The 61,425-nt window shown below is 46.2% G+C and overlaps 1 protein-coding gene across 1 annotated transcript; it reads right to left on the reverse strand.

Annotated features, from left to right (window-relative positions):
- Positions 1 to 14,140: 14,140 nt before the first annotated feature.
- On the reverse strand, positions 14,141 to 32,819 carry LOC145390726 (uncharacterized). Its single transcript, XM_080265521.1, has 6 exons — positions 32,808 to 32,819; positions 20,002 to 20,241; positions 19,716 to 19,828; positions 19,183 to 19,504; positions 17,708 to 18,775; positions 14,141 to 14,251 (listed from the first exon to the last, which is right to left on the reverse strand). The coding sequence occupies exons 1-6, from the start codon at positions 32,817 to 32,819 to the stop codon at positions 14,141 to 14,143; spliced, it is 1,866 nt and encodes a 621-aa protein (XP_080121647.1).
- Positions 32,820 to 61,425: the final 28,606 nt, after the last annotated feature.

Genomic DNA, 61,425 nt, shown 5'->3' on the forward strand with positions numbered 1-61,425 from the left:
TTTTGTACTTCTACTTCTGTATCCAACAGTAAATCTGCTACTATTCCATCCTCTCTTTGGGCCTTCCCTCATTTCATATTTTTAAGAGAAATTTTTACTTTGTCTGGTGTTACCTCAGGAATTTCATGTAAAAAGGTAGCTATGGGTACCGTTTTCTCTGATGCATACAGTTCTTTGTAAAATTCTTCAACTCACTATAACATCTTATCTCTGCATTTCATGACTTCACTGTTTTTGTCCTTTAGTGACAATTTGTTGCTTTCCTAGTGCTATTTTACTTCAGACTTGTTTCAGACTTTTTCCTGTTTTGATGGTTTCTTTGATCTGATCCATGTTTCTCTTTCTTTTTTCTTCTCTTTGTCTCTTGTTAAGCTTATTTAATCCTGCTTGTTCTATTTCATCTTTCTTTGTTTTTATCTTCATTTCCTGACTTTTTTTCATGAGCTCGAGTGTCTTTTCTGAATACTTCATGGCTTTGCTTGTATTAGTTTTCCCTTCTACCTCCGCTGATTCTCTTAGCACTTTTGTCATCTATATTCAACTCATCGATGCCACACTCAGCATTACATAGAGCCAGAAATCTGTTCATTATATATATATATATATATATATATATATATATATATATATATATTATATATATATATATATATAATAAAGTGATCCCATGGTTATTGCACATAACGCCCTGAGCCCAGTGTGAGGACAAAAGAACAGAATCAGTGGGAATTATCCCATATGGTACCGGGCATCCCACTCAGAAACGAAAATTTTCCCTTTAACAACAGTTTGTAGCTACCCACTAAATATATACATCCTGTAATGGTAAGTGTAATATTAGGTGTTTTTGGCTCGGCTTCCCGTTCCTTAAACGCCTAACGTATAGCGGGGCTCTCTTTCAAGACCGTGGCTTAGACAAATAAGAGAGAGGCAGGACACAAAAACTTTACACGTATGTTACTTAGTTACACAGGGGAATCAGTAGATGTTACAAACACAGTATACTGGGCGATTATAAACTCTTATAACTAGATAGGGTTAATAGTATCTCGCAGGATACTGTTTGGGGATACGGTGAAAATAACACTTGAGGTGGAATATTCTAAATCAGTGTAGTCCAGGGACTCTATGCGAGTGGAGATGCTAGAGTTAGTTCTTACTAAAGGGGGGGGGGTTAGGCACTGGGGTCTGATTATGGTTATGGTAGCATGAGGTAGGGTCTGATGGGTAACGTATTCACTTTGTTATTCTCTGCTCGTATGTTGGTTTTGATCAATTATCATCACTTACCCCACTGCTTTAGTGTTTATCATATTACCGTATGGTTCCGTATCTGATCACTGTGTCTATTCTTCTTTCCAATACTTTGGTACTATCACTGCCGATTCACTATTCCGCCTTGTCACTGCTCGACCACTATCATTGCATAGTTACAGTCACTTTGGTTGAATCTGGCTCCAGGGGCGCGGCGGAGGGGCGACGCAGCTTTGCAACTGACAGGGCTGGCACCACCAGGAGACTCCGTGCTCAGGGGGCATGGGATCACGCGCAGGGGCGTCTGTTCTCGTCTGGGGCTGGGGTGGTGAAGGGTCCCCGTGCTCTCAGGGCTGGGGACAGGAGTGCGGCCCTCAAGGCTAGGGCTGAACAGTTGCCTGAACCGGTCGTTCAGGCTGGTGATGGAGGATGAGGACCTCTGCCGTCGAGGTGTGGGGAGTTCTCGCCCGGGCGTTCTGGGTATGGTCTGGGGTTCCCGAGGACTGCGGTCCCCAGGGCTGGGCGACGCCGACAGGAAGGGACTGCGGCACCGGTCTGCGTCAGGGTCCCTCAGGTGGGTCTCCTCCAGAGCCAGTCGTAGGGAGCAGAGGCCAGGTGAGACTACAAGCCTCTCCAATACTCCTCTACGCCCTCTGTGTTGGGGGTCAGGGAACAGGCGTTAAGTTTAGTCGGCTATCGGCTGCTTCCTGCCATAAGGCCCGGCTACTGGCCGTGGCCTGAGAGGGTGGGTGGCTGCCAGCAAACCCAGGGGCACCTTTGGAGCAGCTACAGGCCGTCTGACGAAGGCGGGAGTGGCTACAGGCCGCCTCCTGCAGGAGGGGTGTTGAGCGGCTACAGGCCGACTTAGGGGGAACACCTTCAGAGCGGCTACTGGCCATCTGACGAAGGCAGGAGCGCCTACAGGCCGTCTCCTTGTTACCCTCAGAGCAGCTACAGGCCATCTCCTTCAGGAGGGGTGAGCGGCTACAGGCTGTCTCAGGGGGAACACCTTCAGATCGGCTACAGGCCGTCTGGCGAAGGCGGGAGCGGCTACAGGCCGTCTGGTGAAGGCGGGAGCGGCTGCAGGCTGTCTCCTCGTTACCCTCAGAGTGGCTACCAGTCGTCTCCTTCAGGAGGGGTGAGCGGCTACAGGCCATCTCAGGGGGAACACCTTCGGAGCGGCTACAGGCCATCTGGCGGAGGTGGGAGCAGCTACAGGCCATCTCCTTCAGGAGGGGTTTGAAGCAGCTACGGGCCGTCTCCAGAAGAACACCTTCGCAGTGATTACAGGTCGTCTCCTGATGAAGGCGGGAGCGGCTACTGGCTGTCTCCTGATTACCCTCAGAGCAGCTACAGGCCATCTCCTTAGCGAGGGGCGAGCGGCTACCGGCTGTCTCAAAGAGGAAGACACCTTCAGAGAGGCTACAGGCCGTCTCCTGACGAAGGCGGGAGCGGCTACTGGCTGTCTCCTTTGGGGTGCTGGCAGGAGCTGGATAGGCAGCTCCACCCCTTAGCTGGTTGGTGAAGGCTCGCCTGGAAGGTAGTTCAGTATTCCTGCTATGGTGACGGCAGGTGGGGTCATAGGGGCGCGTGGCCCGGGCTGACTTAGGCCGTTGTTGCACCGATTCCCAGCACGCTGCTGCTGCTCCTCTGTGGGTCCGGGTTTCACGGGGGCACTATGCTGCATTCCTTGTGGGGGTGGCTGGGTGTTCTAGAGGGCATTATGCTGCATTTTACCACCGTCTGCTGGGAAAGAGTCATGTCCCTGTGACTGGAGGTGGTAGACTTGCGTATCATGGGTGGCGTAGACTGGCTGTAGATGTCGGAGGAGGGCATGCCAGGCTGTGGTGGCGGTGTTCTCATCCTGTTCCATGTCACAGGTGAGGAAGAGGGTGGATGTGGTGTGGAGGAGTTGGAAGAGGTGATGTGATCCTCGGACTCATTGGTTGCGTCTGAGTGATGGTTACCATACAGCTCGCCGTATCTTCATGGTGGTAGTTGTTGCCCGTGGTGTGGTGTGGTGTTGAATGCTTGAGACGGATGGTGAGTGTCGGGTTTTATGCCGGGGTAATGCGGTGTAGTGTCTCTGGGGAGTATAGGTGGCTGGGATTTGGGCCTGATGTTACATGAGTGTGAGATGGTTTAGGGCAGGGGTGGGAATGTGATTTTGCAGCAAGGCGGGTGGGGTGAGGGAGTGAATGTATCGGGCGGGTGGGCGGGAGAGGTGCCCGGAGCGGGTGGTGGTTGTTTTGAGTGTAGGTGTAGCTGGTGACGTGGGTGTGTGGGGTTGGTGTGGGCGTGAGGCGCGTGTGATTGGGTGGGAGGTGGTTGAGGCAGGGCATGGGGAGTTAGGAGTGTGGGTGTGTGTGTGCAGTGGGCTGGAGGGTGTGGGGGCGGCGGTGGGTGAGGGCAGAGGTGGAGATGTGGGGGTGGGGGTGGGACACATGGTGGTGGGCAAGGGGGAGGGGGTGACGGGTAGGGAAGAGGTGGGGAAGCGGCGGGGTTTTGGTGGTGTAGGTGAGTTGGCAGGTGAGGTGCGATGCGGCGTGATGGCCTGTGAGGCGGAAGTGGCAGGGGAGGGGGAGGGCAAGGGGGATGGGGAGGAGGAGATGTAGCATTCATAGGTAGTAGGAGGGGGTGGCGCAGGGTAGAGGGTGGGATGGGGCGCGGGGCCGGGGTGGTGGGGGCAGGAGTGCGGAAGGGGCGCACATGCCGGTTTCGGAGGGTGCAAGGAGCGCCGTGGTAGTTAACGGTGACCTGATAGGGGTTAGGGTTGCGGGTGATGGTGTGGGGTCCTGTGAAGCAGGGTGTGAGTTTGTGAGAAGTGGGGAGCTGGGCAATCATGATTGTGTCACCCGATTTGTGGGGGTTGGAGGCTGTGTCGGGGCTGAGGTCTAGGTTGTGTTGGAGGTGGTTCAAATGGTGTTTGAGGTGTAGTGGGTCCATCGTGGGAGTGGAGGTGGGGGGTTGTAGATGCTGCCGAAGGGGCAGAAGGAGGGGTGTCTCTCCAAACACTTGCTCATATGGCAAAATTCCGTCCTCTCGGGGGCAGGAGTTGATGCCCCATTGTACGATTTTTACATGGGTGGGCCAGTCATCGTCCTTAGTGGCTTCTATGTGTGTGCGGAGCTGATTCATCAGGGTACGATGGCTGCGCTCGCACACTGCATTCCCTTGTGGCCAGTAGGGGGAGGAGTGGGAGATGATGTACCCGAAAATATGGGCTAGTTCCTCCCAGATCTTACCGGTGAATTCGGGCACATTATCTGAGTGGATCACTTGGGGAATGCCAAAGTAGGGAAAAATGTGCTGAAGGAGGGCATCGGCTACTGCGACAGCGTGGTGTTCCTTCGCTGAGCAGGCCACGACGAATTTGGAATAAGTGTCTGTGAACGTGATGACGTATCTATAGCCCGATTTTGGGGGTAGAGGTCCTACCACATCAATTGCTAACAGCTGCCAGGGTTTGTGGGCGGTGATATGGCCCGAGGGTCCTGCAGTGCATGTGATGTCTTTACCAAGGGCACAGGCGTGGCAGGTTTGAATAATTTCTTTGACGAGGGCGGAAGAGTTGGGCGCCCAGTAGGTGTCGTTGAAAACCTGCAACAGTTTTTTCATCCCCAGGTGGATGCCGTTGTGGGTGTGAAGGTGTCGTAGGGCGTCGAGGGCGGTGTCAGGGGCCAGGAGAATATGACCTGAGGGGGTCAGGAGGTGATTACTCTGCCGATACAGTTTTTTGAAAAGGTGGTGAGGAATCCAAGGGCGTCGCTCCTTGCGGTGCCACTGTTGGAGGAGGTCTGGTTCCGGCTGGGCTGCGTGGATGGGGAGCCAAGAGAGAGCATCCACATTGGTGTGGAGTTTGCTGGGGCGGTATGAAATCTCGTAATTGAATTCCTCCAGGGTTTCTTGCCATCTGATGAGCTGGGCATTGTAGGTGTCAGACTGTCATAACCACTGGAGGGATTGGTGGTCCGTAATGATGGTGACTTGGGGTCCCGGAGAGATATGCCTGGAAGTGTTCAAGTGCCCAGATTATGCCCAAGCATTCTCGCTTGGTGGCGGCATAGTTTTTCTCCGCCTCATTCAGGGTACAGCTGGCACAGGCGATGATGTGCTTGCAGCCCTCTTGGACTTGTGCCAACACAGCGCCTATGGGAAGGAGGGAGACGTCGGTATAGAGACGGAACGGGAGGACATAGTCGGGAAAAGCCACGATGGGAGCAGAAACGAGCTTGTCTTTAAGCTGCTGGAAGGCAGCTCGTCTCTCGTCCGTCCAGAGGAACGGTTCCCCCTTATGGGTCAGGTCGTGGAGTGGTTTGGCGATGTGGGCAAACCCATTCACAAGGCGGCGGTAATAGGACGTCAAGCCGAGGAAAACTCTGATGCCATGAACGTCCTGCGGTGGGGGTATATCAGCGATGGCATGGAGTTTGTCAGGGTCGGGAGATATCCCTGCCTGGGAGATGACGTGCCCCAGGAACGAGACGGTTCTGGTGGCTAGAACGCACTTGGTGGGCCTGAGTTTGAGGCCTGCCTGTCGGATCCTGGTAAAAACCTGGCAGAGGCGCTGCAGGTGGTCGGCCCAGGTTTGGCTGAAAACAATGACATCATCCAAGTACGCAAGGCAGATTTCCCACGTGAGACCGCTGAGGACGGACTCCATTAACCTGGAGAAGTTGGCGGGAGCGTTGCAGAGACCAAACAGCGGGACATTAAACTCGTAATGTTTCCCGTTGCTGGTCGAGAATGCAGTTTTGCCTCGATCTGCCTGTCGCACGGGAACCTGCCAATACCCCGACTGGAGGGCCAGGGTAGAGAACCAGGATGCTCCATACAGGGAATCCAGGGATTCGTCTATACATGGGAGTGGAGTGGTGTCTTTGGTAGTTACATCATTAAGTTGGTGGTAGTCAACACAGACCCGCATCGTGCCATCCTTCTTTTTTACGAGGACGACAGGGGAGGACCAGGGGTTGGTGGAGGGGGAGACGACTCCAGGTTTGATCATCTCCTGCACCTGGCGGTCTTCCTCTTCCCGCTGTTCGGAGTTCTTCCGTCGGGATGGCTGTCGGATCGGTGGGCCCGTCGTATGAATTTCGTGAGCCATGTAGGTGGTGTGTTCGATGTCAGCTGGCCCTGCTGCAAACAGATCCTGGAAATCCAGGAGGCGGCAGCGGAGGGTGTCTGATTGGCAGAGAGATGGTCAGGGATGGGGGGCAGGAGAGTGGGAGGTGGAAGGGGCGCAGGGCTCTTCTTCCTCCATCTCACCAATTATGAGCCCTTTAGGGAGGGTGAGGGGTGAGGGGGTGAAGTTGTCAATCCGGACTGCCGTATGATGCGGGAGGAGGAAAGTCGGAAGCAGAAGGCAGGCTGAGAGGGTTCCCAGCGGCAGGAGTGGGGAGAAAAGGCCGGAGGGGCCGGAGGGCCACTTGAGGGGCACCCAAGCTCCATGGTGGGGGGGAATGGTGACGGCGGCGGATACGGTGGCAGGAAAAGAGGGAGGGGGGTGGGGGGATAAGAAGAGGGGGGAGGAAGGAAGGGGGGGTGGAATCTTCCGGCCGGGGCCAGGGCGTGCAGGTGCAGACGACCTGGGGGGGAGGGTTAGGCGGTGCACAGAACTGGAGCTGTCTGTTGCGGCAATCTATGGTGGCTCCTAGCTTCTGCAACAGGTCCAACCCCAGGTACCAGTTGTAAATCTGGCAGGAAGAGTCAAAAATTATAAACTGGTGCTGGGTTGACACCGGTTGGTGGGTGTCGACTCTTAGGGCCCGTGTCTCCCCACAGATGGGCAGGGGGCCATCCCCCGCATCCACAAGGTGAGTAGCTGTGGGTCGGAGCGGGCCAAAGGTCGATTTGTGACAGAAATAATGGCTATAAAGGCAGGATCTGGCCGCTCCCGTATCGAGAAGTCTGGCTTTCACCCCATTCAGCTTCATCTTGTGATAAACGGGGGCGATATTGGGGGAAATGACCCCCGCCACCGTGGGAGGGGGCAGGCCTAAAAATCCAGCTGTCTGGGGCCTCCTTCTTCTTGCTCCAGCTCCTGTTCCCCAGGATTGGTCTCCTCCATATGTGCAGGTTCGTCCTCTAGAGAGGAGACTGCGTTGGCCTGGGGTGGTAGTTTTCCGACGTGCAGCCTTCAACTGGTCCTGGATGTCATGCAGTGGGCAACTGGAGCTGCAGGCCGAGAATTCCCAGGGATTCACTAAGGTGAGGTTGGGGTTCTCCCTGTGGGCAGGGTACCGGTGTGTGGGGTGTGCCCTGGGTGGGCTACGTGCTGGGGTGGGGCTGGTGCGGGGCATAGGTGGACGTGGCTTGACTGGGGGAGCTGGAATTTTGGTGGTATGCTTTCCTACCACGCTAGTCTGCTGGGGTGCAGGGCGGAAGGTCAAGAGGTGCCGTATTAGTTGGATGTCTCTATCCATGTCTCCAGTCGGGTCATGGATCATAAAGTGTTCTTTTACAACACTGGGGAGAACTCTCAGGAGAGTGTTAAAGGTATGCTGCTCCCGGGTTCCATCATCTGCCTCCCTGTAGGCAGCGGTGACCAGGTGTTTTGCCCGAATTAGGGTATCATCCAGATTCCCGTCAAAAGTCAAACTATCCAGTTGGGATAGTGCCACCACTTTCCCTTGTGATGGGGTGATGGTTTGGATCACGAGTCTCGTGAAATTCTGCCAGGTGAGCTCCGAAACGATTTTGAGTGCTATATTAGCCACCGCTTTGCCCAACAGTGGGAGTGTAACTGCAATTTTTGGTTGGTCATTTTCAAAACCAATATCTAGTAAAGGTTTCATGATCGCCAGACATGTGTGAACAACGTACTGTTCGGGGTCGAACTTAGGCAATTGCACGAGCGGTTTAGTTGCCATTTTTCCAGTATTTCCTGAGTACCTCTCTCGTATGCCTGGGTCAAGAACCACCGCTGTCCACCAGTGTAATATTAGGTGTTTTTGGCTCGGTTTCCCGTTCCTTAAATGCCTAACATATAGCGGGGCTCTCTTTCGAGACCGAGGCTTAGACAAATAAGAGAGAGGCAGGACACAAAACTCCAGGCAACAACCTTACATGTATGTTACTTAGTTACACAGGGGAATCTGTAGATGTTACAAACACAGTATACTGGGCGATTATAAACTCTTATAACTAGATAGGGTTCATAGTATCTCGCAGGATACTGTTTGGGGATACAGTGAAAATAACACTTGAGGCCGAATATTCTAAACCAGTGTAGTCCAGGGTCTCTGTGCGAGTGGAGATGCTAGAGTTATTTCTCACTGGGGGGGGGGGGTGTAAGGCACTGGGGTCTGATTATGGTTATGGTCGTATGAGGTAGGGTCTGATGGTAGCGTATTCACTTTGTTATTCTCTACTCGTATGTTGCTTTTGATCAATTATCATCACTTACCCCACTGCTTTAGTGTTTATCTTATTACTGTATGGTTCCGTATCTGATCACTGTGTCTATTCTTCTTTCCAATACTTTGGTACTATCACTGTCAATTCACTATTCCACCTTGTCACTGCTCGATCACTATCAATGCACAGTTACAGTCACTATGGTTGAATCTGGCGCCAGGGGCATGGTGGAGGGGCGACGCAGCTCCGCTGCTGACGAGGCTGAGCACCACCAGGAGACTCCGTGCTCAGGGGGCATGGGATCACGCGCAGGGGCGTCCGTTCTTGTCCGGGGCTGGGGGTGGCGAAGGGTCCCGCGCTCCCAGGGCTGGGGACAGGAGTGCGGCCCTCAAGGCTAGAGCTGAACAATTGCCTGAACCAGTCGCTCAGGCTACTGACAGAGGATGAGGACCTCCGCCGTTGAGGTGTGGGGAGTTCCCGCCCGGGCGTTCTGGGGATGGTCTGGGGTTCCTGAGATCTGCGGTCCCCAGGGCTGGGCGGTGCCGACAGGAAGGGGCTGCGGCACCGGTCTGCATCAGGGTCCGTCAGGTGGGTCTCCTCCAGAGCCAGTCGTAGGGAGCAGAGGCCGGGTAAAACAGGGCCTCTCCAATACTCCTCTACACCCTCTGTGTCGGGGGTCAGGGAACAGGCGTCAAGTTTAGGCGGAGGGGCGGTTACGGCATCTTTCTACTGTAGGGCCCGGCTACTGGTCGTGGCTTCCTGGGGACATGGCTACAAGCCACCGCCAAGGCCCGGCTACTGGCCGTGGCCTGAGAGGGTGGGTGGCTGCCAGCAAACCCAGGGGCACCTTCAGAGCGGCTACAGGCCATCTGACAAAGGTGAGAGTGGCTACAGGCCACCTCCTGCAGGAGGGGTGTTGAGCGGCTACAGGCCGACTCAGGGGGAACACCTTCGGAGCGGCTACTGGCCGTCTGACGAAGGCAGGAGCGGCTACAGGCCATCTCATTTCCCTCAGAGTGGCTACAGGCCATCTCCTTCAGGAGGGGTGAGCGGCTACCGGCCATCTCAGGGGGAACACCTTCGGAGCGGCTACAGGCCGTCTGACAAAGGCGGGAGCGGCTACAGGCCGTCTCCTTCAGGAGGGGTGTGGAGCGGTTACCGGCTGTCTCAGGGGGAACACCTTCAGAGCGGCTACAGGGCATCTGACGAAGGCGAGAGCGGCTACAGGCCGTCTCCTCGTTACCCTCAGAGAGGCTACCGGCCGTCTCCTTCAGGAGGGGTGAGTGGCTACAGGCAGGCTGTCTCCTTCAGTAGGAGTTTGGAGCAGCTACCGGCTGTCTCCGGAAGAACACCTTCGGAGCAACTACAGGTCGTCTCCTGACAAAGGCGGGAGGGGCTACCGGCCGTCTCCTGATTACCCTCAGAGCAGCTACAGGCCGTCTTCTTAGCGAGGGGCGAGTGGCTACCGGCTGTCTCAAAGAGGAAGACACCTTCAGAGAGGCTACAGGCTGAGTCCTGATAAAGGCGGGAGCGGCTGCTGGCCATCTCCTTTGGGGTGCTGGCAGGAGCTGGATAGGCAGCTCCATCCCTTAGCTGGTTGGTGAAGGCTCGCCTGGAAGGTAGTGCAGTATTCCTGCTATGGTGAGGGCAGGCGGGCTCCAGGTCCTAGGGGCACTCGGCCCGGGCTGAGTTAGGCCGTTGTTGCACCGAGTCCCGTCACGCTGCTGCTGCTCCTCTGTGGGCTCCTTGTGGGGGTGTCCAGGTGTTCACGGTGGCACTATCCTGCATTCCTTGTGGGGGTGTCTGGGTGTTCAAGGGGCACTATGCTGCATTTTATTAAGTATCTGAAACACACCTTAGCACTGTTAGATTAGTAGAATGTTATGAAAAGGGTACAATATGGAAGAAACATGTACCATGGAGACCTAAGATGGGCTTGAGGTAACGGGTTCTGAGCCTAGGGATGGAGAGTTTGTGGTCTCCACCACTTGAGATTATGTGACTCCTTAATAGGGCCTCATCTTTGATTCCCTCAAAATCATCAGATTCAGAAACCACAGGTACCGCACCATCATCAGCAGCAGAACCCAGCTCATGTGCACTGTAATGATGTTCTTCAGCCAAAAAGGTGCGATAACATTGGGAGTGCAGATTTTCATCTTCCAGTGAATACAAAACCTGCTAAAACCTAGTACATGACAACCAAGGGATCACTGTACTGTACTCGTATAATTAAAAGTGAAAATAATTTTCTTGTGGGGAGAGGATTAATCATGCATGCAAACTGCAGTGTTTCATATGAGAAACAACATGCACTCATAAAAAGGAGACTATCTATCTGTCTATAGCCAGATGCCTTAAATCTCGTAAGGGGTGGCCACAAACAAATTATCTCCATGTCACTCTGTTCCCAGTCATTTCACTTTCCTCCTCCCAACTTTTTTTTTTTTCTTTCATGCATCCAACTCTGGACATTGGCTTCACAGCCTGCTCTCAAGGCCCAGTAGTCCTCCTACATACCATACTGTAATGCTAGGTGCTTTAGGTTCGGCTTCCCATCCCGTAAACGCTTAGCGTATAGCGGGGCTCTCTTTCTAGACCGGGGCTTAGACAAATAAGAGAGAGGTAGGACACAAAAACTCCAGGCAACAACCTTATATGTGTATTACTTAGTTGGACAGGGGAACAAGTAGATGTTACAGACACAAGCACACTGGGCAATTACAAACTCTTATGTCTAGATATGGTTGTCAGTATCACGCAGGGTACTGCTTGGGTCACAGTGAATAGCACTTTAGACAGTGTTCTTAATTATTGGAAGTCTGGGTTTTCTATACTCGTGGAGTTACCAAGGTTATTTCCTACAGGGGAGTGTTGCTTTGGCCCTGGGGTCTAATTATGGTCTTTAAAATGCAGCATAGTGCCCCCTGGAACACCCAGCCACCCCCACAAGGAATACAGCATAGTGCCCCTATGAACTCCCAGACACCCCTACAAGGACTCGATCTGACAACGACCTAAGTCAGCTCGGGCCGCGCGCCCCTATGACCTGGAGCCCGCCCGCCGTCGCCATAGCATGAATACTGCACTACCTTCCAGGCGAGCCTTCACGAACCAGCTAAGGGGTGGAGCTGCCTATCCAGCTCCTGCCAGCACCCCAAAGGAGACGGCTTGTAGCCGCTCCCGCCATCCTCAGAAGACAGCCTGTAGCCGCTCTGAAGGTGTCTTCCTCTTTGAGACGGCCTGTAGCCGCTCTGAAGGTGTCTTCCTCTTTGAGACGGCCTGTAGCCGCTCTGAAGGTGTCTCCCTCTTTGAGACGGCCTGTACACTTTGAAGGTGTCTTCCTCTTTGAGACGGCCTGTAGCCACTCACCCCTCGCTAAGGAAGCAGCCAGTAGCCGTCCTGAGGGTAATAAGGAGATGGCCTGTAGCCGCTCCCGCCTTCACCAAGAGACAAACTGTGGTCGCTCTGAAGGTGTTCTTCCGGAGACTGCCTGTAGCTGCTCCAAACCCCTCCTGCAGGAGTCAGCCTGTAGCCATTCCCACCTTCATCAGATGGCCCGTAGCCGCTCCGAAGACATTCCCCCAGAGACGGCCTGTAGCCGCTTACCCCTCGCTAAGGAGACAGCCTGTAGCTGCTGTGAGGGTAATGAGGACATGGCCTGTAGCCGCTCCCACCTTCGTCAGACGGCCTGTAGCCGCTCCGAAGGTGTTCCCCTTGAGACGGCCTGTAGCTGCTCCAAACCCCTCCTGAAGGAGTCGGCCTGTAGCCACTCCCACCTTCGTCAGACAGCCGGTAGCCGCTCTGAAGGCATTCCCCCAGAGAGGGCCTGTAACCGCTCGTCCCTCGCTAAGGAGACGGCCTGTAGCCGCTCTGAGGGTAATGAGGAGACGGCCTGTAACCGCTCCCGCCTTCGTTAGACAGCCTGTAGCTGCTCCAGGTGTACCTGGGTTTGCTGGCAGACATTCACCCTCTCAGGCCACGGCCAGTAGCCGGGCCTTGGCGGCCAGTAGCCATGCCCCTAGGAAGCCACAGCCAGTAGCCAGGCCTTATGGCAGGAAGTGGCCGAGAGCCGCCCCGCCACCTAAGCTTGACGCCTGTTCCACGACCCCCAGCACAGAGGGTGTAGAGGAATATTGGAGAGGCCCTATAGTCTCCCCTGGCCTCCGCTCCCTAGGACTGGCTCTAGAGGAGACCCACCTGATGGACCCTGAAGCAGACAGGTGCCGCAACCCCCTCCTGTCGGCGCCGCCCAGCCCTGAGGACCGCAGTCCTTGGGAACCCCAGACCCTCCCCAGAACGCCCAGGCGGGAACTCCCCACACCTCGACGGCGGAAGACCTCCCCCTCTGTCAGGAGCCTGAACGACTGATTTAGGCAATTGTTCAGCCTCAGTCCTGAGGGCCGCACTCCTGTCCCCAGCCCTGAGAGTTCGAGCCCCTTCGCCACCAATAGCTCCGGACGAGAGCAGACGCCCCTGTGCATGATCCCGTGCCCCCTGAGCACGGAGATTACTGGTGGTGCCCAGCCCCGTCAGTAGCAGAGTTGCGTGGCCCCTCAGCCGCACCCTTGGCGGCAGAGGAACCATAGTGACTGAGACTGTATAATAATAGTGTCCGAGCAGTGACGAGGCGGAGTAGTAAATTAACAGTGATAGATCCAAATGTTAGAAAGGACGAGTAGATACAGTGAGCTACCCCACAGTAATATGATAATCCCAAAGCAGTGAAGAAGTAAGAATAATTGAGTAAAAGCATTCTACGAGTGGAACATATTAAAGTGAACAAGCTACCCTTGAACTCTGGCTCATACTACTGTAATCATAATTAGACCCCAGTGCCTTACACCCCCCCCCCTTCTTTGTGAGAAATAGTTCTAGCCTCTCCACTCGCCTCGAGTCTTGTATTCACTATATTCCCAAACAGTATCCTGCGAGATACTATTAACCCTATCCAGCTATAAGAGTTTATGATCACTCAGAATATTGTGTTTGTAACATCTGCTGATTCACCTGTCTGGCTGAGTAGTACATGTGTAAGGTTATTGCCTGGAGTTTTTGTGTCCTGCCTCTCTCTTATTTGTCTAAGCCCCAGTCTCGAAAGAGAGCCCCGCTACACGTTAGGTGCTTAAGGAATGGAAAGCCGAGCTGAAAACACCTAGCATTACAGTCTTAGGAGATATTTTCCGATGATAGCGTATTTACCCCGTTAGACTTGACTCTCACTGGATGGCCGTATTTGTGCTTATACTGTTGCTGTCACTCACTCCACCACTTTGGTATTATCACTGACTCCTATCAGAGGGGTAGCTCACTGCTCCATCTTTATATCCTTTGGTCACATACACTGTTCACCGTAGTTGTTACTCACTTCACCACTTTGGTATTATTACTGACTTCCATTAGAGGGTTAGTTCACTATTCTGCCTTTACATCACTTGATCCCAAATACTGCACTATTACTGTCACTCCTGTCAGGTCTGGGCGTCGTGGTGGTCAGGTGCACGGGCGGAGGGGCGTCACGGCTCCGCTACTGATGGGGCTGGGCACCACCGGGGGCTTCTGTATCCAGAGGCCATGGGATCACGCGCAGGGGCATCTGTTCTCGTCCAGGGCTGTGGGTGACGAAAGGTCCCACACTCTTAGGGCTGGGGACATAAGTGCGGCCCTCAGGGCTGTCACCGTCACTAACTCAAGAGTTGCCATTGATCGCCAGTTAGTTCAATATGGAAGTCGGGCTACTCATGGGAGACCACTGATATTGCATATCTTTAAAAATCTCTCCCGTGATATTTAATGATATACTGTACGTAAGGTCTTCATGATATTATTCTTTAGTAGTTATACTAATTTCCTAAATATAATTTAATGCGGTAAATGCAGGAAAACCTTACTATAGAAGCCGTGAAAGCACACCGGGTGTGACAGCATTCATCACATATTTACAAGTCTCTAGGTGCACATTTTGTTTGAAACCCATATAATTTAGCTTTCTAAAAGTACAATGCTTCATCTCCAAAATGCTGAAGAATATCTACAAAGTTTTTCATATGATAATTGTACAATGTTTAAAGCCGAAATCGTGCAGAGACGAGACCGTCGGCCGAAATCCGACGATGCCGAGGGCTCCAAAATTCCGTACAAAAGCTCAAAACAACACACCAGTGGTGTACCCTGAACAGGGTATTCCTCTAGACTTCAGGAAATACTTCAGTCTAGGCACTGTCCATTTTTCTCTGCAACGGTTTTCCATGATCTTTGTACAGTAGGTCCAGCGGGGCGGTTGACACACGTGAGTTTATTATTGTTTATAATCCTAACGTACGATCTTCAGCCGTGTCGTGCTAATATTTCTTAATGAAGAATCGTTACATGTTTCTCATAACACTGTTTATTTTGTTTTGATTGACACATACATGAAATGGATATAACATAAAGCTTATCGATATTTAAGGAGGGAAAGAATAATAACCGTCCCCAAACCAAGATGGTAGACTCAGCCCACCATTTCTTTATTTTCCTTGACTATAATACAGGGTCTCTTCCTTGTAGCAGTGACTAAAATAATGTTGTTATAATTTCTCCCTTTTAGTGACACAGAGGGCACATAAAGTGAACGAGTTTAGTAGACGGACTTTGATGTCGATAATTAAAAAATCTGGTGAAGAGTGGCAGTTTTTCCTTGGTTAGTGACATTGGGAATTTCCTGAATCTGTCGTTCAGGCTCCTGACGAAGGACGAAGATCTCCAACGTCGAGGTGTGGGGAGTTCCCGCCTGGGAGTCCTGGGGGCGGTCTGGGGTTCCCGAGGGCTGTGGTCCCCAGGGCTTGGCGGCGCCGACAGGAAGGGGCTGCGGCACCGGTCTGCGTTGGGGTCCATCAGGTGGGTCTCCTCCAGAGCCGGTTGTAGGAAGCAGAAGCCGGGGGAGACTATGGGGCCTCTCCAATAATCCTCTAGGCCCGAGACTCCCTCTGGGTCGTGGGCCGGAGAACAGGCATCAGCTTCAGACGGAGGAGCAGCTTCAGGCTGTCTCCTGCCGTAGGGCCTGGCTACTGGCCGTGGCTTCCTGGGGGCGCAGCTACGGGCTGTCGCCAAAGCCCAGCTACTGGCCGTGGCCTGGGGAAGTGGGCAGCTGCCAGCAGACCCAAGAACACCTTCGGAGCAGCTACAGGCTGTCTCCTGATGAAGGCAAGAGCAGCTACAGGCCGTCTCCTTCTTACCCTTAGAGCAGCTACAGGACATCTCGTTCAGGAGGGGTGAGCAGCTACAGGCTGTCTCAGGGAGGGCACCTTCGGATCGGCTACAGGCCGTCTCCTGACGAAGGCGGGAGTGGCTACAGGTCATCTCCTTCGGGAGGGTTGAGCGGCTACGGGCCGTCTCCTGACAAAGGCGGGAGCAGCTACAGGCCGTCTCCTGCAGGAGGGTTGAGTGGCTACAGGTAGTCTCCTTATTACCCTCAGAGTGGTTAGAGGCCATCTCCTTCAGGAGGGGCGAGCGGCTACAGGCCATCTCAGGGGAGGCACCATCAGGGTGGCTACAGGCTATCTCCTGACGAAGGCCAGAGCGGCTACAGGCCGTCTCCTTCAGGAGGGTTGAGCGGCTACAGGCCGTCTCAGGAAGGACACCTTCAGGGCAGCTACAGGCCGTCTCCTGACGAAGGCAGGAGCGGCTACAGGCCGTCTTCTTATTACCCTCAGAGTGGCTACAGGCCATCTCCTTAGCGAGGGGCGAGCGGCTACAGGCCGTCTCAAGGAAGACACCTTCAGAACGGCTACAGGCCGTCTCCTGACTATGGCGGGAGCGGCTACAGGCTGTCTCCTTAGCAAGGGGTGAGCAGCTACAGGCCCGTCTCTAAGGTGCTGGCAGGGGCTGGATAGGCAGCTCCACCCCTTAGCTGGTTGGGGAAGGCTCACCCAGAAGGTAGTCTAGTATTTCTGTTATGGTGGTGGCGCGCGAGTTCCAGGTCATAGAGGCGCTCGGCCCGGGCTGACTTATGCCGTTGTTGCTCCGAGTCCCGGTGCGCTGTCATTGCTCCTCTGTGGGCTCCTTGTGGGGGTGTCTGGGCATTTTCGGGGGCACTATACTGTATTTTACCACCGTCTGCTGGGTAAAAGTCACATCCCTGTGACTGGAGGTGGTAAACTTTGGTGTCGAAGGTGGTGTAGACTGGCTGTAGGTGTTGGAGGAGGGTGTGCCAGGCTGTGGTGGTGGAGTTTTCGTCTTGTTCTTCATTGCATGTGAGGAAGAGGGTGGATGAGGCAGTGGAGGAACGGAGGAGTTGCAGGAGGTGGTGTGGTCCTCGAACTCTCTGGTTACATCCAAGGGACGGTGCCCATACAGCTCGCCCTATTTTCGTGGTGGTAGTTGTTGTCCTTGGTGTGGGGTAGTGTTGAAAGCTGGAGATGGATGGTGAGTTTGGGGTTTTATGTTTGGGTAATGCAGCGTAGCGTCTCTGGGGAGTGTAGGTGGCCAGGATTTGTGCTTGGTGTATCATGAGTGTGAGATGGTTTAGGGCAGGGGTAGGGGTGTGATTTTGCAGCGAGGCAGGTGGGGTGGGAGAGTGGGTGTATCGGCCGGGTGGGCAGGAGAGGCGCCCGGAGCGTGTGATAGTTGTTTTGAGGGTGAGTGTGGGTGGTGATGTAGGTGTGCAGGGTTGGCGTGTGTGTGAAGTGTGTGGGGCACATAAGGGCGGGTGAGGGGTGGTAGGGGTGTTGGCAGCACAGCATGGGGAGCGGGGAGTGGGGTGAGTGAGTAGTGGTGTCGTGGGGCTGGGGGTGGTGCAGGTGGAGGTGGGGGCGTGTGTGGGCGGTGGGCTGGAAGATGTGGGGGCAATGGTGGGTGGTAGCTGGGGTACGGACGTGGGGGTGGGGGCGGGACACATGGTGCTGGGCGTGGGGGAGGGGGTGGTGGGTAGGGAAGAGGCGGGGGAGTGGCTGGGTGTTGGTGGTGTCAGTGGGTTGTCAGGTGAGGTGTGATGCGGCGTGTCGGAAGGCGAGATGGAAGCAGTGGGGGAGGGGGTGGGAGAGGTGGATGGGGAGGAGGAGATGTAGCAGTCATAGGTGGCAGGAGGGGGTGGCGCGGGAGTAGAGGGTGGGACATGACGCAGGGCTGGGGCGGTGGGGGCAGGAGTGCGGAAGGAGCACACATGCCGGTTTCGGAGGGTGCCAGGAGTGCCGTTGTAGTCGACGGTGACCTGATAGGGGTTAGGGACGCCGATGATGGTGTGGGGTCCCATGAAGTGTGGCGCAAGCTTGTGGGGGGTGGGGAGTTGGGCTATCATAATCTTGTCACCCGCCTTATAGGGGTTGGAGGCAATGTCGGGGCTGAGGTCCAGGTTGTGTTGGAGGTGGGTCAAGCGGCATTTGAGATGGTGTAGTGGGTCTGTTGTGGGGGTGGAGTTGGGGGGTTGCAAATGCTGCTGAAGGGGCAGAAGGAGGGGTGTTTCCCTGAACACTCGCTCATATGGTGAAATTCCATCCTCTCGGGGGTAGGAGTTGATGCCCCATTGTACGATTTTTACATGGGCGGGCCAGTCATCGTTCTTAGTGGCTTCTATTCTAGTGCAGAGCTGATTCATAAATGTGCGATGGCTGCGCTTGCATACGGCATTTCCTTGTGGCCAGTAGGGGGAGGAGTGGGAGATGTTATACCCGAAGATATGGGCCAGCTCCTCCCAGATCTTACTGGTGAATTCGGGTGCGTAATCTTGAGTGGATCGCTTGCGTGATGCCAAAGTAGGGGAATGCGTGCCGAAGGAGGGCGTCTGCCACTGCGACAGCATGGTGTTCCTTCGCTGGGCAGGCCACAACGAATTTGGAGTACGTGTCAATGAAAGTGGTAACGTACCTACTGTATAGCCCGATTTTGGAGGTAATGGTCCCACCACATCAATCGCTAACAGCTGCCAACGTTTGTGGGCGATGATATGGCCCAACGGACCTGCGATATGGGTGATGTCTTTACCAAGGGCACAGGCATGGCAGGTTTGGATAATTTCCTTGGCAAGGATGGAAGGATTTGGCACCCAGTAGGTGTCACTGAAGACCTGCAGTAGTTTTTTTGTACCCAGGTGAATGCCATTGTGGGTGTGCAGGTGTCGTAGGGCGTCGAGGGCGGTGCCAGGGGCTAGGAGGATATGGCCTGACGAGGTCAGGAGGTGGTCGCCCTGGCGATACAATTTTTTGAAAAGGCGCTGGGGGATTCAAGGGGGCCATTCCTTGCAATGCCACTGTTGGAGGAGGTCTGGCTCCGACTGGGAGGCGTGGATGGAGAGCCGAGAGAGGGCGTCCACGTTGGTATGGAGTTTGCCGGGGTGGTACAAGATTTTGTAATTGAATTCCTCCAGGGTTTCGTGCCATCGGATGGGCTGGGCGTTGTGTCAGACTGTCGTAACCACTGGAGGGACTGGTGGTCTGTAATGATAGTGACTTGGGTCCCGGAGAGGTATGCCCGGAAGTGCTCAAGTGCCCAGATGATGCCCAAGCACTGTCTCTTGGTGGCGGCATAATTTTTCTCCGCCTGATTTAGGGTACGGCTGGCACAGGCGATGATGTGTTCGCGGCCCTCTTGGACTTGCGCTAGCACAGCACCGATGGCAAGGAGGGAGACATCGGTATAGAGCTGGAACGGAAGGGCATAGTCGGGAAAGGCCACGATGGGGGCGGAAACAAGCTTATCTTTAAGCTGTTGGAAGGTGGCTCGTCTCTCATCCATCCAGAGGAATGGTTCCCCCTTACGGGTAAGGTCGTGGAGTGGTTTAGTAATGTAGGCAAACCCCTTCATGAAATGGCGGTAATAGGATGTCAAGCCGAGGAAGTCCCGGATCCCATGAACGTCCTGTGGTGGGGGTATGTCTGCGATGGCGCGGAGTGTCTTGGTCGGGAGATATGCCTCCCTGGGAGATAACATGCCCCAGGAATGAGACAGTTCTGGTGGCCAGGACACACTTGGTGGGCCGGAGTTTGGGGCCTGCCTATCGGTTCCTGGTAAAAACCCGGCGGAGGCGCTGCAGGTGGTCGGCCCAGGTCTGGCTGAAAACGATGACGTCGTCCAAGTACGCGAGACAGATCTCCCATGTGAGACCCCTGAGGATGGATTCCATTAACCTGGAGAAGGTGGCGGGGGCGTTGCAGAGGCTGAACGGCAGAACATTAAACTCATAATGTTTCCCGTTGCTGGTCGAGAAAGCAGTGTTGCCTCTGTCCTGGTGCATGGGGACCTGCCAATACCCTGACTGGAGGTTGAGGGTAGAGAACCAGGAGACTCCATACAGGGAATCCGGGGAATCGTCTATACATGGGAGTGGAGTAGTGTCTTTGGTAGTTAGGTCGTTAAGCTGGCGGAAGTCGACACAGAACCGCATCACACCATCCATTTCTTTCTTTTTTTCACGAGGACAATGGGGGAGGACCAGGGGCTGGTGGAGGGGGAGACGACGCTGGCTTTGGTCATCTCCTGCACCTGGCGGTCTTCCTCTTCCCGCTGTTTGGGGTTCTTCCGTCGGGATGGCTGTCGGATCGGCAGGCCCGTCGTATGAATCTCGTGAGCCAGGTAGGTGGTGTGTCCAATGTCAGCTGGTCCTGCCACGAACAGATCCTGGAAATCCAGGAGTGGGCAGCGGAGGGTGTCTGACTGGTAAGCGGAGAGATGGTCGGGTATAGGGGGCAGAGGGGCGGGGAAGGGGAAGGGGCGCAGGGCTTGGCTTCCTCCATCTCTCCGAATATGAGCCCTTTAGGGAGGGTGAGGGGCGAGGTTGGCAATCTGGACTGCCGTATGATGCAGGGGAAGGAAAGTTGGGGGCAGAAGGCAGACCGAGGGTTCCAGGCGGCAGGAGTGGGGAGAATAGGACGGAAGGGCTGGAGGGCCGGTTAAGGGGCACCCAGGCTTCATGGTGGGGGGGAATGATGACAGAGGAGGAAATGGTGGCAGGAAAAGAGAGGGGGAGGGGGGAAGGAGGGGGGGCAGAGTCTTCCAGCCGGGGCTGTGGCATCCAGGTGCAGACGGCCCGGGGGGGGGGGTCGGGTAGTTTATGGAACTGGAGTTGTCTGTTGCTGCAATCTATGGTGGCTCCTAACTTCTGCAACAGGTCCAACCCCAGGTATCTGTCGTACTGCGGCAGGAAGAGTTTAATATTATGCACTGATGTTGGGTTGACACCGGTTGGTGGGTGTCGACTCTCAGGGCCCGTGTTTCCCCACGGATGGGCAGGGGGCCATTCCCCACATCCACAAGGTAAGTAGCTGTTGGATGGAGCAGGCCAAAGGTCGATTTGTGATGAGAGAAGTAGTGGCTATAAATGCAGGATCTGGCCGCTCCCGTATCGACCAGACGTCCGGCTTTCACTCCGTTCAGTTTCATCTTGTGGTACACTGAGGGATGATATTTGGGGGAAATGGCCTCCACCACCATGGGAAGGTGCGGGGGCGGGCCTAAAAATCCAACTGTCTGGGGCCTCCTCCTTCTTGCTCCAGCTCCTGTTCCCCGGGGTCGGTCTCCTCCACAGGTGCAGGTTCGTCCTTCGTTACCTCATCCTCTAGAGAGAAAACTTTGCATTGGCCTGGGGTGGCAGTTTTCCGTCATGCAGCTTTCAACTGATCTCTGATGTCGTGCAGTGGGCACCTGGAGCTACACTCAGAGAATTCCCAGGGATTCACTAAGATGAGGTTGGGGTTTTCCCTGTGGGCGGGGTGCTGGTGGGTGGGGTGTGCCCTGGGCAGGTTGCGTGCTGGGGTGGGGCTGGTACGGGGCATAGGCAGACGTGACTTGACTGGGCAAGCCGGAATCTTGGTGGGAAACTTCCATACCATGTTGATTTGCTGGGGTGCAGGGCAGGAGGTCAGGAGGCGCCGTATCAGTTGGACGTCCTTATCCATGTTTCCAGTCGGGTCATGGATCGTAAAGTGCTCTCTGACTATACTGGGGAGCACACTCAGGAAAGTGTTAAAGGTGTATTGCTCCCGGGTTTCAACATCTTCCTCCAGGTAGGCAGCAGTGACCAGGCATATTGCCCGGATTAAGGTATCGTCTAAGTTTTCATCGAAGGTTAGACTATCCAGTTGGGATAGTGCCACCACTTTCCCTAGTGATGGGGTGCTGGCTTGGATCACGAATCTCGTGAAATTCTGCCAGGTGAGCCCCGGGACGATTTTGGGTGTTATATTAGCTGCCACTTTGCCCAGTAGTGGGAGTGTAACTGCAATTTTTTGTTTGTCATCCTCGAAACCGATATCTAGCAAAGGTTTAATAATTGCCAGGTATGTGTGAACATCATACTGTTCAGGGTCGAACTTAGGTAATTGCATGTGCGGTTTGGTTGCCATTTTTCCAGTATTTCATGATTTCGTCTCTCATATGCCCCGGTCAAGAACCACCGCTGTCCACCAGTGTAATGCTAGGTGTGTTAGGTTCGGCTTCCCATCCCGTAAACGCCTAGTGTATAGCAGGGCTCTCTTTCTAGACCGGGGTCTTAGACAAAGAAGAGAGAGGTAGGACACAAAAACTCCAGACAACAACCTTACATGTGTATTACTTAGTTGGACAGGGGAACAAGTAGATGTTACAGACACAAGCACACTCGGCAATTACAAACTCTTGTCTAGATATGGTTGTCAGTATCACTCAGGATACTGCTTGGGTCACAGTGAATAGCACTTGAGGCAGAGTGTTCTTAATTAGGGGAAGTCTGGGTTTTCTATACTCGTGGAGTTACCAAGGTTATTTCCTACAGGGGAGTGTTGCTTTGGCACTGGGGTCTGATTATGGCCTTAGTATCAGGAGATATTTTCTGATGGAAGCGTATTTACCCCATTAGACTCGACTCTCACTGGGTGGCCATATTTGTGTTTATACTGTTGCTGTCACTCACTCCACCACTTTGGTATTATCACTGACTCCTATCAGAGGGGTAGCTCACTGCTCCGTCTTTATATCCCTTGGTCACATACACTGTTCACCATAGTTGTTATTCACCCCACCACTTTGGTATTATTACTGACTTCCATTAGAGGGTTAGTTCACTATTCTGCCTTTACATCACTTAATCCCAAACACCGCACTATTACTGTCACTCCTGTCGGGTCTGGGTGTCATGGTGGTCAGGTGCAAGGGTGGAGGGGCGTCACGGCTCCGCTACTGACGGGGCTGGGCACCACTGGGGGCCTCTGTATCCAGAGGCCACGGGATCATGCGCAAGGGCATCTGTTCTCGTCCAGGGCTGTGGGTGGCAAAGGGTTCCGCGCTCTTAGGGCTGGGGACAGGAGTGCGTCCCTCAGGGCTGGGGCCAAACAATTGCCTGAATCTGTCATTCAGGCTCCGGACAGAGGATAAAGATCTCCGATGTCGAGGTGTGGGGAGTTCCCGCCCGGGAGTCCTGGGGGCGGTCTGGGGTTCCTGAGGGCTGTGGTCCCAAGGGCTTGGCGGCGCCGACAGGAAGGGGCTGCAGCACCAGTCTGTGTCGGGCTTCATCAGGTGGGTCTCCTCCAGAGCCAGTTGTAGGGAGCAGAGGCCAGGGGAAACTATGGGGCCTCTCCAATACTCCTCTATGCCCAAGACTCCCTCTGGATTGTGGGCTGGGGAACAGGCATCAGCTTCAGATGAAGGCGCGGCTACAGGCTGTCTCCTGCCGTAGGGCCCGGCTACTGGCCGTGGCTTCCTGGGGATGTGGCTACGGGTCTTCACCAAGGCCCGGCTACTGGCCATGGCCTGGGGAATGGGCAGCTGCCAGCAGACCCAAGGGCACCTTTGGAGTGGCTACAGGCTGTCTCCATCAGGAGGGTTGAGTGGCTACAGGCTGTCTCAGGGGGGACACCTACGGAGCGGCTAAAGGCCGTCTCCTGACAAAGGTGGGAGCAGCTACAGGCTGTCTCCTTCTTACCCTCAGAGCGGCTACAGGCCGTCTCCTTCAGGAAGGTTGAGCAGCTACAGGCAATCTCAGGGAGGGCACCTTCGGAGCAGCTACAGGCCGCCTCCTGACAAAGGTGGGAGTGGCTACAGGCCATCTCCTTAGCGAGGGGTGAGTGGCTACAGGCCGTCTTCTTAGCGAGGGGTGAGTGGCTACAGGCCGTCTCCGGGGTGCTGGCAGGGGCTGGATAGGCAGCTCAACCCCTTAGCTGGTTGGGGAAGGCTCGCCCGGAAGGTAGTCTAGTATTCCTGCTATGGCGGCGGCGCGCGAGTTCCGGGTCATAGGGGTGCGTGGCCCGGGCTGACTTATGCCGTTGTTGCTCCAAGTCCCGGTGCGCTGTCGTTGCTCCTCTGTGGGCTCCTTGCGGGGGTGTCTGGGAGTTTTCGGGGGCACTATACTGCATTTTACATACACCTCTACACGTCACCACTTCGGCGCTAACACCCACCATCCATACTGAATACATGCTAGGGCTGTCTCATACAGGACTGATGTATTGGTATTAGCGGGGTATTTTTACGACATGTCGGCGAGTCTTCTGGTAGATCAGTAAAGTCTGATTATATTAAATTCAAATCCCTGAACTGTTCCCTGCCCCAGCGGGGATTTGAACCTGGGTCCGGTAGGACTGCAGGCCACCTCTCTACCGATTGAGCCACCGCCTCTCCCATCTACCAGTACATTCCCATTCCTCCGTCTCATTCTCGGTCTCCCCATCCCTCTTCCCCCTCCACCTTATTCACATACACTCCTAGTTACTCTCACTCTTCATCCTTTCCACATGGCTAAACCACCTCAGTATATTTCTCCAAATGCTTCCTATCACATCCAGATCCACACCACAACGCTTCCTCACTCCCTAATTTGTCAGTCTGCCTCTATGCAACTCCACATGCTCCATTCAAATAACTCATTTCCCCTGCTCCCACTCTTGACCTGAGTCCTTCCAACAAGGTCCAAGCTTCACTTCCAAATGTTAGAGTTGGTATTACAATACTGTCATGCAACGACTTTTTTACTTCCATGCTCACTTCCCTATTTCTTATCACAGCTTTCAATGAACCAGCAACCCTTCTTCTCTGTTGCTCCCTTCACCATTTCCTCACCATCCAGCCTCACAGTGCATTCAGTTATTTCACTTCTGTCGGAGACCACAACTTTACTCTTCCCAACTATCACCTTTTTAAATTCTTTTTCTTACATACACTCCCAAACTCATTCACTTAGCTTTGCAGTTCCCTTTTGTCTTCACTTAACAATACAGTAACATCTGCAGACAACAGAACAGTTTCCAAACGCAGTCCATTCTCTCATAAGGGCCGCTTCAACATCACTGCCCTACCTTGTATCTTTTATAACTCCATCCATATACAAAATGAACAGCCATAGAGACATGTCACATCACTGTTATAATCCAATATTTAGACAAAAATTCACAAAGTTCACCATTCCCAAGCACTGCAGACGTAGCACACTCATACATACTTTTCAGGGTATTTAGCAACTTCCCATTAACTCAATATATTTTTAATAATTTCCGCATTCCTTGTCCGTCCAACGTGCCATATGCTTTCTCCAAATCCATAGAGGCAGCATACAACTTTTTTCCTCTTTCTGGAAGCTTTTCAACTAACCACCTTGGGATGAATATCTGATCTACACAACCTCTTCCCTTGCTGAAACCACCCTGTTCTTCTTCAACTAATTCTTCAATTATTTCCCTAACTCTTCCTGCTTTTCGTATTACACTAAGAAAGCAAATGCCCGTATGATTATAACACCCCTTTTTCCTTTTTTTTTTTTTTTTTTTTTTTTTTGGGGGGGGGGTCCCAGGTGCATTTATTAGCCTTACCTACATGCTCTATGTTTAACAGTTCCTTAGAGTGTTCTCTCCATCTGCTCACTCTTTCTCCCTTCTCCACCAACAAAAAGGAAGACCTCACATTAGGAAAGACCAAAGAAAAATACCTTAAATTCAGACTACATTTAAAGAGATATATGAAACTAACCCCATTCTTAATTACGAATCAAAAGCTTCAAGTAAGCCAACCTTCTCCATATTACCAAAACGTCAAATCTGAAGCTTCAAACAACTTTTCATTTCATAAGGAAACATACCTCAGTGGGCATTACTTGCCAAAGTCAGTGGCTATCTATCAGTCACAGGAAGCTCACCTCTTCCCGTAGCCACTAAGAAACAATTTCATATAACTGAAGATCCTTTGAGAAATGTATTTTAACTAAATAAACAAAGGATTTTATAGATTACTTTTTATTAACTACCATCTTTTACTGATAAATACTACTTTTTAATCCAGTACACGTGTCTACATTTTATGTGTCCGTGACAGTATGAAATACTGGAATTTGCGTCCATATATGTAGTTAGATAGTGTGTGTGTGTGTGTGTGTGTGTGTGTGTGTGTGTGTGTTCTTACCTACCTTACCTAATTCTTACCTAATTGTATCTTTACAGGAATGAGTCAAGCTCGTACTGTCCCGTGTCTTAAACCATATTTATCGTACATATCCTTAAATTTGTGAATTGTTTTGGCACACACTATTTCATTCGCTACTGCATTCCATTGATCAATTGCTCTGTTTGGGGAACTGAATTTCCTTACGTCTTTATCACCTCTCCTTATGCAGTTTTTTGCAGTGTCCTCTTGCTGATGCTTCTCCATATGTTAAGTAATCATTTATGTCTATTTTCTCCTTTCCTGATATGCACTTATATAGCATTTTCATGTCACCTCTTTTCCTTCTCTCCTGTAGTGTTGGTAGATTCAATTTATTTAATCTTTCTTCGTAGCTTAGATCCCTTAAGCTTGGTATCCATCTTGTAGCGGCCCTTTGAACTTTTTCAATCTTGTCTATATGCTTTTTGAGATGAGGACTCCAGACTACTGATGCATATTCCAGGGTTGGTCTATTGAATGATGTTATTATCCTTCTTAGCATGTCTTCATTTATGTATGTGAATGCTATTCTCATATTTGCAAGCAGTGTATACATGTTCCGTACCTTCTCGCTGATGTGGTCAGCCGGAGATAGTCTGTTATTGATAATCACACCTAGGTCTTTCTCTCTTTCTGATGTGTATAGAGTTTTATTTCCTAACTTATAATCCCAGTCAGGTCTTTTTCCACTTTTACCAAACTTGATTACATGACACTTGTCCACGTTGAATTCCATTTGCCATGTACTACTCCATTCATGAAGGTTATTTAATTCTTCTTGTAGCTCTTTACAAGAGTCTGTGTTAGTAATTCTCCTTTGTACTTTTGCATCATCTGCAAACATATTCAGATAGCTCTCATTTCCAGTGTTACTGTTTATATCATTTATATACACTAAAAACATGATTGGTGCCAGCACTGAACCCTGTGGTAGTCCACTTGTCACTTCTTTCCATGATTAGTTTCCTCTTAGTACTGTCCTCATTTCTCTTTTTATGAGAAAGTCTTGCATCCAACTAAACAGTTTGCCTCGAATTCCTCCTTGATGGTACAGTTTCCATAAAAGTCTTTGGTGTGGTACTGTGTCAAAAGCTTTCTTGAAATCTAAATAGATACTGTCCACTCATCCTTCCCTTTCCTGTATTGTGTTTGTTACTCTGTCATAGTAGCTCAACAGATTAGTAACACATGATTTTCCTTTTCTGAAACCAAACTGTCTTTCTGTTATCATACTATGTTCTTCTAGATGATTTACCCAAGCTTTTCTTATAAGTTTTTCTAATACCTTGCTTACAACACTGGTCAGTGATACTGGTCGGTAGTTGAGTGGATTTTGTCTATTTCCTTTCTTGAATAAGGGGACAATATTTGCTTTTTTCCAAATATCAGGTAGTTTACCTTGACTCAAGGATTTCTTGAAAATTAAAAATAATGGTTTACTTAACTCCTTTGCACATTCTCGTAATACCCAACATGAAATTTCATCAGGACCACTTGCTTTTCCTCTGTCTAATCTACTTAACTCCTCCTGTATTACTTTTTCTGCTATTTGTATATCTGGTAGTATGTGTGGACATGCGTGTTCCATATAGTCCCTCTCAAAATTTTTTTCTTCTGTAAAAACTAATTGGAAATTCTTATTTAGTGCTTCACAAATATCTTTCTCTTGTGCATAAGTGATTCCCTCGTCCGTAATGGATTGTATTATATCTTTTACTTTGGTTTTGCTTCTGATATAGCTGTAAAACAGCTTTGGTTGATCACTACTTTTATTTATTATATCCTCCTCAAACTGTTTTTGGGCTTCCCTCCTTATTCTTGTATAATCGTTTCTTGCCCGTTTGTAATTATTATACGCCCTTTCACTATTATGTCTTCTGTATCTATTCCACAACAAATCTCTTCTTTCTTTTGTTTTTTTACATTCTGTATTGAACCATTTCTGTATTTTCTTATCTGCTTCTTTGTGCTGTGGGATGTACTTCTGGACTCCTATTTCATAAAGTTCACAGAACTTTTTATATACAGCATTTAAATCTTGTCCTCTAAGCTCATTTTCCCAATCAACTTCTAAGAAATACTTCTTTAGGTCTTGATAATTTCCCTTTTTATAGTTTAGGCTCTTTTTGTAACTGTAATTGGTGTTTACTATGTCATATGCTATCCTGAAGTTATAAGTTAGTACTGCATGATCGCTTTTGCCGAGTGGAGGGTGATATATTAAACTGTCAAAATCATTTTCTTGCCTAGTAAATATTAGATCTAGCACTGAAGGTACATCAAGTCCTCTTTTTCTGGTGGTTTCCCTCACATGTTGCGTTAAGAAAATCTCTTGTACGAGATCCAGGAGCTTTTGGTCCCAATAGCTTTCTTGGCTATTTATATCTAGAGTATTCCAATTTATATTTGTATTGAAGTCCCCAGTTAGTATAATTCTTTCCGATTTCTCTTCCATTTTATGTAGTAATGAACTTATACTCTGAATTGTACTCTCTGCCAGGTCCTCATATTCGTCTCTTTCCCATGTGTTTGATCTGGGTGGCATGTACAAATTGGCTACAATTACTTTACCTTCAGATGTGTCGATCTCTACTGCAATCAGTTCTACTTGTGATGGTATATCTAGTTTTATTTCCTTGACTTTTAGATTTTTCTTAGTTAATATTATAATTCCTCCTCTTTTTTTTTTTAGTTTCTGTCTCTTCTCCATATATTGTATTCCTCTAAGTTTAGTATGTCATTGGATATCCTTGGTGTTAATTTTGTTTCAGTTAGGCATATTATTTGTGGTTCATTTTCTCTGACATAATCATTCATCTCTAGTAATTTAGATACCATTCCATCCACATTTGAGTACATCAACTTTATCATCTTGTTTATATATTTGTCATGACATGGTTCTACTACCTTCCTCCTTTTTCTTCCATCCTGTTTGTGTACCACTTTCGTACCTGCAATCCTATTACTTTGTAAATAAAATTTCTTCTTCTCCTCTTCTGATCTTCCCTTATTTTTTGTTTTTGCTTCCTCCCTTTTCTCTTTCAGTAATTCCAGTTCCTCTTGTGTTAGGCATCTTTTTATCCTAACATTTTTGATCTCCTCTTTTTCCATAAGATTCTTTGCATTTTTTAGTATCTCTTCCACAGTGTTTACACTCTGGAAAGTCACCTTTAGAGGTCTTGTCTTGCTTTTCTCGTATTTCCCTAACCTTTTGTGTTCCTCTATGTCTTTACTACTGATTTCCTCTGATACTTCTTTCAGTAAGCTCATTACATTTGCCATATCCTTTTTGTCTCTTGTGATCTTGTTTTTTACTTCTTCCTCTTCTATACCAGTGATTACTATAGACTTGTTTATCTCTACTGAATCTCTGACTAACTTTGGATTGTTTTGGATTATTCTTTTCACTTCCTTTTTAATGTTTTTTTCCTCCACCCTTGTTTCTAAGTCTTTCTTTACTTTCACCATTTCAGCATACGTGGTTTCTACATCATTTTTTGTAGCTTTGCACAGCTTCATTCACCTGTGTTATCTTCTCCTCAATATCACTGCTCTGGTCCATAAGACTGCTTGCTTGCCTAATTGTCTCTGTGTCATTTTTGAACTCTTCCATAACACTCTCGTGATTGATTACTGTACTTCCCATTTCACTCACTTTCTTCCTAAGCGTACTCAATTCCATTGTTAGTTCACTGATGGTTGTGTCTTTCTTATTGGCCTCCCTTCCTACTTTTTCTATCTCTTCCTTTTGCAAGTGCATTTGCTTCTTTATTTCATCAATTTCATTTTTGAAAGCCATTTCTAGTTTGTGTACACGTTCAACCAGTCTATTGTGAGTCTCCACTTCAACCAGTTCTTGGTAGAAATCATCATTTTGCTTTTTACTTTTATCCCTTTTCTTTTCCAAATTTGTTTTACTGAAGTATGTATCCATTTTGCAATACTAAAAGAACAGAGTATGTACTTACAGAGTATGTACACTTTCCCCGTGTTGCTGTAGTCTAAACAAACCCAGCTGACTCAGCGCATTTTTTTTCCTCGTGTTCTTTTTTTTCTGTTTGAACAAGTCTTGTTTATACATATTATTTTTTTTTTCCTTTTAATAATGAAAAATCATTTAGTCTAACCTGGTACAGAGTTTGACTCATTCAAAGATACTAATTTAGGTAATGCCACTGGCCGTGTTGGTCCGGTACGGAGCGCCGATGTCGCACGTCTGCCTCCTTTGACTGCCTCTGTGTGTGTGTGTGTGTGTGTGTGTGTGTGTGTCATTGTTGGTTTGTCTGTTACCCACTATAAAGCAGAGTTTTACTTGTTATTTACGATGATTGTTGATTATGTATCTTTTTTCCACATGTGGAAGGGGAGCGCGGTAGCTCAGTGGTAGGATGTCAGGCTTGAGACAATGAGGTCGAGAATTCACGCCCTGCCCGGGTGGCTGCCGTGCTAGCATGAGAGGGGTAGCGCTCTCCCGTCAATAAAGATCTTTTCTGCGTAACGTCACGGGTCATGTGACTTTTGTTTATGACACCATACTGGACTGCAAATTGTCGGACGTCTAGAGAGAGAGAATTGCTGATTCCACAATAGTATTCCACTGTTGTGCCTTCGGCTTTAAGACATGGCAGAAGAGTGGAAGTGGGGTAAACTTCTGTCGGTTTCCAGCCAATGAGGAAAGGCAACAGAAGTGGAGAGCTGCCGTGAAGAGGAAGAATTGGCAGCCGACGGCCTACATGCGAGTCTGTAGCAGGCATTTCATATCAGGTGAGCCACCCCCCACCCCCTCCAACCCCACCCCCATCCCCCCAATCCGCCACCCAACCACCTCACACACACCCAACCACCTCACACACACACACCCAACCACCTCACACACACACACCCCACCTACACCCCCCACCACCACCCCGACCCACCACCGCCACCCCCACCCCACCACCGTCCCCACCACCCCTACCCCCACTTTCAAACCCCACATCCCCCAACTCTCCTCCACAAGCCCCCCAGCCCCCCACAATACCCCCCACCACCACCCAACCCCCTTCCCCTCCACCGCTACCCATCCCACCCCTTACCACCCATCACCAACCCTCCCCCACACCCTCACTCCCCACCCCCCCACCCCCCAAACCAACCTAAATGCCACCCCCCACCCCCCAAACCAACCTAAATGCCACCCCCCACCCCACACCGCCGTTCAAACCCCCCACCCTCCCTCCACCTCCTTCCCGCACTCCCACGCCCCTCCCTCCACTCATTCATCAAGTACTCAATCCTCCCTTGGCCCCACGTCAATAATTTACTGATTACCAAGACAATTTACATGTACTGTATGTCAATTCCAGCTAGATGTACTACACATATTTACCTTGAGGGATGTCCTGGTGAACTTTCATGGGGTGTTCACCAAATAGTGGTAGAGATCGCCATATCTGAGATCTGGTTTGGGTCTCCCGTACTTGAATCGGGTAAATTTCTCCCTAGATATGGTGTAACTATCCAGCCTCAAACACTTTATCTTGTTCCTGTACAGATCTTGGTGGCATTGATCCAGATTTCTGCATATATCAGAGTCTGACAGCTCTGTCTGGAGCGCCATTACTGCAAGGAGTTTGCTGTGAATATGGAGTCATAAATAAAATCACGTTATTTCTGTGACGTCACTGGAAAATGTCTATAGCCAAGGTCTAAAGAATAGACCGTGATTATAGCAGGGCTACATGATCTCATTCGATCCAGCTGTGAGGATTAATCCTCCCTTCCACGTGTGGCAGAAAATTATGTAGAAACTTGTTTCTCCCTCATTGATGAAATAGTAGTAGGCTTGTGATTGTTATAGCCTATCACGTATCAGTGTGTTAATTTGATGCTCCTGCTGAATGCCCAGTCAGGTGTAGACTAAGAAAATTTCTCTCTCTCTCTCTCTCTCTCTCTCTCTCTCTCTCTCTCTCTCTCTCTTGTGCTGTATCAGAAAATAAGAAATTTAGGCGCTTACGAGCAAGCTTCTGTTAGTGATAGTACACTATGAAAATAAAACAAGGAAACTATAAGAGAAGACTGTCTATAATATCTGATCTAATAGTCATATAGTAATGCCTTCCTAAGTTACAAATGTTGCATCATCTCACTTACTTTACCGCTAGTCAGTGTTTCTAATGAGTTATACCATTTTTTCTCTAGCTTGGCCTAAAATTGATATCCCTCCATCTTGAATGCCGAGATGTAACAATGGATTAAAACAAGAATACTCGTATGATGCTAGTCACGAAAAAATAATATGGAAAAGGTGTAGAGCCATAGCACTGTATTATTCTGCCACTGAACCACATGAAATAAGCTGCAAATGGACGAAAATCTGGTCGAGGTTAAGGTAAATAGAATATAGTACTGTTCTCATCACCTGTCCAAGCGTTTACAACTTTACGAGTGTCTTTTACTGGGCTCCCTCCACACCCATCCTTTCACCCCTCCCGCTTTCCACACACACAGCCATTCTGCATCCCTACAAACTGCACCCAAACCCTTATCCCCACCCTATTCACACATTTCTTAGTCATTTCCCTATGCTATTTTTCCTTTCCTCAACACACTGTCTTCCTACAACTACTAAGAACGTTTGTATTGTGCATATGTATATAAACTATTATATTACCTGTATGCTAAGGTACTAGTAATACAGGGAAAAAATATGACAGCTTTAGGCCAGTGCAATCAGAATTTGATCTAAGTCCTACCTCAGGTCACTATTATCTCATATATATATATACATATATATATATATATATATATATATATATACATATATATATATATATATATATAATGTGTGTGTGTGTTACCTCTGGCGCCATCACGTGTAGCCTATTTAGGAAATATCACGAGGCCTTTACACTTTTCGCTTGACTTCGAGGACGACGTCGAGGTCAGAGCGAGTTTTAGAGGTCAAGGCCGAGGCCTTGAAAATGTGGTCTTGAAAAGGTGACTTCGAGGCTGAGGCCATGAGGTCGAAGCCAGGTCTCATTCCTTTGCCTGCATCCAGTATTAGCTGCACTAAAACAAATGCAGCCATGAGAGCGTCAAGGTGAACAAACTCTGTAGTTGATTTGTTTTCCTTTGATGGAACTGGGCTACTCTCGCAACCTGAATATTAAGTAGTGGCTGCATGAAATTTGATGAGCGTTTGTAATGGGGTTACTAGGCATATCTACCCTGGAGTCTGAATACACCTGGCCTTGAGTTGGGCTGAAAGGAGTCAGAGATCCTTGGCAGGTAAAAAAAAAAAAAATCAGCAGTACCTTCCTATTTAAATGTAAATAGTTTTGTTTCATTCTTGCAATTTCTAGACATTTTACTCGGGTTGGGAGAGCCCTTGGAAGTGAAGGGGTTAAAGAAGGATGTACACGACCCCTCCAGTTTGAAAAGCCTCTCTTAAACTGAGTGAAATTGTGTGGGAGTAGCAAGAATTATGAACACCACATTATCAGACTGAAAGAGTAAAGTGTTTGATTACACTGGTGATTATGGCTTTGTATAGTCCTCAGTCCCGGTGTTCCAGTTCCATTCAACATTATAAATATTCAGTAAAGTTTGTTATATGTTGGTCTGTTTTATATTATTAAGTCCACGTGAGCTGCCGAGTAATTGTCCATTAAACTTCTTTTCTGTGTGTAAAGTAAATTTATCAGTTTCCCCTGTTTTATACCGCCTCTTGTATGGACATTGTTATTTAGGACACATTCTTGACTCAACTAGATAATGACCTGTGTTATACGAGTATAGCGCTAAACTGAAATATGTCCAGATAAAACCAGAGATTCCATGGAAATAAGATACCAAGAGATGCACAAATAATATTTTTGAGGTTATAAAATTACGTAAGAAGCATCTTAACATGCAGGGACGAAAGTCTGCGTACTGTCTCACTTCATCTTCGCACTTACGGCCTGTGTGTCACTTTCACTATTGCATTGTATCAAAAGACAATCATCCGTGGGCAGAGAAACATCAAGCCTCTCTTATCTTTAGAATTTTAGCCAACACAGGAAACTGAGAAGAGGTGAAATATCAGGCAAACTTTTATCCCCAACTCTACGTGCGTCAAGTATTGCCACCTTCCCGAAATATCAGTCCCACCACGTGAAGGCGTCCGTCTCCAGAACTCAAGTGTGAAATGTGTACAGAGGAAAATATTGTCCTTCTGACCAAACAGTTTACCACTTGTGATGAATGTCGTAAACTGTTTGGTCAGAAAGGCGGTTATTGTCCAACATACAGTTGCTCCCTCCTGGGCCCCCACCCTCTCAGCATGACATGGCCACAACAGAATGTCTTCAGGGTACGTTGTCCTCAACATGCTTCTTTCCGGTGAATAAAGGAGTATCATGGAAAGTGAAGAGGAATAGATCTAGTTGTCCTTTTGTGGCTGTTCGAGGGAGAATCTAGGGGGTGGGTGGGCAAAAAACAAAGCCTCAAAATTCTTGCAAATGCCTTATAAATTTGTTCCACTGTGCTTTGTATTTGCCGTAAACGTGTAGACCTTTTGATGTGTTCTTTGGAGAGGGTGAGGGAGGGAGTCTAGATCTAAGGAATTAATCAGTGTGCCAGGTGATAGGTAAGGGCACCCACCATCCACTCACTCATTGTAATGTTACTTGTAAGTGACCACACTGAGGGCAAGCTAAATGGTTTCTTGCTGTCCAGGAAACCATGTACTATATAGGGTGGTATAACCCAATGGATACTTGGTGGTCCAGTGAGTCAAGATACTCCAAATGGATGTGGGATAAGGTGAGGGCTGGTTGGGGTTTATAGCTCCCTTAATGCCATTTGAGGTCATCAGCACCTTAAATATCAGGATTAAGTATCATAACGCCAAACTTATATGTTCCTTATAGGACGTGAAAGGAGTGGATGATCCTGTCCGATATATTCAGCCTCTTCTCTCCACTCATCAACCTCATCGTCTGGCCTTAACCTTCCTCGCCTCACCTGCCTCACACCACCTGCCTTCCCACCATTACCAGCCTCCTTGACTCCTGAATACCTTGTCCTGGCAACATTGATCACTCCTGTATTGTCAGTGCTTCCCATACGCACCCTGCCTGCCCCGTACCACCACCACCACCACCACCACCATCGTTGCCTCTCCCATCCCTCACCACCCTGCTTCCGCCATCCTCCTCACTAACAACATCTGCCCTGCGTTGTTCCATCTGGTGAGGGGTGCCTTCACACGGTGGCACCAATATAGCAGGGCAACTCCACTGTCCGGGTATACACATGTCTCTTAGCTCCTTCCCTGTCTGCAGAAAGGAGGATGCTGGACTGCAGTAAAACGGCAACTTCAACATATAGTCTACCGGGTTTACGTCCAGATAAGCTTGAGGTTACAACTACCACCATTATCTTTCCATCTTTCCTCCACACACTATCCTGGCTGTGTCCCACATCAATGCCATGAACAGTTCTATCCGCCTTCCCCCCACATCTCCGACCACCTCCCTGCACCCTCTGTTACATGGAGAAAAAGAAAGTACATCGAAACACAAGGATCAAATTTACATCACCACTTACCGGATATTCTCTGTTCACTTTAGCTAGGCATGGACAGAGATTAACAGCAGAAAGTGGTATTAGTCATGAAGTGTCGTGGGAAGGATGTGGAGATGTAGTACTGTCTTTTTCTGGTACTGGGCTGTGTCTTGATGCAGATTCCTTGTCGATATTGTGGCAGTAGCGGTGGTGGTGGTAGTGGTGGTAGTGGTTGTAGTGGTAATAGTAGTGGTGGTGGTAGTAGTAGTAGTAGCAGTAGTGGTGGTGATGGTGGTATAAATAGCAGTGGTGGTGGTAGGATTATTATTGTTATTATTATTATTATTATTATTATTATTATTATTAGCAATAATAATAATAATAAGGGGGCGCTCACCATCCACTCACTCGAAGTAGTGCTGCTTTGGGTGTCTACCCTTTCCTCTCTTCCATCCTTCCTCTTCTGTCTTTCCTTCACTCTTTCCTCCTTCGTCTGCCTACAGGTGACTTTACACTCCCTCTCCTGTCTTTCCTTCATTCTTTCCTCTTCCTTCTGCCTATGGGTGACTCTACACTGAGTGACAAGCCAAATGGTTTCCTGTAATCCAAAAAAACATTTACTACCCTGGGTGGTAACAGTGGCGTAGCGTGGGTTGCCAGCGCCCGGGGCAAGGAAAAAAGTATTGCGCCCCCTAACCCGTGGACCGTTAGCACTCACTGAATCCCTTCCACCTGTCTACGTGTGGGCAGTCAAAAAAAGAAAACAAGAAAAAGAAAGAAAAAGAAAAGCCTCGCACACCTTACCAAACATTCTGAAACGTTGACGACGGGTTGTGATATACGGCGCATCCTGTGAATATAAGTGCAAATATCCTTGGTTGTTTTTTAGACTCGAAATGGCACAAAAGTTTACATTCGGGGGCTGTGTTTTTTATGGCGGTAGGTTAATATAGTCATGTGTGTCCTAAAAAACTGACTGATTTCCACATCCATCGTACCCAAGGCTTGCCATGCTTCTAAGATTGTCATTATCGTACCCTGGCAACCTACCATTCAAAAGTGCGTCCGATTTCGCATATAAGATGGGGCCAGGGTTCCAAGGGCTTGAATGGCGATTGAATGGATGTGTGGCTTATTCACTGGACATCGTGTTGGTAAGTTCTAGTATTGTATTATTTCCTTTTTCCTGGCTTTCTGTATCATACCTCAGCCCAACTGCGGATGAGATAGAGGCGGCGTGATGATGATGATGATGATGATGATGATGACTGTAATGGTGATGATGATGGTAATGTTGATGGTGGTGATGATGATGATGATGATGATAATGATGATGGTAATGATAATAAGGATATTAATAATGATGAAAATGATGATGATAATGATGATGGTGACGATGATGATGAAAATGATTATAATGATAATGATGGTGATGATAATGATGATGATGATGGTGACGATGATGAAAATGATAATAATAATGATGATGATAATGATAATGATGATAATGATGATGATGATGATAATGTTTGTCCATCCATCCATTATCCAATCCTACATTGCCCCATGAGGAGCATAGGAGCCCAGGGCTAGGCAGTTGGTCCCGACATTTAAGGTGAGAGTGACCAGCCTCACTCATCCCTGAGTGGCATTATATGAGCAATAAACCCCAACCATCCCTTGGATATAAACCTTCACCGGCTCAATCCGATTGGAGCACAATAATTACCCACTAAACCACCAGGCGCCAAAATTTGGTTATATGGTTACCACCTAGCGTAGTAAATGGTTTCCTGGTATACAGGAAACCGTTTGGCTTGTCACTCAGTGTAGAGACACCCACAGGCAGAAGGAAGTGGTAAGAATGAAGGAAAGAAAGACAGAGGAGGGAGTGTAAAGTTCCCCGTAGGCAGAAGGACAAGGAAAGATTGAAGGAAAGGAAGACAGAAGAGGATGGAAGGAAAGAAGGATGGAGGAAAGGAAAGGGCAGACACCAGACAGCAGCACTACATCGAGTGAGTGGATGGTGAGCGCCCCCACCTACCACATCATAGAGAAAATACATAAAAGACAAACTTGGTAACATGATAAACTATACTCCTTTTACTCCAACTTGGCCTAAAATCGCCATCTCTTCACCTCGAATACTTAGTTGTAACAATAGATTAACACTAGATTATGATCCTAGTCACGAAGAAGTGCTGTGAAAATGCAGAGACACAGTGTTACCTTAATCTGTTGTCTTCTGCCGCTGAACAAAATGAAATAAGCTGAAAAATAACGAAAATTGACCCAAGTTAAGGTTAAAGGAATGTCTCGTCGTGTAAGGACATTCCCTAACACTTATTCCTTAGCGATTTATTTTTGGAAATGGCTGGTTAGTATCCTTCTGTACGTTATTTATTCAGAGTATGACGATATTGGAAGGATTTATGTAACAGAATAAGGCAGTAAGGTATGATAAGCAAAATAAATCGCTTAGGCAAAGGTGTTGGGGGAGCTTCCAAAATGCGGGCCTCTGTGACTGATGATGCAAATATAACCCCTGATAAGATTCTGTGTTAGTTTGGAGATTTCGTAGCACCTTTTCCGTACCGATTCATCCACATTACATATCCTTCTCTTGTGTGTGGGTGGTGTCAAATGAACGCTATCATAACGGCATAACCCGCGGCAATATTGAGGCATAGCGAGCAAAATAAATCGCCGAGGAAGAGATGTTACGAAGCCTTCTATACCATCTCTCCACCCAGTTCCAAAGAAAGGAAGCTCCTCTGACCCGTCTGATTACTGACCAATGGCTGTCACATCTTCTCGTGGTAAAGTATTTGAAATAGTAATCAATAATCCCATAGTTAACCACCTTGAATTCGACAACCTACTTTGTGATAGATAGTATGGTTCTCTCCACGAAAGATTCACTGTTGATAATACTCAATCTCCTGACTCATACCATCCATCAGTCAATTGACCTACATGGAGAAACTCATCCAGTAGCCCTTGATATTTCTAAAGCTTTCGACAGAGTGTGGCACCGTTCCCTGCTGTCCAAACTCCCTTGCTATGGACTAACGTCTTTTGTTCCTCTGATTTCCTCATATCTCAGCGACAGAAAAGTAAGAGTAAACGTAGATGATGTATATTCCAGTTTCCACTCAATTATGCCAGCATGTCACGGGGATCAGTTCTGGTGCCAACCCTGTTCCTGGTTCATATTAATGATCTCTTATCTGTCACTCATAATCCCATCCATTCGTATGCAGATGACCCAACACTTTATAGTTCATTCACACTCAAACATCCATTTACATGTCTAATATCTCTAACTCTCAACTCAGTACAGCCATCTCCATAAACCTCTAAGATCATGAATGGGGGCAAAACAACCTTGTCTCATTCAATGCTAATAAAACCAAATATATACAATTCACTAATAGACAGATATTGCCTGATTCCTAGATTTCCTTCAGTGCTACTAATATTCCCATCTCCAAAAGTATTGAAATTCTCGGCGTCTCACTTAACAATGCCCTCAGCTGGACCTCTCATGTCAGATCACTTACTAAAACCGCCTCAGAGAAACTTGGATTATTGTACAGTCCGTAACTTTTTCACCGGCGAGCAGTTAGCTACAATTTTTGAGTCATGAGCGCTCTCAGCTTGAATACTGCTCACCCTTGTGGAATGGATGTGGAGAGGTTGCATTAAAACAACTAGACAAAATTCAGAACAATGCTGTTAGAATTATTAACAACCCTGCCATTACAAATAAACTACCTCCCCTACAAGTAAGGATGAATGTTGCCTCCCTTGCATTATTTTACAGATACTTTAATGGCAAATGCTCAGACGAAGTTGCATCCATTTTGCCACCTCTCCATGCCTTCCCTCGTGCTACACGGGCATCTGGTAGTGCTCATGATTGGAATGTCACACAGCCATGTTGCAGAACTTTTGCCTATCAGAATTCTTTTATTCCCCGAACTGCATCTCACTGGAACTCACTTCCCCGTAGTTGTCTCCCCTCAAAATTCAACCTACAGCTGTTCAAGTCCACAGATATTTTATGAATGGAGGACGCCAGTAACCTGGTGTATGGAATATTTTTTTTTTTATTCATTTTTCCTTCCTCTGTTCTGTTAAAAAAAGAAAAAAAAATCTCTCAGTCCGAACCATGACACCTAGGCCCGCATTCTCGTCGGTTGAGGAAGCTCTCTAACACTTTTTCCTAAGCGATTTATCTATTTGTTACATCTTACTATCCTCTTTTGTGCCACATCAATCCATCCAGTATCGCCATACTCTGCATAAACAACTTACAAGAGGATATTAACCAGCCAAATCCAAACTAAATCACAGAGGAAGAGGTGTTAGGGAGCCTCCTTAACCAACGAGAATATAAGCCGTAACTGAACCAATCGTTGATAAAGCAAAACAACATTATTAAACTTTGTGATCGTTTATTATTCTCTTTTAAATATGATGGAACAACTACTTAGCCTAATTAATTATATAAGGAATTTCCATAGAACGGTTAATAATTTCACTGTTTATTATCCTGCTATATACACCACTGCCAGTTTGTATATTATCTTGCTATATACACCACTGCCAGTTTGTATATTATCCTGCTATATACACCACTGACAGTTTGTATATTAACCTGCTATATACACCACTGACAGTTTGTATATTATCTTGCTATATACACCACTGCCAGTTTGTATATTATCCTGCTATATACACCACTGACAGTTTGTATATTATCCTGCTATATACACCACTGACAGTTTGTATATTATCCTGCTATATACACCACTGCCAGTTTGTATATTATCCTGCTATATACACCACTGACAGTTTGTATATTATCCTGCTATATACACCACTGCCAGTTTGTATATTAACCTGCTATATACACCACTGACAGTTTGTATATTATCCTGCTATATACACCACTGCCAGTTTGTATATTATCCTGCTATATACACCACTGACAGTTTGTATATTATCCTGCTATATACACCACTGACAGTTTGTATATTATCTTGCTATATACACCACTGCCAGTTTGTATATTATCCTGCTATATACACCACTGTCAGTTTGTATATTATCCTGCTATATACACCACTGACAGTTTGTATATTATCTTGCTATATACACCACTGACAGTTTGTATATTATCTTGCTATATACACCACTGCCAGTTTGTATATTATCCTGCTATATACACCACTGCCAGTTTATATAGTATCCTGCTATATACACCACTGCCAGTTTGTATATTATAGCATTATGGAAGGGCTATCAAACGTTTTAAGCCAAACATCACATACATCAAGAGTACGTGAATACAGTTCTGAAGGTTTGGAGTCGCGGTTCCCTGTCTGGACCACACAAGAAGCACCAAAACCCCTACTACGCCAGCCAAAATGTTGCCTGTGAGCGCTCCCACCTTTGCCCCAACTTTGACTCCTGGGCTTGATTTTTTGGTGATATTTTTCTTGTTCTGTCCTTGGCTCTGTGATGTGTCGTTTATAAATATTAACATAGCTTTCACCAGGAAGCCACCCAGGGCGCCCACAACAGCCCCTGCAGCGATCAGCATTAGGGATATCATGGCAAGAGCTTTGATCCCATCCCGACCGGCCATGACGTACCCTTCATATACATGTAACCCAAATACCCAGGCCAGTGCAGCAGCTTTCTTATTTCTCTCTGCTTTGTGCACTAGGGCTGGCTCTAACATAACCCAGAGCAAGAGGATGTTGAAAATATCATTAGTTTTTGTGAAGATAAGGGCAGCCACCATGCTGGCCAACGCAACATGCAGCCTGGCAACAGGATCTGGGATGGCCCCCGTCACCACCACCACCACCATCGCTGCCATCACTGACATGGTCACCTCATCCTCGCCATCCCATCCTCCCTCCATAGCCGATTCTACAGATGAACATACACACCGTAAATATTAAGAGAATCAGTGGATTGGAAAGGACTTTCTATTGACACATTAACAATTCCCCCCTTTTAGGAAAACTTTATTCACAATTAGATAAAAGAAAAAATAATCATCATCATCTGGACCTCCTTTCCTACCCCAGGGCAGGGTGAGGAGTAGCAACATCCAGAGAGCCAAAGTTTCCCAAGTTCTCTGGACCATGCTTCCATTCACTCATCATTCAAGCCCACGGAATCCTGGCTCCATCTGATAGGCCAAAAAAATTCACGGCGTTCTGCAGCTTCACATATACTTATCTGACAGAGCCATTCCGAACACTGCCACGTTTAAAAGGGGAGCCAAATCCCTGGTCACGCGCTTCCTCGCACAAAATTCATCCAGTCAGCTTGATCTCTTGTCAGTCCCCTAGCCTCACTGACTTCCATACCTCTTTTCCTCATCCACTCATCCACCATATCCTGTCACCTTCTTCTTGGTCTACCTCGCCTCTCTGCTTCAGATTCGCTCAGATGTACGCTTTTCACCACTCTATTGTCATTCATTCTCTCCACATGATCATACCATCTCAGTACACTCTTCAGTTCTGGTGTTCACAGACTTCCTCACTCCGCATCTTTCACGATCACATTATTTCATATCCTATCCACTCTCTGCACTCATACATTCCTCAGCAGTCCTATCACTGCTCTCACTCTTGACTTTTCATTTTCATGCCACACCATAATCTCACATCCATATGTTAAAGCTGGCACTAACACTCCTTCATGTAAGCCTCGCGCAGCTGCAACACTCAAGCCTCTGTTTCTTATCAAGGCCTTCATAGCACCAGCTACTGTTCTTCCTTATGTCACACTACTTTTCACTTCTTTTGCACATTTTTGTCTTTCCTATCGCTGTACAAAGGTATACGAACTCTCTCACCAGTTCTAGTCTCCCTCCATTCACTGTAGCATCATGCAGAGAGTCACTTTCTCTCTCAGTAACCATCACTTCACTCTTTTCTACATTACTCGCAAGGCACGACGCTCACAGACATCTACAAAATTCTGCATTAATCTACCAAGCTCTTGTCCGGTATTTGCAAGTAGCACTGCATCATCAGCATACATCAAATTTGAGATATTCCATCCGTCACTATTCATTATCAACGCCATCTCTCTCTCCATTACAAGTGTCTCTACTTCTCTCATCACCCCATCCATACCTCTATTGAACAACCATGGGGATATCACACAACCTTGTCACACGCCCACATTGATCGTGAACCATTCACTTAGATGCCCATTTACCCTTACACATGCTTCACTACCATCGTAAGAACTCTTGACGGCACCTACAGTAGCAGCTTACCATCTACGGTACACCATACATGCGCAAAACCTTCCATAATCCTTCTCTGTTTACTTTGTCGTATGCTTTTTCCAGATCCATAAATGCCACAAACACCTTATAAGCCTTCTCACAAGCCTTCTTCACTATCTGGCACACTGTAGGCATAATATATTATAACACAATACTATATGTCTACTTACATCACTGCATCATTTTATCCACACATCCTCTGCCACTCCTAAAGCCACTCTGTTCGTCATTCACAAGGCCTTCTGATATCTCTCTTACTTTCTCTATAATAATTCTCCCATATACCTTCCCGACGGAGTATCATTCTCATACCGTCCAGTGTCTGGTTGTCGGAATGGGTGTGGAAACACCTGTGACTTCCGTCTTCCGTAATTCCGTTGGATGGAACCACATGACCCTAATATCTTTTATTCTGTCAGTGAGTGTCACTCTCACAGACTCCCTTCAACCTTTGTTTCATCGCTGCACTGTTACGTCTTTGTCTCATCTCCATCGCTACTTCAGTGTCACTTCTTCTCTTACCTTTCTACTTGCATTCCTCCTCCATTACGGCGGGCGCACAGCACCCGTCCAGCGGCAAATTGTCATCCCTTTTCTGTCCAGCTCTATTGCAAAAGTTAACCGCTACTCCTAGTCCTTAGTGTCACATACAGTAGCTATATCATGGCGGGGTGCTAGTTCATTATTCTTTCCTTCCTTCCCAGTCACTTCATGTATGCAACAGATGAACTCTGGGACTGTCTTCCTCTGTCTGTATTTCCTTCTGCCTGTGCCATGTTTAAATGCAATATGTCGAAGCATCTCAAAATGAACGGAGCTTGATATTTTTTTTTTCTTGGAGGGAACTATCTTGTGGGCTTCCAGTCTTTGGTTCCTTCTACCTTGCATTAATAATCATCTGCAATGTTGCATTTTATGTTCTCCATCACTGTCGTCCCTCTCCTGTCGTGTCTCACCACTGTCCCGCCCTATCGTTTCCTACCCTTGTCCTGGCCTGCCCTGCTTCATACCCTTACTGTGCCTTTACCTCATTGTTCTTACTTATCATGTATCTTAACAGGAATGATGCAGGCTCGTACTGTCCCGTGTATTAAATCACTTTCATCATACGTATCCTTAAATTTATGAATTGTTTTGGCACACATTATTTCATTCGGCAGTGTACTCCACTGATCAATTGCTCTATCTGGGAAACTGAATTTCCTTACATCTTTATCACCCCTCGTTTTAGGTAGTTTTTTGCAGTGTCCTCTTGCTGATGCTTCCCCGTAGGTTATATATTCATTTATGCCTATTTTCTCTTTCCCTGAGATGCATTTACAAAGCATAATCATGTCTCCTCTTTTCCTTCTTTCCTGTAGTGTTGGTAGATTCAATTCTTCTAGTGTTTCTTCGTAGCTTAGATCCCTTAAGCTTGGTACCCATCTTGTAGCGGCCCTTTGTATCTTTTCAATCTTGTCTATGTGTTTTTTGAGATGAGGATTCCAGACTACTGATGCACAATCCAGGGTTGGTCTGATGAATGATGTTATCATCTTTCTCAGCATGTCTTCCTTTATGTATGTGAATGCTATTCTCATATTTGCAAACAATGTATACATGTTCCGTACCTTCTCACTGATTTGGTCAGCCGGAGATAATTTGTTATTGATAATCGCACCTAGGTCCTTCTCTCTTTCTGATGTGTATAGGGTTTTGCTTCCTAACTTATAATCCCAATCTGGTCTTTTTCCACTTTAGCCAAACTTAATTTCGTGACACCTATCCACATTGAATTCCATTTTCCATTTATTGCTCCAGTCATGAAGTTTATTTAATTCTTCTTGTAGCTCTCCACAAAAGTCTGTGTTAGTAATTCTCCTTTGTATTTTTGCATCATCAGCAAACATATTTAGATAGCTTTCATTTCCAGCGTTACTGTTTATATCATTTATATACACTAAAAACATGATTGGTGCCAGCACTGAGCCCTGTGGAACTCCGCTAGTCACTTCCCTCCATGATGAGTAATTACCCGTTAGTACTGTTCTCATTTCCCTTTTTCTGAGGAATCCTGCATCCAACAGTACAGGTTGCCTTGGATACCTCCTTGATGGTACAGTTTCCACAAGTCTTTGGTGCGGTACTCTGTCAAATGCTTTCTTGAAATCTAAATAGATACTGTCCACCTATTGATGAGTGTCGCCAGAGGTAGACGTAGAGAGATAGGGAGGTTGATTGTAGATCATCGAAGCACCGTCTATATTAAGTCGTGAGGCGTCATATGGCTCGAACTTGCCGCTACTTTGAAAAATGGTGTGTCATCGACTAGAGTGAATAGGTAGGTCTCTCTTTTTCACCTTCCCCCTTTGTGTATTGTAAGCGAGGTGAGTCTCAGAGCAGTCTTGGGTTATGGAGTTTGTTGTACACAGTTATATCAAAGTGTGATTGACTGCGTAACGTAGCGTGATGGCAAACCTCCTAGCTGACCCTATCTCCTGCCTCCTACCCTGGATCGTACTCTTGGGCTCCCTGTAACCCCTTCTGACCTGAAGGGAATCTCTCCGACACTATATACAGCTCGGAGAGGATGTGTGTGTGATTTAGTGTTTGGTAGATTTCTGTTCATGTGGACTAACTGACTAGAGCTGCTTACCCCACGTGTTTGAATACGTCACGAAATTCTTGGTGATCTGGACTACAAAGAGATTGTTTGAGATACATCATATGTTAAGACATTCTTGATGGTCTGGGACAACAAGACTGTGGATATACATTATGTGGACTGACATTCCTAGTTGGAAGCTGTGTATGTCTCCAGCAGACACTACATCCTGCACATTGTGATATGACATATATACTAGTGCCTATATAATGCCTACACACCCATCCTTCTCTTTTCTGTAATGTTTCTGTAACACTGTCATAATAGCTTAATAGATTAGTACTGTTACACATGATTTTCCCCTCCTAAATCGAACTGCCTTTCTGTTATCATACTGTATTCTTTTAGATGGTTTACCCAAACTTTTCCTATCAGCTTCTCTAGCATCTTACTAACAACACTGGTCTGTGATACTGGTGGCTAGTTGAGTGGATTTTGTCTATTCCTTTTCTTGAATAGAGGAACAATGTTTGCTTTCTTCCAAATATCAGGTAGTTTATCTTCATCTAAGGATTCCTTGAATATTAAATATAATGGTCTACTTAACTCCTTTGCACATTCATGTAGCACCCAACCTGAAATTTCATCAGGACCATATGCTTTTCCTTTGTCTAATTTACTTAACTCTTCCTGTATTTCTTTTGCTGATATTTGTATATCTGGTAATATGTGTGGGCATGCATGTTCCATATCATCTCCTTCAAAATTATTTTCTCCTGTAAAAACTGTTTGGAAAATTTTATATATTGCTTGTATAGATGATCCCCTTGTCTGTAATGGACTGTATTTTATCTTTAACTTTGGTTTTGCTTCGGATGTTGCTGTAAAATAGCTTCGGTTGATCACTACATATATTTATAATGTGTTCCTCAAACTGTCTTTGAGCGTCCCTCCTTATCCATGTATAATCATTTCTTGCCTGTCGATTGTTGTTATATGCCCTCTCACTATTGTGTCTTCTGTATCTGTTCCACAGCAAGTCTCTTTTTTCTTTTTTCTTTTTTTACATTCCGTATTGTATTAAACCATTTCTCTATTTTCATTTGTTCCTTTGTGCTGAGGGATGTAATTTTGGACTCCAATTTAATAAAATTCACAGAATTTTCTATATATAACACTCAAATCTTGTCTTCTAAGCTTCTTTTCCCTGTCTATTTCTAAGAATACTTCTTTAGGTCATGGTAGTTGCCTTTTTTGTAGTTTAGGCTCTTTTTGTAACTCTCATTACTGTTAACTATATCATATGCAACCCAGAAGCTGCAGTTTAGTTCTGCATGGTCGCTTTTGCCGAATATAGCGTCAATGTCATTTTCTAGCCTAGTAAATATAAGATCTAGTACTGGTGGATAATCAAGTCCTCTTTTTCTGATGATTTCCTTTACATGTTGTGTTAGGGAAAACCTGCACAAGACCCAAGAGCTTTTGGTCTAATACTTCTTATATCTAGAGTATTCTGATATGTATTGTATTGATATCTTCAGTTAATATAATTCTTTCATATTTCTCTCCATTCTATGTAGTAATGCCCTTAAACTCTGAATTTTACTTTCTGCCAGGGCTTCATATTCGCCTCTTTCCCATTTTTTTTTTTTTTTTTTATTGGCATGTATAAATTAGCCACAGTTACAATCCCCTCAGATGTGCTCATCTCTACTGCAATCAGTTCCACATGTGAGGGTATATCTAATTCTATTCTCCTTACATGTAGATTTTTCTTTGTTAATATTATAATTCCTCCTCCTTTTTCTCTCTTCATCCTCCTCCTTTTTTTACATTCCCATCTTTTCTTCATATACTGTATTCCTCTAAGCTTAGGGTATCGTTTGGTATCCTTCGGGTTAATTTTGTTTCAGTTAGGCAAATAATATGTGGTTCCTTTTCTTTGGTATAGCCTTCCATCTCTAATAATGTAGACACCATTCCAACCAGGGACGTACCTAGAGATTTGGGGGCCCAGGGAGCTAGGTTCTCTGCGGGGCCCCCCTTCTGGAGGGGGGTCTGGCAAAGAACCTAGTCCTAATTCTCAAAACTTACCTAATACCTCAGCCGGGATTGTCGGGATGATAAATATATATATATATATATTTAAATAATAATAAAAAAGCTTATAAATTTTTAAGGCTTTTGGGGGCCCCCCTCAATTGGGGGCCCAGGGGGCAGTTTCAAACAGCCCCCCCCCGCCCCCCCTCAGGTACGCCACTGATTCCATCTACATTTGAGTATAGCAGCTTAATCATCTTGTTTACATACTTGCCATAGCTTGAGTCTACTACCTTCCTTCTTTTTATTCCCTGTTGGTTATATATCACTTTTGTACCTGCAATCCAACTACTTTGTAAAAAAAAAAAATACTCTTCTTTTCCTCTGATCTTTCCTCATTCTCTGATTTTGTTTCCTCCTTCTTCTCCTTTAGTGTTCCCAGTTCCTCTTGAGCTAGGCATCTATTTATCCATATTTTTCTAATTTCCTCTTTTTCCATGAGTTTGGTGGCATTTTTTAATATTTGATCTACAGTAGGTATGCACAGTACGTGAGTTCACAGTACGCGAATTGCATAGTACGCTAGGACCTTTTTTTTTTTCGAGTTTTAGTGTGTTTTTTAATGGTACGCGAATTGAACTCGTAATAGGCGAGACGGCAGCGAAGAGTGGCCCAAATCTGGGGTTACCCCGAGCACACAACATTGCCACCCCAAGACGCAGAGCAGGAGACAGCAGCAATACATCCAGTAGCACCAGTGATGGAGAGTGAAGACTTGTCGATGATGGGGATCAGCCAGGTACTGTGTACCCTAAATACTGTAAATTCAAGGAAGAATTCAAGGACATTGAACACTGTCAGTTGTGAGTGGAGGAAGTGATGACTTCACTGGACAGAACCTTCTGCTACTACACAGACAGGCACAACCAGGAGGTTAACAGAAGGAAGCAAACTCTCATCACCCGTTACTTGCCGCCTCAAGAAAGTGAGGAATCATTCCCTTCAACATCAGAAGAGCCATCAGGAGGATGATGCGATGTCTGAGGTGTCAGAAATAGACTTTGAAGGGTTTATGAACAAAGTGAGTGCAGTAGCTAGTGAAAGTGTTGAAAGTGCTGGTGATGAGAGTGGTGAGGAAGGTGGTGTGTTGGGTGGTGTGGCAGGTGGTGCAGGAGGTGCATGCCAGTACCTCACCCTGCCTCGGATCCCCTTCTTACGTCCACCAAGCCTGTTGTCCTCTTGGGTTAAGGTGAGCAGCCATATTCTTGTTGGTTTAGTTATGCCAAATCCTTGTTGATTTTGTAAAGCCATAATCTTGTTGGTTTACTTTATCTTAGGTAATATGCCTTTGATAGTGTCCCTGTAGAGTACAATACTCAGGTCTGAAAGGAGTCTCAAGGGTTACCGAGGAAGGGGGGCGCTGCCCACATGTAATTTATCCCACAAATTTATGTATTTATAGTACGCGAATTCCTAGGACACGACCTCCTCTGCGGCCTATAAACTCATGTACTGTGTGTACATATTGTACAGTGTTTGCACGCTGGAAGGTTACTTTCAGAGGCCTGGACTTACTTCTCTCATATTTCCCAAGCCTTTTATATTCTTCTATATCTTTATCACAGATATCCTCTGGTACTTGCATCAGTATGTTCAGTATATATTCCCATCTCCTTTTTGTCTCATGAGATTTTGTTTTTCATTTCTTCTTCACCTATGCCTATAGATCTGTTAATTTCTCCAGCTTCCCCGACTAGTTTTGGGTTGTTTTTTATGATTTCTTTCACACCCTTTCTTTCCCTTATTTCTTCTACCTTTGTATCTAAATCAATCTTTACTTTCACCATTTCAGCATACGTAGTTTGTACCTCATCTTTGTAATTTATCACCATTTCATTTACCTGTTATTTTTTCTTCAATATTACCACTTTGGTCTATCAGACTGCTTGCTTGCCTGATTTTCTCCATATCATTTGAAATCATGCATAATTCTCTCATGGTTGACAACTGTTCATTCCATTTCACTAGCCTTTGTTCTCAGTGAATTTACCTCAGCTGACAGTTCATCTATTGTTGTGGCTTTTCTATGTATGCCCTTTATTAATTCTTCATTTTTTTCCTGTTTGCATAGCTTATTCTTGATTTCATCGATTTCCATTTGAAAAGCTCTCTCTAGTCTATTTTTTCATTAACTTATCGTAAGTTTCCTTTTCAACTGGTTATGGGTAGAAGTCATCATCCTGTTTTTTTACCTTTGGCTCTTCTCTTAGCACCTTCTAAAAGTATCTCCAAAATATGTAGCCATCTTAAAGAGAAGATTATCTCTACTTACAGTGGTTGCGTCACTGCGCTCATAGATATAAATAAGACTAGATGCCCCATTGCCCATTCTTCAGTACACTGGCGATGCGTATGTGCGGCTGCCATCTTGGAGCGGTCAAGCATGTAATAGTGGCGCTTGTATTAGAGTGAATTCAGACTATGAAAATGAATGTTGTGGTGGAGGTGGTGATGTTGGTTATTGTTGTGGTGGTGGTGATGGTGGTTATTGTTGTGGTGGTTGTGATGTTGGTTATTGTTGTGGTGGTGGTGATGGTGGTTATTGTTGGGGTGGTGGTGATGGTGGTTATTGTTGTGATGATGATGGTGGTTATTGCCGTGGTAGTGGTGATGGTGGTTTTTGTTGTGATGATGATGGTGGTTATTGCTGTGGTAGTGGTGATGGTGGTTATTGTTGTTGTGGTGATGATGGTGGTTATTGTTGTGGTAGTGGTGATGGTGGTTATTGTTGTTGTGGTGATGGTGGTTATTGCTGTAGTGGTGATGGTGGTTATTGCTGTGGTAGTGGTGATGGTGGTTATTGCTGTGGTAGTGGTGATGGTGGTTATTGCTGTGGTGGTGGTGATGGTGGTTATTGCTGTGGTAGTGGTGATGGTGGTTATTCCTGTGGTAGTGGTGATGGTGGTTATTGTTGTTGTGGTGATGATGGTGGTTATTGTTGTGGTGGTGATGGTGGTTATTGTTGTAGTGGTGATGGTGGTTATTGCTGTGGTAGTGGTGATGGTGGTTATTGCTGTGGTGGTGGGGATGGTGGTTATTGCTGTGGTAGTGGTGATCGTGGTTATTGCTGTGGTAGTGGTGATGGTGGTTATTGTTGTTGTGGTGGTGATGGTTATTGTGGTTGTGGTGGTGGTGATGGTGGTTATTGTTGTTGTGGTGGTGATGGTTATTGTTGTTGTGGTGGTGATGGTTATTGTGGTTGTGGTGGTGGTGGTTATTGTTGTTGTGGTGGTGATGGTTATTGTGGTTGTGGTGATGGTGGTTATTGTGGTTATGGTGGTGATGGTTATTGTTGTTGTGGTGGTGGTGGTTATTGTGGTTGTGGTGGTGGTGATGGTTATTGTTGTTGTGGTGGTGATGGTTATTGTGGTTGTGGTGGTGGTGGTTATTGTTGTTCTGGTGGTGGTGGTGACGGTGGTTATTGTTGTTGTTGTTGTTGTTGTTGTTGTGGTGGTGGTGGTGGTGGTGGTGGTGGTTGTGGTGGTGGTGGTTGTAGTGGTCGTAGTTGTGGTGGTAGTTGTGGTTGTTGCTGTTGTTATGGTGGTGGTGGTTGTAGTGATGGTAGTTGTGGTTGTTGCTGTTGTTGTGGTGGTGGTGGTGGGGTTGTTGTGGTGGTGATGTGGTGGTTGTTGTTGTGGTGGTGGTGGTGGTTGTTGTGTTGGTTGTTGCAGTTGTGGTGGTGGTTATTGTTGTGGTGTTGGTGGTTGTTGTGGTGATTGTTGTGGTGGTGGTTGTTATGGTGGTGGCTGTTGTTGTGGTGGTGGTTATAGTGTTGGTTGTGGTGGTGGTTATAGTGGTGGTTGTGGTGGTAGTTATAGTGGTGGTTGTGGTGGTAGTTATAGTGGTGGTTGTGGTGGTGGTTATAATGGTGGTTGTTGTTGTGGTGGTGGTGGTTGTTGTTGTGGTGGTGGTTGTTGTAGTGGTGGCTCTTGTTGTGGTGGTGGTTTTGGTTGTGATTCCTGGTTCATCTGAAACGTGAACTCGGTGGACTGCAGGCCTAAGTTTCCCGTCTGCAACCCACCATCCTCCTTTCGGAGGATAGGGAAACAGCTGAGGGACGTTTACAAAACCAGACAGTTGATCCGGTCGTGCTATCAGTACCACCATAGATATTCCAAGCTTTCTACGCCCAAAAGCAGCCCAGTGTGGCGGCATTTCTAGGTAAATAGTGGTCAGTTTTGCCCATTGTCGGAACACAGCATCGACTGCCTTGACCGCTCCAAGATAGCAGCCGCGTAGACGCATCGAAAGTAGTATCATGCGGCATCTAGGCATATTTATATCTATGATGCACTCACCTTGGTGTTGTCCAGCTGACGTAAGGAAACTCAGCACATTCCTTGACACTGATTTATAGATGTTTACTTACTTTAGGCTACACTTTGCTATTACTTGTTTTACTACGTTGGATCATCACTTAAATTAGCCTAAACGAGCTTGACCCATAAACAGATACAACTTAGGTATCCCCAGAGCGGAGCTCAGTGATGTAAGTTCCACTCGTGTGTTGTCTCTCCCGTGTGTGTGTGTGTGTGTTCTTACCTAATTGTTCTTACCTAATTGTATCTTTACAGGAATGAGTCAAGCTCGTACTGTCCCGTGTCTTAAACCATATTTATCGTACATATCCTTAAATTTGTGAATTGTTTTGGCACACACTATTTCATTCGGTAGTGCATTCCATTGATCAATTGCTCTGTTTGGGAAACTGAATTTCCTTACGTCTTTATCACCTCTCTTCTTATGCAGTTTTTTGCAGTGACCTCTTGCTGATGCTTCTCCATATGTTAAGTAATCATTTATGTCTATTTTCTCCTTCCCTGATGTGCACTTATATAGCATTATCATGTCACCTCTTTTCCTTCTCTCCTGTAGTGTTGGTAGATTCAGTTTATTTAGTCTTTCTTCGTAGCTTAGGTCCCTTAAGCTTGGTATCCATCTTGTAGCGGCCCTTTGAACTTTTTCAATCTTGTTTATATGCTTTTTGAGATGAGGACTCCAGACTACTGATGCATATTCCAGGGTTGGTCTAATGAATGATGTAATTATCCTTCTTAGCATGTCTTCATTTATGTATGTGAATGCTATTCTCATATTTGCAAGCAGTGTATACATGTTCCGTACCTTCTCATTGATGTGGTCAGCCGGAGATAGTCTGTTATTGATGATCACACCTAGGTCTTTCTGTCTTTCTGATGTGTATAGAGTTTTATTTCCTAACTTATAATCCCAATCAGGTCTTTTTCCACTTTTACCAAACTTGATTACTGTACATGACACTTGTCCACATTGAATTCCATTTGCCATGTACTACTCCATTCATGAAGTTTATTTAATTCTTCTTGTAGCTCTTTACAAGAGTCTGTGTTAGTAATTCTCCTTTGTATTTTTGCATCATCTGCAAACATATTCAGATAGCTCTCATTTCCAGTGTTACTGTTTATATCATTTATATACACTAAAAACATGATTGGTGCCAGCACTGAACCCTGTGGTACTCCGCTAGTCACTTCTTTCCATGATGAGTAGTTTCCTCTTAGTACTGTTCTCATTTCTCTTTTTATGAGATAGTCTTGCATCCAACAAAACAGTTTGCCTCGAATTCCTCCTTGATGGTACAGTTTCCATAAAAGTCTTTGGTGTGGTACTGTGTCAAAAGCTTTCTTGAAATCTAAATAGATACTGTCCACCCATCCTTCCCTTTCCTGTATTGTGTTTGTTACTCTGTCATAGTAGCTCAACAGATTAGTAACACATGATTTTCCGAAACCAAACTGTCTTTCTGTTATCATACTGTGTTCTTCTAGATGGTTTACCCAAGCTTTTCTTATAAGCTTTTCTAATACCTTGCTTACAACACTGGTCAGTGATACTGGTCGGTAGTTGAGTGGATTTTGTCTATTTCCTTTCTTGAATAAGGGGACAATATTTGCTTTTTTCCAAATATCAGGTAGTTTACCTTGACTCAAGGATTTCTTGAAAATTAAAAATAATGGTTTACATAACTCCTTTGCACATTCTCGTAATACCCAACATGAAATTTCATCAGGACCACTTGCTTTTCCTCTGTCTAATCTACTTAACTCCTCCTGTATTACTTTTTCTGCTATTTGTATATCTGGTAGTATGTGTGGACACGCATGTTCCACATAGTCCCTCCCAAAATTTTTTTCTTCTGTAAAAACTAATTGGAAATTCTTATTTAGTGCTTCACAAATATCTTTCTCTTGTGTATAAGTGATTCCCTCGTCCGTGATCGATTGTATTATATCTTTTACTTTGGTTTTGCTTCTGATATAGCTGTAAAACAGCTTTGGTTGATCACTACTTTTATTTGTTATATCCTCCTCAAACTGTTTTTGGGCTTCCCTCCTTATTCTTCTATAATCGTTTCTTGCCTGTTTGTAATTATTATACGCCCTTTCACTATTATGTCTTCTGTATCTATTCCACAACAAATCTCTTCTTTCTTTTGATTTTTTACATTCTGTATTGAACCATTTCTGTATTTTCTTATCTGCTTCTTTGTGCTGTGGGATGTACTTCTGGACTCCTATTTCATAAAATTCACAGAACTTTTTACATACAGCATTTAAATCTTGTCCTCTAAGCTCATTTTCCCAATCAACTTCTAAGAAATACTTCTTTAGGTCTTGATAATTTCCCTTTTTATAGTTTAGGCTCTTTTTGTAACTGTCATTGCTGTTTACTATGTCATATGCTATCCTGAAGTTATAATTTAGTACTGCATGATCGCTTTTGCCGAGTGGAGGGTGATATATTAAACTGTCAATATCATTTTCTTGCCTAGTAAATATTAGATCTAGCACTGAAGGTACATCAAGTCCTCTTTTTCTGGTGGTTTCCCTCACATGTTGCGTTAGGAAGAACTCTTGTACGAAATCCAAGAGCTTTTGGTCCCAACAGCTTTCTTGGCTATTTATATCTAGAGTATTCCAATTTATATTTGTATTGAAGTCCCCAGTTAGTATAATTCTTTCTGATTTCTCTTCCATTTTATGTAGTAATGATCTTCAACTCTGAATTGTACTCTGTGCGTGTGTGTGTGTGTGTGTGTGTGTGTGTGTGTGTGTGTGCAAGAAAATTTTGTAAATGTCTTACCTTGACGATGAAGTCGTGCTCAGTTGAAAAGCAGAATGCAAACTGATAGGTTGCATGATTTGCTTATCTGTGAATAGCTGATTGTACAGAGGTTAGGACACACACACACACACACACACACACACACACACACACACACACACACACACACACACACCAGATAAAAGGACAACGCTAGAGTAATGAAACTATCAGCACAAGTGTTCTGAGCAGAATGAAGAATTGAAATGTAAGTCACAATCATAAGAATACGCATCCATGAGTTTGAGTCTTGTTGAGAGAGAGAGAGAGAGAGAGAGAGAGAGAGAGAGAGAGAGAGAGAGAAGCATAAAAAATTTCCAGGTTTTCACGTGACACGCATATGCAAGTTATCGTGCACTGAATGACGTTGTACATTAATGCCATACACCAGCTTATCAACGTTATCTTGCATCATTTATTCATTTCTTACTTCCACTGCCACACCAACTTATAAGCGTCTGTCCTGCATCATTTATTCATTTCCTATTCCCACTGCCACACCAGCTTAGCTTCAATCCTACATTATTTATTCATTTCCCGCTCCTACTGCCACACCAACTTGTCAGCGTCTACCTTTATTCATTTCCTACTCCCACTGCCACGCCCACACCAACAGACTGAGCCGCCCCCCCAACACACCAGATACGGCCAGGTGTGTTTCTGGTGAGGCACTGTTTACATTCTACTCTGTATATTGCGCAAGTGTCATTATCAACGGGAAATTATCAAACTGTGCCTGATGCTGTGCAGTGATTGCGCTAGTCTCTCTCTCTCTCTCTCTCTCTCTCTCTCTCTCTCTCTCTCTACTAACGTACCTACAAAACATCAACACGTAAATATAACTTACAGCTCTTGGGCCTTAACCCTTTCCGCCCGAGGATTTATTTTGATTTTTACTGGGACCAGATGATTGTCCTGTCTTTATATATATCTCACTTTTTTTTTTTTAAATAGATAATGAATGGAGGAAGGAAAAACAAAAGAAAAAAAATAAGTCCATGTGCTTAAAGGCATCCTCCATTCATAAAACATTTATAACAACTGGATTTGAAGTGGATTAAATGTTTGTGGGAAACAATTCCCAGGAAGTGAGTTCCAGAGAGTAGTAGTTCTGGGGATAAATGAATTTTGATAAACAGAGGTTCTGCACTGCGGGGGAGAGAGTGTGAATTCATGGGCGCTCCCAGCTGCCCGAGTATTTCGGGAGAAAATGTGAAGTGAAGGAACAATTGAAGCCAGTTCGTCTGAACACTTACGGTAAAAATATCTATAAAATAATGCTAAAGAAGCAACATCTCTACGTACTGATAATGGAGGAAGGTCTTGCGTGATGGCAGGATTATTGATTAATCTAATGGCTTTATTTTGAATTTTGTCCAACTGCCTCAATGCAACCGCTCCACATCCACTCCACAGTGGTGAACAGTATTCGATCTGAGAACGCACATGACTTTTGTATACTGTGGCCATCTGCCCGTCAATGAAGAACTCACGAACTCTGTACATAAGTCCCAGTTTTTTGGAAGCATTTTTAGCAAGGAATTTAACATAAGCTGTCCAGCTTAGGTTGGGGTTTAGAGTAACACCTAGGATATCAATTGTAGTGGATATGGGAATACTGACATCATTTAAATTTATGTGAGAGTCTGAGGGATTTTTTCTGTTGGAGAAATTAATGTATTTAGTTTTCTGAGCATTAAATGAGACCAGATTTGTTTGTCCCCATTGATTAATTTCAGAAAGGTCCTGGTTCAGAGAAATTGCTGTGTTTATTTGGGAATTTATAATATCAAATTGTGTAAAGGAGGTACTAAATGTGAAAGAACTATGAAGGGTCGAGTCATCAGCATAAGAGTGTATTGGGTTGTGAGTGACAGATAGGAGGTCATTTATATGAATGAGGAAGAGGGTTGGCGCCAAAACTGATCCCTGAGGTACGCCAGCAGTTATGGAAAGAAGCTGAGAATAAATACCATCTACCATGACCCGTATTTTTCTACTATGAAGGTAAGAAGAAATTAGAGGAACCAGTGATGCAAGGCCATAGTGTGACATCTTAGACAATAAGGCCTGGTGCCATACTCTGTCAAATGCTTTTGATATATCAAGTGCTATTGTGTGTGTTTCACCATGTTGGTCTATTGTTTTGTTAATCTGATGGGTAAGAAGGCAAAGGATGTCTACAGTTGAACGTTCTTGTCTAAATCCATACTGCCGATCACTGATTAATTTATTGATTTTTAGATGCTTATGTGTTTGGTAATTAGCGTCTCAAAAACTTTACCGAGAATGGAGGTTATTGCAATTGGTCTACAGTATAGTTTGATGGATCAGAAGTTGCTCCCTTTTTAGGAACAGGATGGATATTTGCCTCTTTCCAAGGGGCTGGAAAACTTGAGGTACGGATGCATAAGCGGAAAAATTTTGCCAATACAGGAGCCAACACTGAGGAGCTATTTCTAAGAACTATTGAAGGAATTTCATCTGGACCAGTGGCTTTGTCTACTGAGAGATTCTGTAATACGGCTTGTACGTATCTGGTGTGAATCACGAAAGGAGGTATTTGAGGGGAATCAAAATCAAGTACAGGAATATTGTGATTTTCTGTATTTAGGGTTGAATTAGTCGAAAAAATGTCAACAAGAAGTTTGGCTTTTCCACGTGGGTCACTTACTGGATTTCCATTGGGGGATCGTAAAGGTGGAATGGAAGAGGTGGTAGTGAAGTTAGTTTTGAATGAATTAAGGGTTGACCAGAATGTTTTGTTATCATTTGGGTTGTTTAGTAGTTTGTTAACCTGTCTATGCAGAAAGTTTGATTTAGAAAGATTGATAATAGTTTTGGCATGGTTTCTGATTTTGATTTGGTCCTTGTATAAGTGTTATAGCCTATTATTTTATGTTCTGTTACTGTGTCGCTGGAGGGATATTTAGCGTACTGCCCTCCGCCTACAAGCTCATAGCCGCGAAATTCAAACCCCGAGATTTCCTGCCTTCCCAGCTTTTGAAAATGTCTGGTTCTCAATGAGGTGAACAGAATGACTGGTTCGTGTTCGCGTTGGTTGAGGAAGCTCCCTAACACTTCTTCCTGGGCGATTTATTTTTGCATATGGCTGGTTAATATCCTCTGGTACGTTGCTTATGTAGAGTATGACCTCGTATTCCCGTGGGTTAAAGAATCTCCCTAACACCTCTTCCTGAGCGATTTATTTTGGGGTATGGCTAGTTAATATCCTTTTGTACGTTATATATGCAGAGTATGGCGATATTGGAAGGACTTACATGGCGCAGAAGAGAACAGTAAGACGTAACAAGCAAAATAAATCGCTGAGGAAAGAGTGTTAGGGAGCTTCCTTAACCGACGAGAATATCAGCCTTTACAATATGGTATCGGGTGAGAAGGGTCCCTAGCACCTCTTCCTTAGCGATTTATTTCCCAAACTACCCATTATTATCCTCATTTTTCCTTCTTATGTCTTTTTAATATCGACATAGATTGTATGAATAACACACAAGAATATTATAAGGGAACAGAGAATAAACCGGTATGGAAAAGGTGTTAGGGAGCTTCTGACGGCACGAGAATACCGCTTAGCGGGTCTTAATATGTCACAGGGGCCAGTATGGTCAAGGAAGCTCCCTAACACCTCTTGCTAAGAGATTCATTTTGCTTGTTACACCTTGCCGTCCTTTCCTTTGTTACCTAATCATTCTAATACTGCCATACTCTGCATAAATTCAATCATTCATCATCTAATCCAGTGTTGCCCTATGAGGAGCGTAGGAACCCGGGGGTAGGTAAGCTGGTCCTGACATTTAAGATGAGTGACCATCAACTCAGTGACCATCAACTCAGTGACCATCAACTCAGCATTGCAAAACTAAGGTTTAAACTTAAAAATCAGAAGAAGGAAAAATCTGGTGTTGGTAGATACGATATTGTTAAGCTTAGAAGGGAAGGAGAAGAAAAGGAGGAATTCAGATTAGAATGCAGAAATAGGTTTTTGGTGTTGGAAACGTTGGAAGAGGGGGAGAGAAGTGTAGATGAGATGTGGGAGGATGTGAACAAAGTTCTGCATGAGACTGCTGAATGTACGATTGGAAGGAGACATAGATTCAGGAGAAAGAAATGGATGTCAGAGGAAACGTGGGATATGATAAAAAAGAGAGGTGAGGCTAAATTGAGGAGTGAGATGCAATGCGTTGATGAACAAGAGATTGAATTAGCAAGAGCTGCGTACTGGAGTTTGAATTCAGAAGTAAGAAGGTTAGCTAGGAGAGATAAAAGAAGATGTGTGGATGAAAAGGTTGCAGAGACTGAAATCTTAATAAACAAAAATGATGGACAGAGTCAAAGAATAGCATATGAATCGATTAGAGAACTGAGTGGTAATGCAGGTAAACGCAAGGAAATACCAGTTAGAGACAGGGAAGGAAATTTATTGACCAAAGATGGAGATATTAAAAATAGATGGAGGGAGCATTTTGAGACAGTTCTTAATAGATCAATACCACCAGAAGAGGATATACCGTCTGCTCAGGAAGATTTAAATATAGAAACAGGAGAGTTGAGGCTTGCAGAAGTGGAGAAAGCAGTAAAACAGTTAAAGAATAATAAGGCACCAGGGGAGGATGGTTTATTTCCGGAAATGTTTAAAGTGGAGGGGATAGATTAATAATGATCTTGACCAAGCTATTCAATAAGATATGGGTGACGGGGTTACTCCCATCAGTTTGGAAGAATGGTGTAATTGTTAAAGTTCCGAAGAAGGGAGACCTGAGTGAATGTGGTAATTGGAGGGGAATCTCTTTGTCACCGATAGCTTTGAAAGTTTTCAGTAGAGTGTTGTTAAATAGATTGGAGCCGGTGGTTGAGGGTATTCTGAGGGATGAACAGGCTGGTTTTAGAAAGGGACGTGGTTGCAATGATCATATCTTTATAGTTAGGCATTTGATGCAGCAAGTTAATGAAATGAGAGTACCGTTAAGTCTTTGTTTTGTTGATTTTGAAAAGGCTTTTGATAGTGTTTCGAGAGAGACTATGGGGAAGATCATGAGACATTATGGAATACCAGAGGAGTTTGTGAGGGTCATTATGAACATGCATGAGGACACATTTTGTAAAGTGATGGTTGATGGTTGTCCGAGTGATTCGTTTGAAGTCAAGTCCGGAGTAATTCAAGGTGGTGTTCTATCGCCTTTACTATTTTTATTGGTCATTGATTACATTATGAAACGCGTTGGAACAGAAACCGGTGCAGGTATACTTTGGGGAGAGAACAGGAAACTTTTGGATTTAGATTATGCAGATGATATAGTTTTGATTTGTGATGGGCCAGAAGAGATGCAGAGAGTGTTGGACCGTTTGTTGAGTGAAGGTCGTAAGGTGGGTTTGGTTATTAATTGTGGAAAAACTGAAATAATCAATATGAATATGGAAAATGCGCAGGAATGTGTAATTGGAGGTATGGTTGTAAAGCAAGTTGATAGGTTTAAATATTTAGGTACTTATTTAGCCAAGGATGGTTCTTTGAACTTTGAATTCGAGGAAAGGTTAAAGAAGGCTAATCAGGCAATGGGAATGCTTAAAAATATTTGGAATAATAACAATTTTTCTGTGCATACAAAAATCAAACTTTATAAGGTAATGGTTAGGAGTATCTTAATTTATGGACACGAGTCTTGGTACAGCACAGTGACTATGGAAAATAAATTCTTGGTGTTTGAAAATAAAGCACTTAGAAGAATATTAGGAGTTAAGTGGTGGGAAAGGATACCAAATAGTAGAATTAGAGAAATAACGGGAGTGCAGCCGATCGATGAATATGTTAGATTCTCACGATGGAAGTGGCTAGGACATGTGTATAGGAGACAGGGAATAGTACGAGGTACACCAGGGTGGGTGGCACTTGGTAGGAGAGGTAGAGGAAGGCCAAAAGAGACGTGGGTGAGGACAATGAGACGGGAAGCTGGAGATGAGTGTTGGGGAGATCTTGAGGAGTTAGCACAAGATAGGATGTGGTGGTGTGAGTTCATCGAGGCCCTATGCATCCCCGAGGGTGCCACAGGAAATGATTGATTGATTGATTGATTGACCAGCCTCACTCATCCCTGAATGGCAAGTGGCATTACGTGAGCAATAAACCCCAACCATCCCTTGGATATAAACCTGCATAGGCTCAATCCGATTGGAGCGGCGTAATTACCCACTAAACCACCAGGCGCCATAATTTGGTTAGATGGTTACCACCCAGCGGAGTCTTTCCTGGTGTACAGGAAACCATTTGGCTTGTCACTCAGTGTAGTCACCAGTAGAAAGAAGGAAGAGGAAAGAAAAAAGGAAAGAAAGCCAGAAGAGGAAGGAAAGAAAGAAGGTAGGAAGAGAGGAAAGGGTAGTCGCCCGAGAGCAGCCCTACATAGAGTGAGTGGATGGTGAGCACCCCCACCTACCACCAAAAAGTCTTGCCATCGTGACGGGTAATGGTGTAATGTGGTGGTACAGCCGCCTCCAAGTACTGTAGTATAGGGAGTGGCGTGTCGGAAGCCTTTCTTGACACTATACTCTTTTCACCTTAGCTTGGCCCACATTTGCGTCCTTGTGCAACTTATTCCGTAGCCTTGTTGCAGAAAGAGATGGCTGTAGCGCTCCATGCTTTCCGTATCACTTTTTTTTATTTATTTTTTTTTTTTTTGAGACTACCACTGCATCCTAGTGTTAATCTGCTGTTATTACTCATCATTGAAGATGGTATAGGTAAAGGTGGGGACAGACG

Source organism: Coenobita brevimanus, chromosome 15 (assembly GCF_032717465.1).
Source record: "Coenobita brevimanus isolate Jiangsu-jjx chromosome 15, ASM3271746v2, whole genome shotgun sequence".
Taxonomy (NCBI): Eukaryota; Metazoa; Arthropoda; class Malacostraca; order Decapoda; family Coenobitidae; genus Coenobita; species Coenobita brevimanus.

Coding starts and splice junctions, on each gene's coding strand:
- LOC145390726 (XM_080265521.1), bottom strand. Junction 19,505..19,715: donor GCCCCCGCCACCTTCTCCAG/GTTAATGGAATC, acceptor GTTATCTCCCAG/GGAGGCATATCTCCCGACCA. Junction 18,776..19,182: donor TCGGTGCTGTGCTAGCGCAA/GTCCAAGAGGGC, acceptor TTGTATCGCCAG/GGCGACCACCTCCTGACCTC.